Genomic DNA, 72,089 nt, shown 5'->3' on the forward strand with positions numbered 1-72,089 from the left:
CACCTGTACTGGTCCCACCAGAGCTTGAGAGACCTTTAATTCTCTATTTGACAGTCCTGGATAATTCTTTTAGCTGTGTGTTGGGTCAACATGACATCACGGGAAAGAAGGAGCAAGCAATCTATTATCTCAGTAAGAAGTTCACTCCCTATGAGGTTAAGTACACTCTGCTTGAGAGGATATGTTGTGCCCTGACTTGGGTGACACAAAAGTTGAAGCATTATCTATCGTCCTACACTACTTACCTCATTTCTTGCATGGATCCTCTAAAGTATATCTTTCAGAAGCCTATGCCTGAAGGAAGACTTGCAAAGTGGAAAATTTTACTTATAGAGTTTGATATCATCTATGTGACTCGAACCGTAATGAAAGCCCAAGCCTTGGCCGACCACTTGGCCGAGAATCCGGTGGATGATGAATATGAGCCACTGAAGACTTATTTTCCTGATGAAGAGGTCATGTGTGTTGACGAGGTTGACCATAATGAAAATCCAGGTTGGAAACTCTTCTTTGATGGAGATGCTAACATAAAAGGTGTCAGAATATGGGCTGTACTTATCTCTGAAATAGGGCAACACTACCCTGTAACAGCCCAGCTTCGATTTTATTGCACCAACAACATGGCCGAGTACGAAGCATGCATTCTGGGTTTGAGGTTAGTTGTAGACATGGGAGTCCATGAAATATTGGTTCTGGGAGATTTAGATTTGTTGGTTCATCAGATTCAAGGAGAATGGTAGACTTGGGACTTGAAGCTTATATCGTACCAACAATGTCTGCATGAACATTGTCAACTATTCAGGTCGGTAGAATTTAGACATATTCCTAGGATTCACAATGAGATTGCCGATACTTTGGCTACTCTGTCGTCAATGTTACATCAACCAGACAAGGCTTATGTCGACCCTGTGCATATCCAAGTTCGTGATCAACATGCTTATTGTAATGTGGTAAAAGAGGAAATTAATGGCGAACCTTGGTTCCATGATATCAAGGAATATATCAAGTCGGGGGTATATCCAGTACATGCCACAGGTGATCAAAAGAGAACCATTCGACGACTGGCTAGTGGATTTTTCTTAAGTGGGGGAATCTTGTACAAGAGGACTCCAGATTTGGGACTGCTGAGGTGTATAAATGCTAAAGAAGCTTCCACTATCATGACCGAAGTACATTCTGGAGTTTGGGGGCCACATATGAATGGGTATGTCTTGGCAAAGAAGATACTTCGAGCAGGTTATTATTGGCTCACCATGGAACGAGATTCTATCAGTTTTGTTCGCAAGTGTCATCAATGCCAAGTACACAGTGATTTGATTCATTCTCCCCCATCTGAGTTACATACAATGTCTTCACCTTGGCCTTTTGTTGCTTGGGGCATGGATGTCATTGGAGTAATTGAGCCGGCAGCGTAAAACGGGCATAGGTTTATTCTGGTGGCCATTGATTACTTTACCAAGTGGATCGAAGCTGTAACTTTCAAGTCCGTGACCAAGAAGGCAGTGGTGGATTTTGTTCATTCAAATATCATTTGTCGGTTCGGAATTCCCAAGGTGATCATCACAGACAATGATGTTAATCTCAATAGTCATTTGATGAAAGAGGTGTGCCAACAGTTCAAGATCATGCATCGGAACTCCATTCCGTATTGCCCCAAGGCAAATGGAGCTGTTGAGGCTACTAACAAGAATATAAAGAAGATACTTCGTAAGATGGTTCAAGGTTCTAGGCAGTGGCATGAAAAGTTGCCTTTCGCCTTACTGGGTTATCGCACTACTGTTTGCACTTCAGTAGGTGCAACTCCTTATTTGCTAGTATATGGAACTGAGGCAGTTATACCTGCAGAAGTTGAAATTCCATCCCTTCGGATCGTTGTAGAAGCTGAAATTGATGATGATGAGTGGGTCAAAACCCGGCTAGAGCAGTTGAGTTTGATTGATGAGAAAAGATTGGCTGCAATATGTCATGGTCAATTGTATCAGAAGAGAATGGCAAGAGTATACAACAAGAAGGTGCATCCTCGTAAATTCGAAGTGGGCCAGATGGTATTGAAACGCATCCTCCCTCATCAGGTGGAAGCTAAAGGTAAGTTTGCCCCAAACTGGCAGGGGCCATTCATTGTAACAAGAATGTTGCCCAATGTTGCTTTGTATTTAACACACATAGAAGGCAAATGTGTAGATATGGCTATCAATTCTGATACGGTCAAGAGGTACTATGCATGAGTCATTTGCTTATTTTCAATCGCATTTTTATACTTGGCATGTTCAAGGTTGAAATGACGAAGGCATTTTATTCCGCTACCCAAATTCTTTCATCCTTTGCTACCCCTTTTGAGCCTTATTTATTTTCTTTCATATCCTTCTTTTGGAATCAGTAGCAGAATTAGAAAAAAAATGAAATGATAAAAAATAAATGAAAAATAAGAAAAATGAAAAAAAAGAGAAGGAAAATAAAAAAAAAAGAAAAGAAAGAAAGAAAGAAATAAAAAGAAAAGGAAAAAAAGAGAAAAGAAAGAAAGAAAGAAAAAAAAGAAAAGAAAAGAAAAAGGGAAACAAAAACAAACAACTTTCTTTTGAACTACGTTCGACCTAATTCCTTTTAAGGATACGTAGGCAGCCTTACGGTTCGATCACATCAAAATAAAAATTAAAATTCCCCAGACCCAAAGAAACTGGGGCAGAAATTTTGGTTTTGAAAAGATCCGATTCTAAAAGTTGTAATTTTGACCCTTTTTCATCTTAAATTATTTTGAGCCTTCATGTCATCCTCTCTTTCTAACCCTGGCCAAAAGCTTACATTACGGTCCAAAGAAAGACCTTCCGATCAATCTTTGAGGATGTCAGGTTAAGCGAGATAGAGGTATGATTTACATCATGGGTAACGCTTTGTTCATGGGCACAATAGAGAAAAGTTAAAATGAGACAGTCTTATTGGTGAAAACCCTCACAGGCACCGTAAGGCGATGGTGAGCTGAGAAAATTTTTAAAATGAGAGAGTCTTATTGGTGAAAACCCTCGCGGGCACCGTAGGGCGATGGTGAGTTGAGAGATGAACAAAGGAGAGAATATTGTTGGGGAAAACCCTTCGGGGCACTACAAATCAAATGAGGCTCATGACTCTACAGAGAAATTGGATCAGTGAAAGCCCGGTTTGTGAAGTATAAAGACACGACTTGAACTGAAATATGATTGGTTGGACGGATTAGACTGATCAATCCGAAATGCATGTCATGATCATTGGAGCTAGCCGCTTCACTCAGATAAGTCTTCTTTTCCCATTCGTCTTCACGTAGTCATCTGTGTTCAAAATTTTCCTTTGATTCCTTCTGCCAAAAGTCATTTCACCATGCTCTTTGAGTCTATCTTTATGAGTCTTTTTCGAGTTAGCCCTTGTTGAACAAGCTGCAAAGGATTCCAAAGCTTACTACCAGCTTCTAAATTGCACAAAGAGGAGTTCGGCTAGGCACATCGCAATTGACATGATTTAGAATGAGAAGTATGGTGATAACTAAGGTTCAGGCAATCATTTGAATCTTGAATTTTGAGAAAATACAAGGATGAAACAACTTTCAAAATGAAAACATAATACAACAAGTGAGTGTGAGAGATTCAGGTCATTCATAGGTTTTGTGGTCCAGTTCCAATCAAAAGGTCAAACAACTCCTTGCTAGCCCGAAGCAGCTAATCAGAATGAAGCATGGCAGTGGCGGAAGCAGACACTCAGCAATGATACCACAAGCTAACCACCACATTTTCAAACTAACAAATTTTATTTATCTAAAACAGGGGCAAGAAAATTTGTTAATCCACAGGGACCCTCCCACGAAGAAGGCATGGTTTAGGGGCAAGAAATTTTGTTCAAAATCCTCCAAGAAGAGAGCATGGTTCAGGTAAGTTCATTCTCGACTTTTCAGGACCCTCCTGGATAATGGGATTTAATTTTAAAAGTTCTCAGGACCCTCCTGGATAATAGAATTTAATTTAAAATTTTCAGGACCTTCCTGGATAATGAGATTTAATTTTAAAAGTTTTCAGGACCCTCCTGGATAATGGGATTTAATTTAAAATTTTCAGAACCGTCCTGGATAATGGGATTTAGTTTTAAGTTTTAACGTAAGTTCTCCCTTTAAAAAATATAATTTAGCTTTAAAGTTATCACTCTTAAGATGAGATTTAATTTGAAGTTTTCAGGGCCCTCCTGGATAATGGGATTTAACTTTTAAATTCTTAGAGCTCTGTAGGTAACATGATTCGATTAACACTCACAAATATGCCCAGATCCCAAACTGGGGCAGAAAAATTTCTTTTGTTTTGTCTGTTTTGTTGAAATATCAGGCGCCCACCTGGATAACGAGGGAATACAATTCAGGTTTTGGTAATTAGGCGCCCACCTGGATAACGAAGGAATACAGTTTCAAGTTTTAGCAATCAGGCGCCCACCTGGATAACGAAGGAATACAGTTTCAAGTTTTGGTAATCAGGCGCCCACCTGGATAACAAGGGAATACAATTCAAGTTTTGGTAATCAGGCGCCCACCTGGATAACAAGGGAATACAGTTTCAAGTTTTAGCAATCAGGCGCCCACCTGGCTAACGAGGGAATACAATTCAAGTTTTGGTAATCAGGCGCCCACTTGGATAACGGGGGAATATACTTTCTAGTTTTAGCAATCAGGCACCCACCTGGATAACGAGGGAATACAGTTTCAAGTTTTGGTAATCAGGCGCCCACCTGGATAACGAGGGAATACAGTTTCAATTTTTAGCAATCAGGAACCCACCTGGATAACGAGGGAATACAGTTTCAAGTTTTGGTAATTAGGCTCCCACCTGGATAATGAGGGAATACAGTTCAAGTTTTGGTAATCAGGCGCCCACCTGGATAATGAGGGAATATAGTTTCAAGTTTTAGCAACCAGGCACCCACCTGGATAACGAGGGAATACAATTCAGTTTTGGTAATCAGGCGCCCACCTGGATAACGAGGGAATACAATTCAAATTTTGATCCAAGACTTCCATTTTTTGATTTTTGTTAAAAAATGAGGATTTTCGGACCTTGTTTGGGGGGTCTACACGGATTTTTGAAGGGTTCTGGCGATTTCTTGCAAAGGAAGGAGAGAAGCTTCGGGAGAGAGCTATATATTTGGGTCTAAGACAGAGAATAGGGGGAGAAAAAGGTTAGGAAAAATTAGGGTTCTAATAGGAAGTTTCTTCTTCTCTTCTAATTTTTTTGTCCATTTTCGGTTGAGTTACAATTCCAAAAAACAAAAATACAAAAAATAGTTTGAGTTTGATTTTTGTTCAAGTATTATTCCATTTTCGAAAATCAGAAACTAACACAAAAAAAATATATACATCTCTTTACTGCTTTTGCTATAGTGGAATTTCAATTTTGAGTTTTGGTCTGCGAACATGGAGACTGCTTGAGGTGCTCGAGTTCGAGTTTCAAATTGCTGTCCGTTCGTGAATTTTGGACGTGGTTCCTTGTTCGAAGTCACCGCTGTTTTCTCACTCGGATTCCAGACTCAAAGTTTGTAGCTGAATTTCTTGCTTTCTGTTATTAAGAAGAGTTTTGCAATTCCAGGTTCATCTCTTCCTTCTTATTATCGTTAATGGTGATCGAAATATGATATGAGCCGTAGGGAATTTGCTCTGTAGTGATAGATATTTGATCGTGTTTTAGTAGAGGTTGTGTTTGCAGTTAGTTTCTAGTTGTGATTTGTGCTCGAGAATGTTGTTTGTCAATCTGTTCTTGTTATGCGATGTGCCATCTAGCTGCACAATGTGTTAGAATATGAGTAGTTGAAAAATGAAGCATTTAGATTATAGTTAAGTTTCCAAATTAGATCCATTCGTCTTTGGTTTGTTGACGTGCAATCTGTTCGCACCTGTTGATTTCTTTTGACGAGTAATTTGTGTTTTGCTTGAAAATTGGTCGACGGCCGGTGGAATTTAGAGTTTGAATTTAAGTGCCGCAAATTCTGTTTTAGTCATTCTTTAAGTTCAACTTGGTTTTATTTTGCAGTCGTGGATTTATTTTGATCAAGTAGTTTAAAGCTCTCAAAAACAGAATACATAGCTTGACATCTCTTTTCCTTAAACACGTTTTAACTGTTTCTTTTCTCATAATGATTAGTTGAAGAAACCCCATGTTCCTTAAAATACATGTTAGTCTCAGGTCGTAGGTTCTGAAAGGATTTTTCCTTTGTTAAATTCTTGCAAATGCATTATTCCTTCATGACTAACAATCTAGTGTAGTAATTTTGTGAGTAAGAATCTGGCTTCTCCGCGGTTAATTTACTGAATTGGTATGTAAATTTTTCTGATTTGCGGCAAGATTTTCCATGGCTTAAGCTTTAATTAAATGGAGTTAAAACTATTCAGTATGTGATGGGGTGCTCTGTTCATTTGAACACTGATTTGTTGTTGCTTGTTTATGAAGTCGATAGCTTCAGTTTGTCTTATTTTTCGTACTGTTGCCTCCTTTGGGTTGTGTTTGTTCTATTTGCTTGATTGTCTGTTTTACATGCTATGCACGAATGATTGGATTGAAATGTTTCTGACGTTAGGCCATGGGGGTTGGGAGAAAGGCTTGGCCCATTAGTGTTAATTTGCTTACTTATTTAGGACTTGGGCTTGGTCTAGCAAATGAAATTAATTGTAAAATCTGAGCATGATTTAGAATTTTCTTTTCTTTTCTTTTATTTGCTTATTTTATTACATTGTCCGTTAGGAGCATACTTTAGGCCGACAACATTTGGGTAGGTAATATTAGGATTTTTCTATTTGTTTGCTTTTAATTTCGAGGCAAGGGGTCGTTCCCTCAGTTAAATTTATCCGGGGAATGCCCCGAGAGGTTTGTATATATTATTATCCGGGGTATACCCCGAAGAACTATGTAAATATTTTGAAGGCCTTGACGAGCATGGTGGGGAAGTCTTAGCATAGGTTAGCTTAGGATTTTTCTTTTCCTTCCTTTTTATTTTCTTTTATTAGGCAGGGACGACCTCAAGCCTCGTGTGTGTTTATTTTGCTTTTCTGTGATTTTATCTTAACTTGAATATTCTAAAAGCCAACTAGATCGAGTACGCAACCGTACTAGTTACGGGACTTGAGGAGTGCCTAACACCTTCTCCTCGAGTCAAATGAACCCCCTTACTCGAATCTCTGGTGCGGACTTGGTTTTAGAGTCTGAAACGTTTTAAAAGGAAAAATCATTTTAAAATGGTGACCTGGCACACCGAAATCAAAGCCAGGTGGCGACTCTGAGTTATTTTCCTGTTGAGTACAATTTTTGTCACGTTCTAATTGGAAAACCCTTTTCAAGCTTTACAAAATCCTTTTTATATTTAATAGAGGGTTTAGTGAAGTTTGTTTAAAAAGGGTTGTGACAAGGTGAAAAGAACAAAACAATCGAATGAAGTTGCACTAAATATAGCTCACAAAATACAGCAACAATAAACAGAGAACAAACAAAGATGAAACCTTTTTGCCAATCACCCATCCAGTTCAAGTCCATAAACATTATTCTTACTGATCATTCCATTTCCCATCATATTGTTTTATCCAGTAAAGACAGGGTAGGAAGGATAATATCTTTATAGGGAAAAATCAAGATTGTAAATAGCCAAAGGAAAATAGGAACTCAAAAATAGAAAGAATTTGAACAAGGGAAAACATTGGAAGACTACCTTGCTCTGATCAAAATTGGAAGATTACTTTGAAAATGCTCTTACAGTTTTTACATTATACTTCCACTAGGACTGAAGCATGCCTCTTCTAGCTGTGTAATAAGGTTTGTGTTCATCTGTATGTGAACTGACATCTATCATCAACAAAAGAACCTATGTTGCTGGGACTCTCCGAAAAAGTCGTTGGATATGTGTCGGATTTTCCAAAAGTAGTGCATTTTTGAAGGATCCGACATGGGTTCGACATCATTTTGGAGAGTCTGCGCAACATAGAAAAGAGCTACCAACTTCATTTGGAGAGAAAAGTATTCAAAGGCTAACCAACTACATATACTAGAAAGAAAGAAAGACTTGCATAATTTAAGACTTTGGGGTGATGAACATCTTAACAGTCGCGCTTTCTGAAGATCTAAAATGCAGAAAACATTCCGTCAAATCCTCATCACATTTTATCAATATCGTATCACCCTCTTTGTCTACATACGTGAAATCAAAACTTTCAATCGATGACTCGACCCTCTTTGCCACTTCCTCTTCTAAATCCTTCATCTTAGAAGAAAGAGTTAGCTGCAATCTTAGCACCCTATCTCCATATTTCACCTTTGTAATCACAACTGTACCATCTCGGATTTCTGTAACATGTGCTCCAACTTTAGTTCCATTAATTGTGTCTTCCTTGTTAGGAGAATCAGAAGATTGCTGGAATTTTGTACTAGCATTGACATCTTCCTCAGCAGGGAGGATGGATTTCATTTTACGAGAGTGGGAGCATTTTCTTTTCTTCTCCTTATTCTTGGGCGGCCATCTAGTTATACCGTATAATCTACATATACGCTTCAGTGTTGATTTGCCAACTGCATTGGAATAATCCCAGGTACAAAAATGTCTTCAGTGAATCTTAAACTACAATATACACATATGATTTGGACTAAAGGAAAGGAGAAGATAAAGAAATCATATCAATCATTCAATCGATCAACTACGTCTCAATACTAGCTAGTTAGAGACCGCTAGATGAATCCTCCGTATCCATTCACTCAGCTCCCGCTTTGGCCATAAGTTATTTGCAAAAAAAAAATTAAAAACATTGTTTGGTTATAAAAAGTGACCAGTTTTTGGGCGGTTTTTGGAGAAGAATTTTTCAAGTTTCAAAACGTGGGTTGAACTATATTTTCAAGTTTTCTACTCACAAAACTTCAACTTCTGTTTAAGTAAAATGCATCTCCAAACATAATTTCAACTTCCAAAAATCATTTTTCATCTCATCTTCAATTTTTTTTTTCTAGTTTCAACCAAGTCTATGTCCAAACGCTAGCTCAATTTGGGTTCATTTCATTCCAATCACGGGTAGACAATTTACCTTTTAAGACAAATTTGGGATATTCTAATCTAGAATTTCTTTAGATCTTACACTTTACCTTAAAATGACATAGGAGCTTCTAACTAGATTAAAAGGACCCTTCGCAAACATGGTGTAATACTCGGAACCCTCGAGCATATCTTAATAATGACTTGGAACATATTGTGAACTTGACATTGTAATGAGTTGTATAGGTGCGGAAGTAGAGACGGAGTGTTTCATTGGTGAGCCCCACTTATTGTTCTATGCTTAGATGTGCTTTCCTTTTTTGTCCTCAGCAAGAACTAAGCTAGACAGTTGTAATGACTCTCTAGAATATGCTTCATGGAATCTATTACGGATTTGGGACTACATTAAGTGTTAGATCCTCAATTGTTTTGTTTTAATTTGCTTATGTTAATCCTTGGTCCATACTAGCGTTATGAGACAGATTAATGGATGTGGATATATTGTGGGCGGGCAAGCTGACTCACGCTTAGAGTTTGGGTTGTGATACACTGGATCGTATATAAATATAATAACAATAACTAAACCTTAGTCCATGTAGTTAGTATCATTTATATGGATCATTTGCTTCATGTGTACTAATCTTAAAGAAAGAAGAAAGATAAAAGCAGAAGAGTTTTGGAAAGAGTTTATGATACCTCCCAAATCATCGGCAGCGGCATCTTGAGTCATTGACGAACGGTCTTCAATTTTTTTGAGGTTGATGTTATGATCTCGTTCTATCCTCTCTCTTTCTTTCTGAATCTCTGACTCGGAGGTAAAAGTCCGTTTACTGTTTCTTCTTTTGTTCACAGCATTTGCTCCCTGCTTTGCCTGTCGTGTTGATAATTCCAGCTGCAGTTTTCTTTCTTTGTTTTGAGAGGTTTTAGCGCTAGTTGAAGATCCAGCGGAATTGCACTGTTCTTCACTTACAGCTACGCTATCCCTTGCAGCAGTTATCTCATCAATATCCAAACTCAGTTGTTGATTTGTTTCGGAAGAAAAAGACTGCTGTTGCTGTGTCAGGCAACATCAACTCTCCTCCATTTGGCAATGGCTCAACGTTATGCAGTTCTTTAGTATTCTGACAGATCTCGAAAGAATCAAGGTCATCGTCAGAAGAAATCTTGATGACTTTAACAGGTAACTTCTCTCCAAAATCATGTCCGACTGCAAACTCAAAGTGTTGCAACTGTTGTTTCACCGTGTCCAAAACTAACTTCAGGAAGACTTGTAGATTTCTATGCAGAAGCTCATTTGGGGGCAAGAAGAACTCTAGTATGTAAACATTGTCATCATTGTCCAGAGCACTTAAACAGATTGCAAAACAACCAGTTAAACCAGCTTCGCGAGAACAAGTTACCAAGCGGTATTCCATTATGCTCAACTGTGTTACATCTCGACAAAAGCATGAAGATTTTGATGAGAAAGCCCTGCCTACAACACCGTAGCCTTCTAACATGTATTGAAGACCACTTGCATATTTGAATAAACTTAAGTTTTGGTTATCGTTGATTGCAATGTGTCGTTGTCTAACAGTGATAACTTTTCCAGTGCACCATGAATCAGCAACACTGACCCAAATCTGAGCAAAGAGAAATTGATGTTTTTGACATACCACTTCGATTGCCTTGTATAATCCACCAAGAGCACATTGCCGGTCATCCAAAACCTGCCTTGAGACTGTCTTTGTTAATATGAATTCAAGATAGAGATATCACTGAAGCTTAAACAAAAAGAGCCAAAGGAAATGAATATGGTTCAAAGGGAGACATTACTGGAAAAGAGCTTGATCTACTGGACAACTTACTTTCAAATCAAGCGGACAATATGAATCTGGAGATTTCAGATCCACCACCTAAAAAATGAAGTCAAAAGTGGAAAAGAATAAACAGCGGTTGAATAATACAGTGTACAGTTTTAATTTCCTCTTTTCTTGGCGCCTCTTCTTTTACTATTCAGAAATGGTGAAAGGAAAACAGTGCATTAAAAGGGATCATGGATGCTGAACAAGATGAGCTAGAGGTTCAACATTTAAGGTTGGAAAAAGCTGAAGGTATGCGTAAAAACCTGGAGCATCTTGAAAATGGGCAAGACAGAGTTTCCAAATATCCATTCATTTGTTTGGTGACTGGTGACCAACTCAAGGACCCCGACAAAGGTGTCTCGAGATGGATCAAAGACAGGGACAGTATAACACCATTGTATGCTCCAGGCTACAGCATCATCCCGTAAAGGGAACTCTTGTTGGCTGTAATTCTTCACGTCTGTACATAGTTCAGGCAACCTATATTTGAACACACGTCCGGGAGGACCAAGGTCATTTTCACATTGGGTACCGTTCTTCAGCTCAACAGGAATTGCATGGCTCAGGCACTTTTTCCTGTACGAACATAGTCCGTATTCAAGTCTGGTAAGACCAAAAGGCTGATCTGAAGTTGTTAGGAAAGTCTGGCCATCAATTACAATACTAGCCCAGTACTGAATAAGATAATTGCAGGATAATTTCTCTACATGTTGTAGTGCAATCTTAACTCTTTCCTTGATTTCCATGCGTTTAGTAACAACATCTGCAGTTGTGGCATACACAAATATTGTATTAGTACAAAGAATATTACTCCCAGGTTTTGTAAAAGGCTTGTAGCAACAATTTTACTGATTGGCCAAAGCAATTAAGTTACCTTTATCTAATTTAAGGAATTTTCTTGAATTCAAATCCGCGATACAGTACTACTAATGATAATCTCAGAGCCAGTACTATAAATTTTACGTCTGCCTCAATCTTTCACTCATACATGACAATCAGAGCCAGTACTATAAATTGTAATGAATTTTGGCCCATTGCCATTGGTAATAAAGAAAAGAAAACGATTGAAAAAAGTTAAGTGTTTGCGGAGAAGTGACAGTAACATGCAGTAACAAAATTACTTTGACAAAAGGTTGGCATTTTCTCCTTAGCATACCAAACATATAGGTTTGCCAACTTTAGCACCAATTCAAAACGACAAGATAAATGGTTATCAGTACTATAAAGAATAGGTTGAGGATTCAAAGTTCAGACCTTTATATCCAGGATAAATTTTCAAGTGAATGAGAAGTTCTTCTTCTAAGGTGTGGCAAGCACAAAATTCAATGGCAACCATGGTGGTGAATATCTTGTACCTAAAGTATGTAACTGAATTGCAACAATGATTCTCAAAATGGAAACAAATTGCTAGAATTTCCCAAAGAAGAAACAAAAAGAACCTAATTTTGAAGCAATGAGAGTGAAACTTGCAATGTGAGCAGCCCGGTGTACTAAGCTCCCGCTATGCGCGGGGTTTGGGGAAGGGACAGACCACAAAGGTCTATTGAAACTTGCAATGTATTTTAGAAAATTCTTAGCTGATTCAAATCCCATTTATAAATATCAACATTTTTTTATTTGATAATTGTGGTATCCGAGCGAGCTTAAGTGTATCCCGATTACATGGGGTACTTGCTATCTCCCACCACTACAGGTACTGGGTAACGCTGTCTTGGATAGACATGAAGAAACCACCTAGTGTTTTTGCTTATGATAAACAACATAATTTTAACCCACCAAAGCAAAAATTCTCTCCTCATTCATGGGCAAATAGGAAGTCCAACAATTCTTAAGGAAATGATTGTCAAAATGGATACAAAAAAGGCAGCTAGGTGCACTAAGCTTCCATTATGCAGGATCCGGGGCCGGACCATAAGGGTCTACTGTACCCAACCTTACCCTGTATTTGTGCAAGAGGCTGTTTACACGGCTCGAACCTATGACATCGTGGTCACATGGCAACAATTTTACCAATTACGTTAAAGACTCCCCTTATCACAATGAATACAAACTGCTAGAATATCCCAAAAGTATTAAAAAAGAACAAAATTTTGAAGTAATGAAGCTGAAATTGGCAGTGTATCTCAGAAAATACTTAGCTGACTTTCATCCCATGTATAAAGATCAAAATAATTTCAACCCCAACAAAAACCAAAAATTCTTCTTCCCTCATTCATTGTCAAATAGAAAATCCACAAACTTATGAGAAAATCAAATATAGTAAGTTCTTACTGAAGGAGAAGTGATTCTGAAGCTGCTCTGCATCATCACGTTCCCTCCAAAAAACCCATAGACCATTGGGTTGGCGGGACCAGGCATGTGCACTGAACACACTCTCCATTCTTGAGGTTGGTGTTGTTGTTGGTTGCAGGCCAAACCGGTCTCTCTTTCCATAAGGATGCTTCACACAAATACTTTGTACTATCTTTTAAATTTCAAAAATCTTTGTTAAAATCTTTGTACCATAAATTTCAAAAATCTTTAATTTTGTTAAAATTCAAATCTTTAATTTTGTTAAAATTCGTGCCAATCAAACAATTTCACCAATAAAGTACCATACAAGTGCTGAAATTTTTGAGATAAAGAGGGTTGAAACGGTTGTTTTAGGCCAAAAAGACCAAAAGGTTGTTTACATTAATGTAAAAAGTGTTGAAAGAGTTGTTTTAGATGAAAAGAACCAAAAAGTTTGTGTAACATAAATGGATGGGAAAGCATAGTCCAATTTTCTTTCTTATTTTGTTTATTTAACCTTGCCAGTTGGGGCCCACAATTCCATCAACTCATTTTTTTTTTGTTCTTTGTTTAATTTAATCTGATGTAGTTAATAACTCTCAAAGTGTAAAAAAGACAAAATATTCTCTGCTCCTTCCTTCCATTCACCTTCTTTCTTTCTTTCTTTCTTTCTTTCTTTCTTTTGTTTTGCACAATTGCTTCATTCTTGTGTTGGTGTTAATCTTGAAAGAGTACTGTGATCAGTATTTTGATTTTGGATTTTATCTCTCACAAAAGCAAAGGAGTAACTACAGTTAGTCTAGGAATGGCATGTGAAAATGAAACATTCAGAATATGTAGTAATGTATCTGAAGCATTGAGTTACATGCCCAGTCCCCTACAATACACTGAGCTTAACACTCAAAGTGAGCTGTGGATATTCTGGAGCCAATACAATAACGAGTTCCCTACTGTCTTTCCCATCAGTAAGTGCATTTTTTCCTTTATATTCCAATTGGATTGGTATTTATACTATATAATAGTATCCAGATTATATGATACTCAGAAATTACCTGTAAAGTATTCCAAGTACAAATTACTTCATATCAGATGGTGAAAGGTTAAACTTTTAAACGTTAATCAAAGTTAGGGGTCTCAAATAGGCGGCTTGGGCCCATTTTGCCGGGTCAAAGTGAGTTGAGACAATAATTGAGGAATGGTCATGCCGGAGGTCCGGATGATTATTGTTCATTAGGTTGTTTTTATGGGCCCGCAAAATCTTAGGCGATTTGGAGTCGGTCGCCCAGGTACATGCAGATGGCGTGGACTATAGCACACAAAAATGTAAGAATCGTCGTGAATTCTTGTTTGTTGGCCCTAAAACGCCATAAACGAGCCCAAAAGTTACTTGACTAAGATGGGTTGGGTTAGGATAAGCTAAAATTTGGGTCATTGCCCAACCCGCTCAACTCTTATCTAGCTTTACTTAATATGTGTTATTTTCTTATGAATTGTATAATTACTAAATATGACTTTTTTTTCATTTGTTATAGTCATATATAACATATCAAACAATATAAATAATTATTTCTAAGATATTTTGGCAAAGTTGCTCATGGATCGATTTGGGCTAAAAATTAGCCCAACTTTAAATGGATTGAGATAGGTTAGGTCAAGATGAACTGAGTTTAATGAATGGACGGATCAATAATCAGCCCAACCTTGGATGGGTTGGGCGGGCCATTTGGGCTTGGGCCAAATTTGACAGCCCTAATCAAAGTTCACTTAGTTTAAATCACGAGGGCAGAAAAGTGACAAACCTTTTGGGACACAGGGTTTAGTATGTTGAGTACAAAACTAGTAATTCATGTATATGTTATTGTACTCTCTAAATCTCATTACTTTTTGGACTTTAATGTTATCAAAATAAGAAATTAGACTAATAATCGATCAAAGCTCTAGTTTAGACAGGGGCGGAGCTAGAGTGTCGGAAATGGGTTCGATCGAACCCAGTAGCTTTGGTTCGAATACCTGTATTTGTTTTAAAATCCATTGAATATGTATAAATTATTAATTTAGAACCCAATAACTTAATAGGATTAGAATCCAAATTCATAAGCTTGAAATTCTGGCTCCTCCTCGAGCTTCTTTTTTGGTACTTTTTCTTCATCGACTTGTTGGAACTTTAACTGCTGCCAAGTCTTAGCGATGTAAGAATATATGATTAGAGCAGTGAAACAACAAAATTTTAGACATTTATGTTTAAATAGTAACAAACTTGCCACTCTTATTCATGTTGTTTTTAGAGCACTCCATGAGTATTCTTAAATGTAAACTTGAACTTGTGTTTATTAGTCCTATGACTAATGCAATCATGTTGAAGTTCTACTTTTGTTCTTTTATGTATACAACGAGTGCAGAGTTGGTGGAGCTGCCTACTTATTTCATCTATTATCTCTCAATATAAATTCCCTAGGATTTGATAATGATTAAATTTGGTTACTCAGATAAGATGAATGACCTTTTAAATGATTCGGAATGAGAAAGGGGTCATGATGTCTTTGAGCTTATGTAACTGCTTCCGCTTTTAAGTGTTGAACATCCAAAGAGTTTCAACTGAGAAACTTAACCAGTTTTTCAATATGATTGCTATATATCTATCTTTATGAACGAGTCAAGCGACTAATATCATAAACAACCTTTTTACAGCTGCTGCTACTACTATCTATCATGATACCATTAAGGAGAAAATCACATCTGCTCTTAAGAATGCCTACATATCTGACTACTACGGATGCTGGTTGGTTCAATTTTGGGCACCTGTGACTACTAAAGATCAGATTTTTCTAACAACTTGTGACCTACCTTTTGGTCTTACGAAACTCCATGAAGGACTTTGTTATTATAGGTCAGTGTCTGAAATTTAGAATTCCTATTGTAACTGAGAATGAGAATCAACTTGGCCCTACCGGACGCGTGTTCAAACATGGTTTGCCTGAAATGAGTCCGAATATTTCGCGCTATTCTGCTGCTGATTTTCCTCAGCATAGCTCGGCTTTTACTGCTGTTTAGGGAACTATTTGGCTGTACCGGTTTTTGAGCCGCTTAGTAATGAATGCGCTGGAGTACTTGAGATCATAGGGGATAAGAAGGGAAGCTTCTCTCAAGACCTCGTTCAAATGGTCTATGAAATGCTTAAGGTATGGCTTTCCTCTCTCTTTTCTCTTCTAGCTTGTTTGAGTTAGAATTACTGTAGAGAAAGGAAAGGTTGTACTTCTAGAGAAAGGAACTTTGCTTGATTTTAGTGTGGTAAATTTTGTTAGAGAGGAAATACATTTATTAATTTAATTAGGTCTGTAACACCTCCTGTGCATGACTGAATATGCAGATACCTTTCCTTTTCCTTGTTGTTTTTTATAGCAGTGGTGTCCGTGCTAGTTTATACGCACCTCAACTATACCAATTTGTATCAGTTTTCATTTGTCTTGAGGTGATTTAACATTTTTTCATGATTTCTAGCTGTGGGAAACATGTGATTGAAACCTGATCCATCAATCAGGCCTGTAACTTCCCTCTAAATAAGAAGCAGAAGAGAAAATCTGTAAGATGGTATAAGACAAAGTTAAAAGCAGTTTGGTGTTTCTTTCAGATGATCGATTGACATTCATCCTTTAGCACAACTGTTAGTTTTTCCTCATTCTACCGTAGGAAGTGGAAATGAGAATCTAACCTCTAAGGACGGAGAGAAAAGAAAATTAAAAAGAACTTCTGTTCTGTTTTCCCTTTCTTCGGTCTTTAGAGCTTTGTTTGGCATATATTCGTTAAATCCTTATAACCTCTTTCAATTTCTCTGAGCATTGCATCTTGTTCTTAACAGAAGGTGGAGTTGAGATCATCAAACATGTACGGCCACCCTGATAAGAAGGTATTTTAGAGATGCTATATACCTGAATACCCAAAGCTAGGAAAAAAACATCTTAGACTAAATGTATCTCTTTGATAAGAAATAAACTAAAGCTCCTGTATCAACTGTCTGTTTTTAGCAGGGCCTTAGAGGGCTAGAACGCGCCCAAAAAGAGCTCGGGGATCAGTTGAATTTTTTATGCAGAACACATCAATTACCTCTAGCTCAGACATGGCTACCTATCCTTGACGGAAGCAGCATTCAAAGATTCATGACTACAAAGGAACAGTTCTGCATATGCACATCAGCAGGCTACGAGTTCAGAGCTGCTTGTGATATGTTTCACTTAGGGAAGAGTCAGGGGGTTGTTAGTAAGGCCTTTTTAACCCGTAGTTCATGCTTCTGCAGTGACATCACACAGTTAAGCATGACTGAGTACCCCTTAGCACATGTGGCACACAGAGTTGGATTGCATAGTTCTTTTGCTATATGTTTGCAGAGTTCCTATACCGGGGAGTATGTACACATATTGGAGTTCTTTTTACCCCAAGATAACAAATCAGATTGTAGGAGTCCACAAACCATGTTGAATATGCTATTGACCTCGAAGAAGCAACAATTTCAAAGTTTCAAGCTTGCTTCTGGACAAAAATTGGGAGAGAAATTATCGGTTGAAGTTATACCTGTTCCTTCAGATGATGGACTCGAGTCTTTTGAGATATGCCATAGTGGGAAACCTATATCTGATATTGAAGCAGTAGCACGTCCTGAAAAAATATTGTGGTTGAACAGATTACTGGAAAGGGGAAATACAGTAAATATCGGTCCTGAAAATATTGATCTAACAACATCATCAAGAACTGCTAACACCACAACAAAACTAGCTAATACGAGGGTCCAAACTAATAGAGCTAAGTTAGATGAATATGTGGAGCAACTATCGAAGCAGCAATGGAAGAGCCCGACACACCTGGGGCTAAACAAAGAGAGAGTGAAACACCACAGGAAGTCGCGTCTCATTCCCTGATAGGACAAATGAGATCGCTCCCGGTTTCGGATGAGTGGACAACCCAGGACTTCGCCCGAAGTTTAAACGAAGCACGCCCGACGACTCCAGGTCTTTTCAAATGATGCTTAGTCAGATACCCAGTCGAGACCTGGCCGTATGCCCGTACCCGGCACCGGCCACGAATCAAGGCCATGGACAACCGTCCGGGAGCCTCTACGGGCCCGGTATACCCAATCGGGCTCCCAACAAAGAAACTAATGCCAAACAGATGGAGGTACCATCCTTATGCCACAAATGGGAGGAACGCTGCAAGATGCAACTTACCTCGCAACGATAGGGGAATATTTTGAGGGCAACATCTTCGAGGAACCTTCGGTGGAACCGGATCTGATGAGGCATAGCCAGCAGAGGAGCCCCTCCCAGCAGAGTATGGTTTCAACATTGCTATACCAAATATCATGATCACCATAAGCGAAACCAGGGACGCTGAGCGAGTCAGGCCTATTCGACCAAGACCCTTTCAAAAGAACCACAACCTGATGCAGGAACCGCAGGGCGCGCGCGGCCACGAGGTAAAAAATGACCCCATCTCGGAAAGATGACAGTTGTGTTACTCAATAAAAATCACCATCGAGTACCATCGGGCGGTCAGGCTCGAGTCCAGCCCATGGAAGCAAGGCAACCGGGAAGGATGAAGTAAACAAGCCACGACATATTACCACAACAGTGAAGGAGCGGCGACACCCTCCGAGGACTCATAACATAGAAAGTGAAAATGTTCACCATCAGGGAAAAACAGGCCCAGGGAAATATTTCGGAGGACACCCTTACAACCAGGGAAAAGGGCACCGAGGCTCCGCCCCGGCATCACACTGACTCACTGGTAACCCTCTCCCTCATTTGATTTATCTTAAATATAACATTTGTTCGTGAATTCAGGTGCTTCCTCCGTGGGGCGGTCTGAACTAACAGACCCAATCACCCTCGCATCCTGAATCCCTAGCGAATTCCAAATGACAAATCGCCACAAAGACCATTCTCTTGATATAGCCCATCTGAGCTCGGGCCGGGACGTCGAGCTCTATACCATCGGAGGAGGCTCAAAGCACGAACGTCTTATTCAGACAACTGCCGGCACACCAATCGGAGACAGAGTCGGCCCCATTTTGCCAAAAGCATGAAACCCCTCGCAAAGGGCAGGACTAAAATAAGTCGACAGAAAGCAATACACGACAAAAGGAAATTCTTCACCATCTGGCCCGTCGCCGGCATCAATGCCCCCACCCTCGAAAGGATCGAAGGGTAAGAAAACCACATCTTCGGCCAAGCCTGATAAGATACGGCGGGCGGCTGTATCAGGACTCACGCCCCTAAAGAGTAGGAACATACCAAATCTCAAAATGTCGCCTACATATCCCGCAGTGAGGAAGAATTGTTTTACTCTCGTGTTATTTTTTTTCACTAACCTGTATGAAGACAATTGGCTAGGATATTCAAAAGTTCTAACTCTACCCGGAGATCCCTAGGCTCTAAAAAAGGGCCCGCCACGCTCTTTCCCCTCAGTCGGGCTTCCGCCCCAAAGAGGGCCTTGTCAGCAAAATTATTAGCAGAGAAACGTACCCCCCAGAGGAGGATCCGATAAGGTCGCAAGCCTTCTTCTACAATCCAACGACAATCGATGATCTTCTTCTAAGGGCACCGTCCCCTCGGGAGGACTGGGAAGCGGCAGACTAAACCCAAATCGGGTATTATGTACCGGATCGAATGGACCGAGAAGCCACGCCCGCGCGGGCCGAGCTCACGACAATGAAACAATATATGTCTGCACCAAGCAATAAAAGGATATCTTTTCAGCACCTTATTCTCCAGACAAGGAAATCTCAAATATACCCCCGACAAGGGCCCCCTCCACCAAACGCGTCCTGAGATACTCGGAGACTTAGCGGCAGCAATTCAACACCCGCACGACCCCAGGGTCGGAACTCCGGGCTCATAATGCCCCTATAAGGCAACTCTGAACTCACGAAAAACGGTCTTCAAGCTTAAACAAATTCGATGACTCAAAGACTGTCGTTCATCGCCAATCTCCATGCACTGGGAAACCCGAAACTGTAAGACCCCAAGCGGTCAGACTCGGCGTAACTAGATCTATTCTACATTACAACAAAAACTGTAAGACCTTAATAGGCATGACAAACTGTAAGACCTCAACAGGCATGAAAATCCCAAAGTTTAAGCTATACGTTGCATTTGTAAGAATCCAGAAAGTGCATACCCTCGATGTAGACGCCTAAACTGTCACTCGGGATCAAAAATGGCTACGGCCAAACACATATGACTATGGTCAAACTGTCGATACAACCAAACTAACGTGACTCGGGGATGCCCGACCGTCGCTAAACAAAATTGCAGGCCACTACTTCGAATATACTTCGGAAAGAACCGGTTAAAACAGGCTTCCCTCAACAGGCAAAAACGAGCTTCGACCATGTTAGCTCTAAATCACAAAGGCTTCGGCCTACTCAGCCTATGAGCTATGAACCTTCCGAGGTGCTCGAAACATCGTCGATAACGACTTGAAATCGAGGTTCTTCTAGAACTGACTACGGGTCAGGAAAAACTATTTCAAAAGACCTTAACGAGTGGAAAACAAAGCCTACAAAAAAGCCCACGGGCAAAAATAGTGTAAGAGCCATTGTCGCCAGCTAAGCAAGCCTCCAGGCCACATATTAAAAGGTCTCTATGACCAAACAACATAAGAGCCATTGTCGCCAGCTGAAAAAATTGACAACTTGAGGATTAAAATGAGCTCGAATCGTAACCCGATTCGAAGACCGGATCCAAAATAGTTAACTATGCGAGCCTCTGGGCCACCCACCTATAAGGTCACTTCGACCCAAAGCACAAAAAGCCATCACCGTCCGCCCATACATGCAGGAAAGAACCTGAGGTTCAATTGAAGACCGGTCCACTTTTGAAGGTCCGCAATAGGTGCCTCCGGACGTGCATCCTTGGAAGTTTCATCCCAACCTTCCACACTGATATCCCCAATGGACAAGGTGAGTGGAGGGGAGGAATGAAAAAATGCCATAGCTATCTGAAGCTCGAGGACCCTTATTAGCCAAGAAAACCTCGGAGAGACAGCGTACCGAACAACCCTCGGTCCCGCTTGCACGGCTACTTAGAATCCACTTCTTGGAGCGTCTAGCCGTGCAAGCCCCCAACTCGGAGCAGAGCACCACGTCGAGCCGGGGTATGAAGGTGAGCAATGGTGTATAATCCGAGCCCCCTTTTGAGTAGTGGTGCACATTCCGAACTACTATCTACATGAGGGGGAAACCGATTCCCCGTCCATCATCACCTCGGGCCAACAGTAGCAGCAAAGGCTAGCATATCGACAACCACAACAATAGAGGGATAGCACGATTATGCTCGATAAAGGGAAGTCCCGGCAAATGGCCACAACATGATCTGAGGGAGCTCCCCCAAACGGGCTTGAGGCCACGAGCCCTAAACATGATGTTCAAGGATAGAAGAAGATGATAAGAAGGAATAGGCAAGCAAACCAATGAAGGCACTGGGATAGGAAAAACAACGCCAAAACACCCCCATTTATAAGGGATTATGATACGGTCGTCAAGACTTTGAAAGATTGACCGACAGACACAGTTAATGCATCCTTGGAAAACCAAATCAATGATGGTACCTTTACCTTGGAGAGCGGGAATCGGGAGTGCATTGAATGAAGTCGAAAATACACGAGCCCGTGGATGCATAGTTATCATAAAACTCACGCCAGTAGTCGCATCATCGGTATGACGTCGCTGTAAGAAGCTCGAGGATTCAAGTGTCAGCAACATTTTCCATCACTTCGTTATGGGAAACGCGGAGACTATCTGTACGCGGCAAAATCAGAGGACTTGATTTCTCGATGTCAAGTCATTTCAGAAGAACGCCTCAAGACCCTGAGGACGGGAAGCCACGACCGTGTTCCCGACCTCGGGGTTCATCGAGGCCCGACTTAGAGAAGATGGAGATCGAAGCTAGGACAGAAAGGGAAGCTCACAAGGTACACAGCTAAGTATGACATGGCCGGCCTATCCAGAGCCTATGCTGCTGAGGCATCGCGTCAAGCCATCCCATCTCCATATTTTGTAATTAATGCCTATGTGCTTGTAGCCGTGTTCCCCTCCTATATAAAAGGGACTCACACTACCTTGTAACGGGCTGTGGTTGCTCCATTTTCTCCATAAGTGCAATAATATCTCTCTCTGTCTCTCTCTCTTTCCTTTCTATACTTGTTCGTTCTCACTAACCCAAGGTCACCTTGATATTCATCTCTTTCTTACTGGTTCTTCATCATATAACTTAGTATTGGCCATAAAGAGCCTTGTTTAATTATATCCTCAACTGTTATCCCATCCTCGACTATCCCTGATAGCTCGAGATCGACCCCGAGGTCCCCTATCGACCCGACCTATATCTGGGCATAAGGCCCCCTCAGTTTGATTACTGCCTTATTTTAGCTTGCATTTTATCATTAAATTCCATATTTTTAGCATCAACTGCTCTAACAACTAGCTCGGGAATAAATCACGTATTTTTAGAATTTCGTTTACAAATTTAATTGTTGTTACCATTTTCATGGTAAATAAATCGAGTTATGGTGTTCTTTACGTTTATTTACTGATTTTCTATTGTTACTTGATTTTATTGTGATGTTATTGATTCCCTTGCCCAAATTGCTTTGTGATTGTTGTTTGGGTGAGCAAGAGTGTAAAACACGAAAGGTGATGTCGTGCATGATATTTGTGACAGAGTGTTAAAGTACGAAGGGTGATGCCATGCATGTTATTTGTGAGAGAGTGTTAAAGCACGAAGAGTGATGTCGTGCACTTGTCTTTGATTTCCTGATTTTTATTGATAACTGAATTATGGTTTCTCTACATTTAATTATTGGTTTTCTGTTGATACTTGTTGTACCCCGTAGCATGATTCCCCCTTCCTATCTTTAATTGAACTGTGGTGATTCTTATATTGACTTGTTATTCTTTTGTTATTATTTGATGTACCCGTAGCATGTTTCCCCTTCCCATCCTTAACTGTACATTTCTGCTTTTATTTTCCGATGTATATGATTTAACTACACAAGTTTATTTGGTAGTTTGGTCCTAGCCTCGTCACTACTTCGCCGAAGTTAGGCTAGGCATATACCAGCACATGGGGTCGGTTGTGCTGATACTACACTCTGCACTGTGTGCAGATCCTAGTGCTGTAGCTTTTGGACCGCAATGAGATTGATGCCTCCAGTCCAATAGATGACCCGAGGTAGTCCTGCAGGCGTCCGCATGCCTTGGCATCTCCTTCCATCCTTTCATTTTGTTTCTTTTATGTATTTCAGAGACAGTGTTGTAATAAATCTTGCGGACCTTTATTTGTAGCATTCCTAAACAGCCTGTGAAATTGTGACACTAGTTCTGGGTAGTTTATGTATGGATTGGTATTGACATCTTTATTAAAATATTATATTTTGGTCTTCCACTTATTAAATTCCGCTATTTATCTAATGTTGGTTATTAATGGTTAAAGAATTAAAAAAAGGGAAAAAGATAAATGATACAGATGGTCGGCTTGCCTAGCTTTCACTAGTAGGCGCCATCACGACTCCCGAGGGTGGGAAATCCGGGTCGTGCCAAGTTGGTATTAGAGCTCTAGGTTATTTAGGTCTCACAATTCACGGACAAGCTTAGTAGAGTCTGAGGGATCGGTACGAAGACGTCTGTATTTATCCCCTAGTGGCTACAGAGTTAAGGAAAAAAACTTCACATCTATTCTTCTCTGTCGTGCAATTTTGTTCTCTCCCTGTTAAATTGAACCCCCTACTCTTGTTCTTTCGCAAATTGTGAGATCACGTAGCACTTCTTCAGCCGAGCGGTAGCTCAGATCGATGATGGATCAACTACATCTTCATATGACTTATGGAGGTTGGACAGGTTCGCCAAGCTTTCTACTACTACTTTCAGCGGTGCATCTCCTGAGGATCCCTAAGATTATTTAGACAGTTGTCATGAGGTTCTCAGGAACATGAGGATAGTGGAGACCAATGGGGTCGACTTTGTTGCTTTTCGTTTGTCTTATTCCGCCAAGACTTGGTGGGGAGATTATTGTTTGGCTAGACCAGTTGTGTCACTAGCTTTGACTTGGGATCAGTTTTCTCAGCTATTTTTGGAGAAGTTTCTTCCTATCACTCAGAGGGAGAACTATCGGAGGCAGTTAAGCGTCTTCAACAAGGTTCTATGACTGTTACTCAGTACGAGACCAGGTTTATTGATTTGGACCGTCATGCTCTTCTTATACTTCCCACAGAGAGAGAGAGTGAGGAGGTTCATTGAGGGACCCGTTCAGCTAGCTCAGCCAGATAGAGGTGGATGTAGAGCCAGCTAGAGGTGAAGGTAGAGGTATTAGAGGTGGAGGACAGGCTGCTAGAGGTGGAGGCCAGCCAGTAGCAGGCCGTCCCAGAGATGTAGTTCAGAGTGGTGGGGCCCAGCCCCGATGTTATGCTCTTCCAGCCAAGCCTGAGGCTAAGGCCTCTGATGCAGTTATCATAGGTACTGTTCTGGTTTATAGTAGAGATGCTTCAGTTCTATTTGATCCGGGATCTACGTACTCCTATGTGTCATCTTATTTTGCACCGTATCTGGTCATGCTTAGTGATTCTTTGAGTGCTCCTGTATATGTGTCCACACCAGTAGGTGATTCTATTATGGTAGATCATGTCCATCACTCATGTATAGTTGTGATTGGGGGCCTTGAGACTCGAGTAGATTTGTTACTTTTGGACATGGTTGATTTTGATGTCATATTGGGGATGAACTGGTTATCACCTTACCACGCTATCTTGGACTATCATGCCAAGATTGTGACCTTAGCCTTGCTGGGTTTACCTCGTTTAGAGTGGAGAGGAACTCCTGGTCGTTCTACCCGTAGTGTTATCTCATATATGAAGGCTCGACATATGGTCGAGAAGGGGTGTTTGGCCTATTTGGCATATGTTCGTGATTCTAGTGCTGAGGTTCCTTCTATGGATTATATTCCTGTTGTTCGTGAGTTTCCTGAGGTTTTCCCTTCAGAATTGTTAGGTATTCCACTCGACAGGGATATTGACTTTTGCATTGACTTGGATCTAGGCACTCAACCCATTTTTATTCCACCGTATCGTATGACCCCACCTAAGTTAAAAAAGTTGAAGGAGCAGTTGCAAGATTTGCTTTATACAGGCTTTATTAGACCTAGTGTCTCGCCTTGGGGTTCGCCGGTGTTGTTTGTTAAGAAGAAGGACGGATCGATGAGGAGGTGTATATATTACCGGCAGTTGAACAAGGTTACAATCAAGAATAAGTATCCATTGTCGAGAATCGATGATTTGTTTGATTAGCTTTAGGGTGCCAAGGTATTTTCAAAGATTGACTTGAGATCTGGCTACCATCATTTAAGGATTAGGGCATCCGATGTCCCTAAGACGGCTTTCCGCACTCGTTACGGGTATTATGAGTTCTTGGTAATGTCATTCGGGTTGACAAATGCCCCAACAACTATTATGGATTTGATGAATCGGGGGTTCAAGACTTACTTGGATTCATTTGTGATAGTCTTCATTGATGATATTTTAATTTATTCCCGCAGTCGGAAGGAGCATGAGCAACATCTGAGAGTGGTTCTTCAGACTTTGAAGGATAGTCAATTGTATGCTAAATTCTCGAAGTGTGAGTTCTGTTTAAGTTCCGTTGCATTATTGGGTCATGTTATATCAGTAGAGGGTATTAAGGTAGATCCTAAGAAGATAGAGGCAGTCAAGAACTGGCCTAGACCTTCATCAGCTACAGAGATTTGGAGTTTCTTGGGTTTGGCAGGCTATTATTGTCGGTTTGTGGAGGGGTTTTCATCTATTACAGCCTCGATGACTAGGTTGAACCAGAAGGGTGCCTAGTTCAGGTGGTCGGGCGAGTGTAAGACGAGCTTTTAGAAGCTCAAGACGGCTTTGAATATGGCGTCGATGTTGGTTTTGCCTATAGGTTCAGGGCCATATACAGTTTATTGTGACGCATCTCATGTTGGACTTGGTGCAACGTTATTGCAGGATGGCAAGGTCATTGCTTATGCTTCACGGCAGTTGAAGATTCATGAGAAGAACTATCTAGTTCATGAGTTGGAGTTAGCAGTCATTGTTCACGCATTAAAGATTTGGAGGCGCTATCTGTATGGGGTGTCATGGAGGTGTTCACGAATCACAAGAGTTTGCAATACTTGTTCAAGCAGAAGGAGCTAAATTTGAGGCAAAGAAGGTGGTAAGAGTTACTGAAGGACTATGATATTACCATCTTATATCATCCGGGAAAGGCTAATGTTTTGGCTGATGCTTTGAGTAGGAAGTCAGCCAGTATGGGCAGTCTTGCGTATATTCCGGTCGGTGACAGACCGCTTGCTTTGGATGTTCAGGCTTTGGCCAATCTGTTCGTGAGGTTGGATGTTTCTGAGTCCAGCTGTGTGTTAGCCTGCACAATTGCTCGTTCTTCTTTATTTGAGCGTATCCGAGATCGGCAGTATAATGATCCTCATTTGTGTGTCCTTAGGGACACGGTGCAGCACGGAGGTGCCAAACAGGTTACATTAGGAGATAATAGAGTTTTGAGGCTGCAGGGTCAAGTTTGTGTACCTAATGTGGATGGGCTCCGAGAGTTGATTCTAGAGGAGGCCCATAGTTCCCGGTACTCTATTTATCCGAGCACCGCTAAGATGTATCAGGATTTGTGGCAGTATTATTGGTGGAGGAGGATGAAAAAGGATATTATTGCATATGTGGCTCGGTGTTTGAATTGTAAACAGGTAAAGTACGAGCATCAGAGACCTGGTGGTTTGTTCCAGAAGATTGAGATTCCCGAGTAGAAGTGGGAGCGTATCACTATGGACTTCGTTGTTGGACTCCCATGGACTCAGAGGAAGTTCGATGCAGTGTGGGTTATTGTTGATAGGCTGACCAAGTCAGCATAGTTCATTCATGTGGCAGTCTCATATTCTTCCGAGAGGTTAGCTGAGATCTATATCCGGGAGATTGTTCATCTTCATGGTGTGCTTGTGTCTATCATTTCAGACCAAGGTACACAGTTTACCTCATATTCTTAGAGAGCATTTCAGTGTGAGTTGGGCATACGGGTCGAGTTGAGCACAACATTTCATCCTCAGACGGACGGGCAGTCCGAGCGTACCATTCAGATTTTGGGAGGATATGCTCCGAGTTTGTGTCATTGACTTTGGAGGCTCATGGGATCAGTTCTTGCCTTTAGTGGAGTTTGCCTACACCAACAGCTACCAGTCAGGCATCCAGATGTCTCCTTATGAGGCTTTATATGGTAGGCGGTGTCGGTCGTCGGTTGGATGGTTTGAGCCGGGAAAGGCTCGGTTATTGGGTACGGATCTAGTACAGGATGCCTTGGACAAGGTCAGGATCATTCATGATAGGCTTCGTACCACTTAGTCTAGGCAAAAGAGTTATGCCGACCGTAAGTTTCGTAATTTGGCATTCATGGTCGGTGAGCGGGTGTTGCTTCGGGTGTCGCCTATGAAGGGCGTGATGAGATTTTGGAAGAGGGGCAAGCTTAGCCCTAGGTTCATTGGCCCGTTTGAGATTCTTGATCAAGTGGGAGAGGTGGCTTACAGACTTGCGTTATCGCCGAGCTTATCAGCCGTACCTCTAGTGTTTCATGTGTCCATGCTCCAAAAGTATCACGGCGATCCATCCCACGTGTTAGATTTCAGCACTGTCCAGTTGAACAAGGACTTGTCCTATGAGGAGGAGCCCATAGCTATTCTAGACCAGCAGGTTCGTTAGTTGAGATTGAAGAGTTTCCCTTCTGCTCGTGTTCAGTGGAGAGGTCAGCCTGTTGAGGCATCGACCTGGGAGTCTGAACCAATATACAGAGCTTTTATTCCATCCTTTCTCTAACTTAGGTACATCCTTCTTATGTCCGCTCGAGGATGAACGGTTGTTTTAGAGGTGGAGAATGTGATCCACTTGTTTTAGAAATAAATTCTGTGTTTTGAGGCCTTAAAACCTCCTTTTTGTCTCTCCTTGATTTGTGTGCGCAGTCCGGGCGTATTTCTGGAAAGCCATTATGTGAAAATCTTTGAAAATGATGAATTTTGCTTTTAAAATAAATTTAGTTAGGTAAACGGACCTGGACCCGTGATTTGACGATCCTGAAGGGTCCGTAGGAAAATATGGGACTTGGGCGTATGCCGGGAATCAAATTTCGAGGTCCCTAGCCCGAGAAATGAATTTTTAAAGAAAATTATTTTCTGGAATATATATGAGTTTTTGGAAATGAAATATGTTTGAATTTGATGGTATTGGGCTTGTATTTTGTTCCCGGAGCGCGGCACAGGTCTTATATGTGATTTAAGTTGAGCCTGTGAAATTTGATAGGAAACTGACTTGAAATGACGTGAATCGGACCTTCAGTTGTTAAAATTTGAACTTAAAGAGTTCATGAGATTTTTCTTTGATTTTGATGCTAATTTCATAGTTGTTGATGTTATTTTGATGCTTTGATCACACGAGCAAGTCCGTATGATATTTTTTGACTTGCGTGCTTGTTTGGTTTTGTGACTCGTTTTAGAAACAAATCCTGTGTTCCAAGGCCTTAAAACCTCCTTTTTACCTCACCTCGATTTGCGTGTGTGGTCCGGACCTATATCCGGAAAGCCTTTTATGTGAAAATATGAGAAATAGAAATTTCTAGTGTTAAAATCTAATTATGGTTGACATTGGTCAACATGTTGAGAAACGGACCCGGATCTGTGTTCCGACAATCCCGGGAGGTCTGCAGTAAAATGTGGGACTTGGGCGTAAGCCCTTAAATGAATTCAGAGGTCCCAAGCCTTGGAAATCATTTTTTGAAAGTAATTATTTTGCTGAATTATCTATGAAATAAAGAAAAAATTTAATGTTTGAAACCATTGGTATCAGGCCCGTATTTTGGTTTCGGAGCCCGGTACAAACTTGTTATAGTATTTAAATAATAACTATGAAACTTGGTGAAAAATGGAGTTTAGTTGACGTGATTTGGACTTCCAGTTGAAGAGTTATGAACTTTAAGTGTTCTTGGTGAAAATGATAAGTTTTGAGGTTTAATTCGTGGTTTTACGTGTTATTTTCATGATTTGATTGTACGAGCGAGTTCGTATGATGTTTTTAGGTTGATGTACATGTTTGGTGTGGAGCACTGAGGGCTCGGGTGTGTTTTGGATAGGCCACGGAGTAGAACTGAACTTAGAACAAGTTTTTTTAGCTGGTATGTTGCAGGCCTGCAGGTTTCGCATCTGCGAAGCCGGGCTCGCAAATGCGAGAGAAGGCCTGGGCAGGGGTGATCGCAAATGCGATCCTTTCTTTGCAAATGCAAAGTGGCCCAGCAATTTCCCTTTGCTGCAAATGCGACTCCCCCATCGCACATATGAGTTCGCAATTGCGAACTGTTGTCGCAAATGCGAGAATATCAGACTTCTGAAAGGTTCGCAATTGTGAACCCTAGTCGCAATTGCGACATCTACGACCTACAAATTCATAATTTAACTGAAAATCTTTCATTTTACAAACCCTTTCAAAACCAAAACACTCTTGGGCGATTTTTCAAAGACAAGTAGTCTTCCAAATCGATTGTAAGTCATTTCTAACTTGTTTTTACTAATCTTTAACAACTTTTCTCATGATTTCAACTCTAAATCAAGGGTTTTCATGGGGGAAATTAAGTGTTTTGGGTAGAACCTAGGTTTTTCAAATTTTGGGGATTTGGACCTCGATTTGAGGTCCGATTTCAAAACAAATTATATATTTGGGTTCGTGGGGGAATGGGTAATCGGGTTTTGGTTCGAACCTCGGGTTTTGACCACGTGGGCTCGGGGACGATTTTTGACTTTTTGAGAAAAACTTTAGAAAACCTATTTTCATGCATTGGAATTGATTCATTTAGCATTTATTGATATAGTTAAATAACTTGTGGCTAGATACGAGCGAATTGCTGATGGAATCAAGAGGTAAAGCGATAGTTGAGACTTGAATTGTGTTCGTGACATCGAGGTAAGTGTTTGGTCTAACCTTAGCTTGAGGGATTAGGAGTTGTGTCCTATTTGCTATGTGTTATTTATTGAGTACGACGTATAGGCATGGTGACAAGTATTTATACATTGGTGTCAAGCATGCTCGGGAGTCTTATTCTATGACTAATGTGACTCCGTATGTGTTGTTCATGCCTTAAGTGATGATTTCTATTGTTGAGCAAATCTTGTGGAAGTAATAGTGATATTTGAACATTGAGGAGCGTTGCCTCAAGTTGTATAATGAATAGTGGAAGTATAATTGACAATTGAATCTTATAGAGAGAATTTTTATATTGTCTCCCTTTCTGGGATGTTGTTGCTTTAAATGCTATCTCCCTTGCCGGGATGTTGATGCTTTTGATATTGTGCCCTTGCCGGAATTTGATTGTTGAACTATTGTTCCCTTGCCGGTATTTTATTGTAGTTTTATTTATTTCCTTGCTCTATTGCTTGTGATTGTTGTTTGGGTGCGGAAGAGTATTAAAGCACGAAGGGTGATGTCGTGCATTGTTTTGGTGAGAGAGCGTTAAAGCACGAAGAGTGATGTCGTGTATTATTTTGTGAGGAAGAGTGTAAAAGCACGAAGGGTGATGTCGTGCCGCACTATGTAAAATTCCGTGCCGATTATATTGATTTTATTGTGAGGACGGGAGTGAAAGCACGAAGGGTGATGTCGTGCCATTTATATTGATTCTTATGGTGAGGACGAGAGTAAAAGTACGAAGGGTGATGTCGTGCACTTGTTTAATTTAGTATTCTTGTTGATAATTGAGATATGGTGTTCCTCGTAATTACTTGTTGTCTTTCTATCATTTATTGATGTTTCCTCCGATGTATATGATTTAACTGCATAGGTTTATTTGGTAGCCTGGTCCTAGGCTCATCACTATTTTGTCGAGGTTAGGCTAGGCACTTACCAGCACATGGGATTGGTTGTGCTGATACTACACTCTGCATTGTGTGCAGATCAAGGCGCAACAGCTTTTGGACCTTAGCTTGGGGTGGCTGCCTTCAGTCCATTCGGAGATCCAAGGTAGTCCTGTAGGCCCTGGCATCTCCCTTTATCCTTTCTTCCTGTTTCATTTAAGTATTTCCGAAACAGTGTTGTATTTACTTTTTAGACCTTGTTCATAGTATTCAAAGACTGTCTGTGAAGTTGTGACACACGTTCTGGGTAGTATTTGTTTAAGAAATTGTATTGGAAATATTTAAATGGTTTTATTTGTTTCTTCCACTCATTTAAATTCCGATGTTTATAAATTGTTGGTTCATAATTGTTAAAAGATTAAAATGGGAAAAAGATAAATTGTTCAAACGGTTGGCTTGCCTAGATTACACTATTAGGCGCCATCACAACTCCCGAGGGTGGGAAATCCAGGTCGTGACAAATTGATATCAGAGTTCTAGGTTACATAGGTCTCACAACTCACGGACAAGCTTAGTAGAGTCTGAGGGATCGGTATGGAGACGTCTGTATTTATCCCTAGAGGCTACAGAGTTAGGTAAAACTTCACATCTATTTTTTTCTATCGTGCGGTTTGGTTTCTCAATGCTAATTGAATTTCTACTCTGTTCTTTCGCAGATGGTGAGAACACACGCTTCCTCATCCATCGATCAGCAGCCCGAGCCCCCAGCAGTAGCTCCCATGAGGTGCAGAGAGCAGGGCAAAGCCATGTTAGAGGCCGAGGTAGGGGCAGAGCTCAGCCTAGAGCAGCAACACCAGTGGCGGAGCCTCATGTTGAGTTTGATAATGAGGTTCCGGCCCAGGCAGTTCCGGTGGTCCTAGCTCAGGTCCTAGAGGGGTTCATTGCTACCCCAGTACTCCAGCATGCTCTGGTCCATCTAGTGGTCCTTATGGAGAGTGTCGCCTGGGCAGGCTTGCTTCCTGTAGCACCAGCCGTCTCTTAGGCTGGAGGAGGAGCCCAGACTCCTGCTACTCGCACTCCGGAGTAGATGGCTCCTCAGTTTCAGATTCCAGCAGCTCAGCCAGTTGGAGCAGTTCAGGCGGGTGTGGTAGCTCAGACCGGTGATGGAAACAACTATGTCTGCCAATGCCTTGTAGAGATTTGACAGGTTTACCAAGCTCTTCACTACCACTTTTAGTGGTACATCTTCTGAGGATCCCTAGAATTATTTAGACAGCTGTCATAAGGTTCTCAGGAATATAGGGATAGTGGAGACCAATGGGGTCGACTATGCTACTTTTTGGTTCTATGGATCCGCCAAGACTTGGTGGAGGGATTATTGTTTGGCTAGACCAGTTGGGTCACCAGATTTGACTTGGGAGCAGTTTTCTCAGCTATTTCTGGAGAACTTTCTTCCTGTCACTCAGAGAGATATCTATCGGAGGCAGTTTGAGCGTCTCTAGCAGGGTTCTATGACTGTTACTCAGTACGAGACCAGGTTTATCGATTTGTCCTGTCATGTTCCACTTATACTCCCCAGAGAGAGTGAGGAGGTTCATTGAGGGGCTCATTCAACCTATTTGACTTCATATGGCTAAGGAGACGGGGAGTGAGATTTCTTTTCAAGAGGCGGCCAATGTGGCCAGGATAGTTGAGATCGACGGGAGGTGGTTAGGGGTCAGACAAGAGGCCTTGTCATTCAGGCAGATTCAGTGGTACCTCATCTGGAGGCAGGGATTCGTATGGTAAAGGCCATTCTCTTAGGCCTTTTCAGTCAGCACTTTAGGTTTCTCACGGTGCTTCAGGTGGTCGTGGTTCTCATATGCAGTATTCTGATTAGCATTCCTACAGTGCACCACCAGCTCCTATTAGTGCACCGCCGCTCCATAGTTTTCGGGGTGGCCATTCAGGTCGTCAGGGTCAGCAGCCTCAGCAACCGAGGGCTTGTTATACTTGTAGTGATATGGGTCACATTTCTAGGTTTTTGCCCCCAAGCATCGAGCAGCTCTCAGCATCAGGGTTCCCGGCTATGGTTCAGGCACCGAGTGTTCCACAACCTGCTCAGTCAGCTAGAGGAGGATGTAGAGGTGTTAGAGGTGGAGGTATTAGAGGTGGAGGTCAGGACGCTAGAGGTGGAGGCCAGCCAACAGCAGGCCGTCCCAAAGATGTAGTTCAGGGTGGTGGGGCACAACCTCGATGTTATGCTCTTCCAGCCTAGCCTGAGGCTGAGGCTTCCGATGCAGTTATCACAGGTACTGTTCTGGTTTATTGTAGAGATGCTTCAGTTTTATTTGATTTGGGGTCTACATACTCCTATGTGTCATCTTATTTTGCACCATATCCGGTCATGCCTAGTGATTTTTTGAGTGCTTCTATATATGTGTCTACACCGGTGGGTGATTCTATTGTGGTAGATCGAGTCCATCATTCTTGTATAGTTGTGATTGGGGGTCTTGAGACTCGTGTAGATTTGTTACTTCTGGACATGGTTGATTTCGATGTCATATTGGGGATGGACTGGTTATCACCTTACAATGCTATCTTGGACTGTCATGCCAAGACTGTGACCTTACCCTTGTCTGGTTTGCCTTGTTTAGAGTGGAGAGGAACTCCTGATCATTCTACCCGTAGTGCTATCTCATATATGAAGGCTCAGCGTATGGTCGAGAAGGGGCATTTGGCCTATTTGGCATATTTTTGTAATTCTAGTGCCGAGGTTCCTTCTATTGATTCGGTGCCTATCGTTCGTGAGTTTCCTGAGGTATTTTCTTCAGACCTGCCGGGCATGCCACCCAACAGGGATATTGACTTTTGTATTGATTTGGCTCCGGGCACTCAGCCCATTTCTATTCCGCTGTATCGTATGGCCCCGCCTGAGTTGAAAGAGTTGAAGGAGCAGTTGCAATACTTGCTTTAAAAAGGTTTCATTAGACCTAGTGTTTCACCTTGGGGTTCGCCGGTGTTGTTTGTTAAGAAGAAGGACGGATCGATGAGAATGTGTATATATTACCGGTAGTTGAACAAGGTTATAATCAAGAATAAGTATCCATTACCGAGGATTGATGATTAGTTTGATCAGCTTCAGGGTGCCAAGGTATTTTCGAAGATTGACTTGAGAGCTGACCACCATCATTTGAGGATTAGGGCATCTGATGTCCCTAAGACAGCTTTCCGGACTCGGTACGGGCATTATGAGTTCTTGGTGATGTCATTTGGGTTGACAAATGCCCCAACAACCTCTATGGATTTGATGAACCGAGTGTTCAGGCCTTACTTGGATTCGTTCGTGATAGTCTTCATTGATGATAGTTTGATCTATTCCCGCAGTCAGGAGGAGCATGAGCAGCATCGGAGGGTGGTCCTCCAGACTTTGAGGGATAGTCAGTTGTATGCGAAGTTTTCGAAGTGTGAGTTCTGGTTGAGTTCAGTTGCATTCTTAGGTCATGTTGTATCAGTAGAGGGTATTTAGGTAGATCCGAAGAAGATTGAGGCAGCCAAGAACTGGCCTAGACCAACATCAGCTATAGAGATTCGGAGTTTCTTGGGATTGGCAGGCTATTATCATCGGTTTGTGAAGGGGTTTTCGTCTATTCCAGCCCCGATGACCAGGCTGACCCAGAAGGTGCACAGTTCATGTGGCCGGACGAGTGTGAGGCGAGCTTTCAGAAGCTCAAGGCAGCTTTGACTACGGCGCCGGTGTTGGTTTTGCTCACAGGTTCAGGGCCTTATAAAGTTTATTGTGATTCATCTCGTATTGTACTTTGTGCGGTGTTGATACAGGATGGCAAGGTCATTGCATATGCTTCACGTCAGTTGAAGATTCATGAGAAGATCTATCCGGTTCATGATTTGGATTTAGCAGCCATTGTTCACGCGTTGAAGATTTGGAGGCATTATATATATGGTGTGTCATGTGAGGTGTTCACGGATCACAAGAGTCTGCAATACTTGTTCAAGTAGAAGGAGCTAAATTTGAGGTAGAGAAGATGGTTGGAGCTATTAAAGGACTATGATATCACCATCTTATATCATCCGAGAAAGCCCAATGTAGTGGCCGATGCTTTGAGTAGGAAGTCAGCCAGTATGGGCAGTCTTGCTTATATTCTGGTCGGTGAGAGACCGCTTGCTTTGGATGTTCAGGCTTTGGCCAATCAGTTCGTGAGGTTGCATAATCGCTCGTTCTTCGTTATTGTAGCGTATCCGAGATCGACAGTATAATGATCCTCATTTGTGTGTCCTTAGAGATACGGTGCAGCACGGAGGTGCTAAGCAGGTTACCTTAGGAGAGGACATAGTTTTGAGTCTGCAGGGTCGAGTTTGTGTGCCTAACGCGGATGGGCTCTGGGAAGTTAATTTTAGAGGAGGCCCATAGTTCCCGGTACTCTATTCATCCGGGCGCCGCTAAGGTGTATCAAGATTTGTGACAACATTATTAGTGGAAGAGAATGAAGAAGGACATCAACATATGTGGCTCGGTTTTTGAATTGTCAGCACGTTAAGTACGAGCATCAGAGGCCTGGTGGTTTGTTCCAGAAGATTGAGAGTGGAAGTGGGAGCGTATCACTATGGACTTCGTTGTTGGGCTCCCAGAGACTCAGAGAAAGTTCGATGCAGTGTGGGTTATTGTTGATAGGCTAACCAAGTCAGCACATATCATTCCGGTGGCAGTCTCCTATTCTTCCGAGAGGTTAGCTGAGATCTATATCCGGGAGATTGTTTGTTTTCATGGTATGCCTGTGTCTATCATTTCGGACCGAAGTACGTAGTTTACCTCACATTTCCGGAGAGCAGTTCAACGAGAGTTGGGCATACGGGTTGAGTTGAGCATAGTATTTCATCCTCAGATGGACGGGCAGTCCGAGCGCACTATTTAGAGTTTGGCGGATATACTCCGAGCTTGTGTCATTAACTTTGGAGGCTCGTGGGATCAGTTTTTGCCTCTAGCAGAGTTTGACTACCACAATAGCTACTAGTCGAGTATCCAGATGGCTCCTTATGAGGCTTTATATGGTAGATGGTGTCGGCTATCGGTTGAATGGTTCGATCCAGGAGAGGCTCGATTCTTGGGTACGGATATAGTACATGATGCCTTGTACAAGGTCAGAATCATTCAGGATAGTCTTTATAAAGCCCAGTCCATGCAAAAGAGTTATGCCGACCGTAAGGTTCGAGATTTGGCATTCATGGTCAGTGAGCGGGTACTGCTTCGGGTGTTGCCTATGAAGGGCGTGATGAGATTTGGAAAGAAGGGCAAGCTTAACCCTAGGTTCATTGGCCCGTTTGAGATTCTTGATCGAGTGGGAGAGGTGGCTTATAAACTTGCGTTGTTGCTGAGCTTGTCTGTCGTGCATCCAGTGTTTCATGTGGCCATGCTCTGGAAGTATCATGGCGATCCATCCCACGTGCTAGATTTCAGCATTGTCCAGTTGGACAAGGACTTTTCCTATGAGGAGGAGCTGGTAGCTATTCTAGACCGGCAGGTTCGTCAGTTGAGATCGAAAAGTTTCCCTTCTGTCCATGTTCAGTGGAGAGGTCAGCCTGCTGAGGCATCGACCTGGGAGTCCGAGTCTGATATGCGGAGTCGTTATCCCTATCTTTTCCCTGACTCAGGTACTTTCTTCTTATGTCCATTCGAGGACGAACGATTGTTTTAGAGGTAGAGGATGTGATGACCCAAAAGGTCATCACTCGTTTTAAAAATAAATCATGTGTTCGGAGGCCTTATAATCTCCTTTTTATCTCATCTCGATTTGCGTGTGTAGTCCGGACTTATATCTAAAAAGCCTTTTATGTGAAAATATGAGAAATAGAAATTTCTAGAGTTAAAATCTATGTATGGTTGACTTTGGTCAATATTTTGAGCAAACGGACCCGGATCTGTGTTCCGACAATCCCGGGAGGTCCACAGTAAAATATGGGACTTGGGCGTATGCCCGGAAATGAATTCCGAGGTCCCAAGCCTTAGAAATCAATTTTTGAAAGTAATGTTTTGCTGAATTATCTATGAAATAAAGAAAAGAATTAATGTTTGAAACCATTGGTATCAGGCCCGTATTTTTGTTCCGGAGCCCGGTACAAATTTGTTATAGTATTCAAATGATAACTGTGAAATTTGGTGAAAATGGAGTTTATTTGACGTGATTTGGACTTCCGGTTGAACAATTATGAACTTTAAGTGTTCTTGGTGAAAATGATGAGTTTTGAGGTTTAATTCATGATTTTACGTGTTATTTTTATGATTTGATTGCACGAGCGAGTCTGTATGATGTTTTTAGGTTGGTGTACATGTTTTGTTTGGAGCCCCGAGGGCTCGGGTGAGTTTTGGATAGGCCACAGAGTGGAATTGAACTTAGGATGTTGTAGGATTTTTTAGCTGGTATGTTGCAGGCCTACAGGCTTCGTATTGAACTCGCAAATATGAGCTCGCAAATGTGACAAACCCATCGCAAATGCGAGAGAAGGCCTGGGGAGGGCTGATCGCAAATGCGATCCTTTCTTCGCAAATGCAAAGTGGCCCAGCAATTTCCCTTTGTTGCAAATGCGACTCCTTAATCGTAAATGCGAGTTCGCAATTGCGAACTGTTGTCGCAAATGTGAGAATAGCAGACTTCTGAAGGGTTCGCAATTGCGAACCCTAGTCGCAATTGTGACATCTGCGACCTGCAAATTCATAACTTAGTCGAAAATCTTTCATTTTTCAAACCCTTTCAAAACCAAAACACTCTTGGGCGATTTTTCAAAGACAAATACTCTTCCAAATCGATTGTAAGTCATTTCTAACTTGTTTTTATTAATCTTTAACATCTTTTCTCATGATTTAAACTCTAAATAAAAGGTTTTCATGGGGGAAATTGGGTGTTTTGGGTAGAGCCTAGGTTTTTCAAATTTTGGGGATTTTGACCTCGATTTGAGGTCCGATTTCAAAATAATTTATGTCACACCTCCTTTTTCATTACACCCGCGGAAGGAAATAAATAAAGAGAGTTTTTTCCAACTTAAAGTGTCAATCGAAACAGGATTATTTATTTATTAAACTCAGAGTCACCACTTGAAATAATTTATGGTGTCCCAAGTCACCGGTTCAAATCCCGAATCGAGGAAAAGATTGACTCTGTATTACAGTCCGCGAACCAGAAATTCGGGTAAGGAATTAGGTTAACCCGGGGAAGGTGTTAGGCATTCCCAAGTTCTGTGGTTCTAGCACGGTTGCTCAACTGTTATATTCAGCTTAATTATCTGATTTTAAACAATTATAAACCTATGTACAATTTTTAACTTTATTAGCCGCTTTTAGTAATTTTTAAGGAAAATTGCAACGTTATTAAAACACGTTTCGAACCACGTCACATAAATGCACCTGTGGTTTTTGACATATTCTAACATCGTTGAGATTTGGATTTGGGTCACATAAATGCGCACCCGAGTTTAGGAAGGTAAATTTTTAAAACAACGCGCCTAAAGCAACTACGCATTTGTAACTTGCGAGGGCCGTGGATTTTTGCTAAATGACAAACCTCAAATTCTAAGAATTATGTGGGAAGGTCAAGAGCCTTGGATTTAGAATACATGAACTAATAAAAAGCCAAACCATTGCATCAAGAGTTATGCAATTGATACATGTTAAACTTATGCTATTCACTCTTAGTGAGGATGCGGAACTAGGCACTCGATAATCACAATTGAGTAAAGGATATCACTTAACTAAATAGATAATACCAAACAGTGATATATACATTTAGTCGCTAACATGCTGAGTTTATCACAGAATCATAACAACAAAAACCAAACTAACTAGCTGTTAAAAGTAAGATGTTAAGCTCTATCGATTTCTTCCAACTGCAATGGCGAAGCTTAAAGAAGCAAAAAGAGTTCTTCCGACACAGACAAATGAAACGGATTATTCAGGACCTCAGTTCATGTGTAGCAAACCCAGGTTGAATCATTCATCAAAGAGAAAAACAAAATTCTGAAGATTGAATCAAATTACAACCTCATCGATGATGTTAATGTGTTTCAGGAACAAAATTTATTGGAAAGAAATAAAACGGCAATTGAATAAATTTAACTAAACAAATAATTCAGTCGAGCTGAAACTGTCACGAACTTGGACTGATTTTATCCTAATTAAACCAACAGATAACTCTAATAGATGACACAAAATAGCACACAAGGTTCTGAACACTGGCTGTGAACTTACACCGGCAAAGGAGTTACAATACTCGCAACAAACTCAGAGAAAGCACGATAATGGTTCGCAATTCCTTTGGCAGAGTATTGAAGTGAATGCGTATATGCAGATTTCATAGCAGTAAAATCTCCTGCAGTAGTCATTTAAACTGCAATCACATTTCGGACAACATCGAAAGAAACAAGAAGTGGACCAAATAGAGGTGAGGAAGAACTGGCAGGCCTAGTTACACAAATCAGCAAAATAATGACAACACGGTGCCCCTCATAGCTCAAACTACCTGGCTCAAGAGATTTCAGAGGCCGAAATACTCCAGCATCTACAACAGACAAAATTGTGTGGCCAACAATGATCGAATTCTTACAAAAACCAACAGATACAGTCCAAAATACTTAAGATACGAACACATGAACACGCCGCTTATTGACAACTTGCTCAGATGATATACAACTAATTACACCCCAACCATACAAGTGAAAACCAAACAAATCGAAGTTTAATGAATATCCCTAAGCTGCTGAACTAATTGACCATCAAATGGACATTGATTAGAAGGAGTCTCATGGATTATTGCAATTTTAAAATCCACACACAAACAAGAATTTTTTTCCAAAACTCATTTCCACATATACCAACTTTGATGGCTACTAGGCAGCCATAATACTTCACAATTTTCGTGTCTGATTCTGTTCAAGAATCCTACGGACAGAAATGACTGCTGGAAACGTGAACATTAATCTCTGTGGCCTTATAGGTGAAGCTAAATGCGTGTCAATCCACTAATTCACAAGTGAACCAAGCCCAACAATCACTTAGCACTCAAACTGCAGCTAAACCAGCAGAAATGATCAAACAAGAAGGCTTCCACCCTTAAGGTTTCATGAATTTGTTTCGATGCTCAAATTTGACAAACGAGTGGGCGAATTTATACAACTGCAGCCATTATATCAGTGCATACAATCGCTCGTTCAATATAGAATAAACACAAAAACAGAGACAGACCTGAATCAAGGCCAACAGAACTCAGCCTTATAATCTGAACAACAAACACTGACTTTCAGGTAGTCTTAGACTAAAAACATAACAGAACATGAGCACACGATGCAGAATCACGGAAAAACAAATAAAAATGAAGAAGAAATGAACCTGGAATCAATAAACACTTCCGATTAACTTTGCTCTAACGTTGAATACAAGTGAAATCCAATAGCTAACACCAGCAATCAGCAACAGAAGCGAGTAGAGATCAAAAGCTCAGACAGAAATTTGAAACGGTACCGAGATTTAGAACTTAAACGCAAATTCCGACTCAAACTTTAATCAAACTCCATTGTTCAGGACCAGAAATCAGGAGAAAGACGAAATGCAAAAAAAAAACGAAATCTGTTATTGGTGATTTTTGTTGATGAACCTTGAAATGCAGTAAAAAGCTCAATAAAATCGAACTCAGACTATATATATATATATATATATATATATATATATATATATTTTCTTTTTGATGGTGGTCGATGGAAAAGAAGGAACCTCGAGCAATCTCACCCCAAAAACTCAAGAACTCTCGAAAAATTCCCCCCCCCTCACAAAATCGGATAAGGCTTCTTTGAAGACAAATCCTTGATGAATGTGGGGCTCGGATTGAGTGAAATCAATCCAACGCCTCACACTCATCCAGCATCTCATCTCCAGAACCTTCCAATCGTATGATACAACATGAATTCGAGCGAGTGAGAGAGGAAGGGAATCTCGCGTCAGAAACCGTTAGCAACGGCAAGATGAGAGAAGGAGTGACGCGTGGGTTAAGGATTTAGGATTCACTCGCCCGAATTTGGGCTAATTTTGGGGCTTGGATTTGGTTGTTTGGAGAAGAAAAACAGTGGCTGCGCTGATGGGTCTTGGAGGTTAGGGTTCTAGGGCTCTTTTGTTTGTTAGCATTTGGGAACGGGTCGGGTTTCGGAAGACGGGCGGGTGTGGGTTAGGGCGTGGTTCCGTACTGAATGAAGAAACTGGGTTGGCGAAAATTTTTAAGAGAAGAAGAAATGTTTGGGCTCAGCAAATCTGAGGCCCAAATCGGCTCTAAGTCCAAATTTTCCCCTTCTTTTGTTTTCTTTTCTTTTTTCAATTTTATTTTAGTTTCTTTTGAATTAAAATTAAAAATAAACCTACATTAATCACTAATCAAATTATCCTATTACATTAATTAACCCTAAATAATACTTACCACAAATAATTAAAAAAAACTAAATTAAAGGAAAAACTACCAAAATTCAAAATTAAAATGAAAAGTGCAAAATAAACAATTATTTTTTTTTGTGATTTTTCCATTTTTATAAAACTACTAATTTGTCAATTAATCCAAAAATGCAAATGCAACATATTTTTTTTGTATTTTTCATTAATTAAATAAAATAAATATGCACAGACAAATGCAAACATTTAACATAAAATGCCGCGAAAATCCATAAAATTTCAAATAATGAAAAGAAATTATTTTGTTTTGAAATTATGGGAGTAATTCATACAGGGCAAAAATCACGTGCTCACAACTGCCTCTCTTTGCCTGGAAACACGAAGAGTTTTCGTGCAAAGATAAAGTGAGCGGATACGAGCAATTTTTGCCTGTTTGAATACTCCGTGGGAAGCATTTTTTGAAAGAGTTGACCGCTCCCTGCTTCTGAGGTTGCCTACTTATCCTTGGCTTAAAAGGAATCAAGTCAGTGTAGTTCGAGAAGTTTTGGTAGCTGGGACTACCATGAAGCTGTGATTTCGCTATTGCTGCTGCTGTTGCTACTGCTTATTGAACCCCCTTATTACACCATGTCAAAATAAAACAAGAAGCTAGACTAGACTATGGTCTATGGATTACAAAAGTCCTATCTATATCTTCAAACTTGCTCTTGTGTTTCTTGTTGACTTGTTATCCTCCATTCTCTCGGAAACATCCGTTTGTTGCCATCTTGAATTGTAAACTGAGATGTTTTCCCCTTCTTCAGGTGGGTGTCTGACCGCTGAACTTGATATGTATTCCCTGCTTTCCAGCCTGGCTCCTAACTGCTAACTTGAAATATATTCCCTGCTCTCCAGGCGGGCTCCTGATTTCAACATTTGAAAGTATTCCCTACTCTCCAGGCGGGCTCCTGATTGCTAAACTTGAATGTATTCCCTGCTCTCCAGGCGGGCTCCTGACTTCAACTCTAAATGTATTCCCTACTCTCCAGGCGAGCTCCTGATTGCTAAACTTGAATGTATTCCCTGCTTTCCAGGCGGGCTCCTGACTTCATAATAGACAAAACAAGGAATTTGAAAGCTAAAATTTAAATTGTACTCCCTTGTTCTCCAGGCGGGCTCCCGACTGCTATACTTGAAAGTATTCCCTGCTCTCCAGGCGGGCTCCTGACTTCGACATAGACAAAAATAAAGAAAATTTTCTTCCCCAGTTTGGTGGTTGGGAACAGATGTGATTGTAAAACTAAATCATATTATCAACTATTACTAAGGATTTGAAATCTAGGTCCCATTATTCAGGGGGGTCCTGGCAACTCTTAACTAAACGACAATTTAAAATCTAAGTTATATCTTCTACAAGTGTGACTTCTACTAAACCATGCTATCTAAGAGGATCTTTAAACTACTCCCCACTATCCAGGAGGGTCCGGAAAATCAAATGTCAAATTTTATCTTAAGAGTGACAATTTTCATGTCTGAATTATACTACCCTACAGCAGGTTTATGCTAAATGTTGTTATCTACTCGAAATCTTAAAGCTAAGTCCTATTATTCAGGAGGGTCCTGACAACTCCTAATTGAATCCTATCTCGAACATGCTAACTTATATTCTTTTGGGATACATTTATGCTAGATTATGCTATTTCTGAACTTTAAACTAGGTCTCATTTTCCAAGAGGATCCTGAAAATCAAAAATCAAACCTGTTTGGTGACCGCCTTTCTCTACGGAGAGTTCCTCTGAAACAAACGAACTTTTCTGCCCCTGTTTAAATCAAAGAAAATTTGTCAGTTTAAAATGGTGGTTAGCCGATGGCATTCTTGTTAAAGATCTTTCTGCTACACTGTTTTGTTCTAACTGGCTTCTCCGAACTGGTCCTGAACCGCTTTGACTTTCTGACTGACTTTCAAACCCCATGACTTTTGACGAGCCGAGTGTTCTATACCCCCGCTGTTGTTTACCTATGACCCATTTATCTGAACTTTTGCGTCTCCCATGACATCACCACACCATTCCACTGATGAAGCTTTCGGTGATTCCTTGTATCCCCATCTTACGTTGTGTTATCCTTAGTATGCTTTGACCACTCCGTACTTTACAATTTTGGAAGTTGGTAGTGAGCTTTGAAATCCTTTTCACTCGATTTGAACAAGACTGACATTGAAAAATCTTTAGATAAATACCCAAAAGAAAATGAAATACAATGACTTTGCGGGTTAAGGATAAAAAGAATCCAAAACCAGATGACTGATACCAAAGGAGAAAGAAAAAGAAACTTATCTAGGTGGAACAACTGGTACCAGTGATCATGACATGCATTTCGGATTAATCGACCCAATATGTCCAACCAATCAGCTTTTAGTTGCCGTACTTTGTTGCCCTAGAATTTTCATGACCTGATTACTTTACCCAAACCTTGACCTTATTCATCCTGTGGTGCCTTGAAAGGTTTTCACCAGCAGACCTCTTTCATTTGTTCATCTCTAGACTCACTTTCGCCTTACGGTGCCCATGAGGGTTTTCACCAATAAAACTCTCTCATTTTTCTCTCAACTCCCGTCACCTTACGGTTCCTGTGAAGGTTTTCACCAATAAGACTCTCTCATTTTTATTTCTCTCAACTCCCGTCGCCTTCTGGTGCCTGTGAATGTTTTCACCAATAAGACTCTCTCATTTTTATTTTTCCTGCTTGAACCAGAGCGTTGCCCCTGACATGAATTACATTTACCTGCTCGACTTGGCATTTCTCAAAGACTGATCAGAAGGTCTTTCTTTGGACCGTAATGCGGGCGTTTGGACAGGGTTAGAAGGAACGAGTATAAAAGGCTCAAAACAATTCAAATGGGTTAAAGTTACAACTTTCGGAATCAGGTTTCTCACAACAAACACAACTTCTACCCAGTTTCTTGCATGGGGATTTTTGGATTTTGTTTTGATGAGACCGAACCGTGAGGCTGCCTACGTATCCTTAAAAGGAATCAGTTCGAACGTAGTTCATGACATAGGAATTACTTGTTGTTGTGATTTTCTCTTTTCTCTTTCTTTTCTTTCTCTTTTTTGCTTTCTTTTCTCTTTTTGTTGTTGTTGTTTTGTTTTTTTTCTCTTCATTCTTTTTTTTTTGATTTTCATTTTTTCCTTTCTCCATTTTCGTTCTTTTCTTTTCTCCTTTTCCTTTACTTATCTTCTGCACTTGCATTTTTGAATTGTGCCGTTGATCCCGAAAGAGGGGTATGAAAGAAAATAAATAAGGCTCAAAAAGGGGTAACAAGGGATAAAGTGTTTAGATAGCAGAACAAAACGCCTTCGTCATTCCAATCTTCAAAATATGCCAAATACAAACAAGTACAATCAAACAAGGAAATCATACATTGTATCTTTTGACTACATCGGAATTGATAACCATTTCTACACATTTGCCTTCTATATCTGTCAAATACAATGCACCATTGGACAATACTCTGGATACAAAAAATGGCCCCTGCCAGTTTGGGGCAAATTTTCCTTTTGCTTCAGCCTGATGAGGCAAGATACGTCTCAACACTAGTTGACCCACTTCGAACTTTCGTGGACGTACCTTCTTGTTATATGCTCTCGCCATTCTTTGTTGGTACAATTGGCCATGACATACTGCCGCCAATATCTTTTCATTAATCAGACCTTATTGCTCCAAGCGGGTTTTGACCCATTCAACGTCATCAATTTCTGCATCAGCAACAATCCGAAGGGATGAGATTTCAATTTTTGCGGGTATTACTGCCTCCATGCCATACACCAACAAATAAGGAGTAGCCCCTACTGAAGTATGGACAGTAGTGCGATATCCCAGCAATGCAAACGACAGCTTTTCATGGCACTGTCTAAAACCTTTTACCATTTTTTGAAGTATCTTCTTTATATTATTGTTGGTTGCCTCAACTACTCCATTCGCCTTAGGGCAGTATGGGGTGGAATTGCGATGTATAATCTTAAACCGCTGACATGTCTCTGTCATCAGATGACTGTTGAGATTAGCTCCATTGTCCGTGATGATTACCTTCGGAATCCCAAATCGACAGATGATATTTGAATGCACAAAGTCAACAACTGCTTTCTTGGTCACAGATTTGAACGTTTTCGCTTTAACCCACTTAGTGAAATAATCAATGGCTACCAGGATAAACTTGTGTCCGTTCGATGTTGCCGGCTCGATTGGCCCAATGACATCCATACCCCAAGCAACAAAAGGCCATGGTGCAGATATTGTATGTAATTCAGATGGTGGAGAATGAATTAGATCTCCATGCACTTGGCACTGATGGCATTTACGCACAAAACTGATGCAATCCCACTCCATAGTGAGCCAGTAGTAACTTGCTCGGAGAATCTTCTTTGCTAGAACGTACCCACTCATATGTGGTCCACAACTCCGGAGTGTATTTCAGTCATGATGACTGTGGCTTGTCTGGCACCTATGCATCTTAGCAATCCAAGATCTGGAGTTCTTTTGTATAACACCCCTCCACTGAAGAAAAATCCACTTTCCAATCGTCGAATTGTTCTTTTCTGATCACCTGTGGCCTGTACCGGATATACCCCCATCCGAAGGTATTCTTTGATATCATGGAACCATGGCTCCCCATCAAGTTCTTCTTCTACCATATTACAGTAAGCATGCTGATCACGGACCTGAATCTGCAAAGGGTCCACATAAGCCTTATCTGGATGATGTAACATTGACGCCAGAGTAGCCAAAGCATCGACGACTTCATTATGGATCCTTGGGATATGCTTGAATTCTATCAGCTAAAACCGTTGACAAAGATCATGCAAACACTATCTATACGGTATGAGTTTTTGATCCCGTGTTTCCCATTCTCCCTGAATTTGGTGCACCAGGAGGTCCGAGTCGCCCAACACCAAGACTTCCTGGACACCCATATCCACAGCTAATCTCAAACCCAGGATGCATGCCTCGTATTAGTCCATGTTGTTGGTACAGTAAAAACGAAGCTGAGCCGTAACATGATAGTGTTGCCCTGTTTCAGAAATAAGTACCGCTCCTATTCCCACACCATTCATGTTTGCAGCCCCATCAAAGAAAAGTTTCCATCCCGGCTTCTCAACTTGTTCCAACTCATCAGCATGCATCACCTCTTCGTCAGGGAAATAAGTTTTCAAAGGTTCATAATCTTCATCAACCGGATTCTCGGCCAAATGGTCTGCCAAGGCCTGCGCTTTCATTGTAGTTCGAGTCACATAGACAATGTCAAATTCTGTGAGCAGGATCTGCCACTTTGCAAGCATCCCTATGGGCATAGGCTTCTGAAAGATATACTTCAATGGATCCAAGCGAGATATGAGATAGGTAGTGTAAGATGACAAATAATGTTTCATCTTTTGTGCCACCTAGGTTAGGGCACAACATGTCCTCTCAAGCTGAGTGTACTTGACCTCGTACGACGTGAATTTCTTGCTAAGATAATATATGGCCTGCTCCTTCCTGCCAGTGATGTCATGTTGACCCAATACACAGACGAATGAATTGTCCAATACCGTCAAATATAGAATCAAAGGTCTCCCTGGTTCTGGCGGGACCAACACGGGTGAATTTGACAAATACCCCTTTATCTTATCAAACGCCTCCTGACATTCATCTGTCCACTTGACCGCATCGTCTTTCTTTAACAGCTTGAAGATAGGCTCACAAGTTGTTGTGAGTTGAGTGATGAACCTGCTGATATAATTCAATCTCCCCAACAAACTCATCACCTCGGTCTTGTTCTTCGGAGGTGGCAATTCCTGGATGGCCTTGATTTTTGATGGGTCCAATTCAATACCCCGGCGGCTGACTACGAACCCCAACAACTTTCCAAACGGCACCCCAAAAGCACATTTTGCCGGATTAAGGTTGAGATTGTATCTGCGAAGCCTTCGGAAGAACTTCTTCAGATCCCTGACATGGTCGGACTTCTTTCTAGACTTCACGATCACATCATCCACATACACCTCGATTTCCTGGTGTATCATATCATGGAATATTGTTGTCATTGCCCTTATGTAGGTTGCCCCATCATTTTTCAAACCGAATGGCATGACCCAATAGCAGTACGTTCCCCATGGCGTGATGAATGCCGTCTTTTCTGCATCTTCCTTGTCCATTAAGATCTGATGATAACCCGCGTAACAATCCCCAAAAGAACCAATCTCATGTTTGGCGCAATTGTCAAGCAAGATATGGATGTTCGGTAACCGGAAATTATCTTTTTGACTTGCCTTGTTAAGATCCCGATAGTCAACACACACCCTGGTCTTGCCATCCTTCTTTGGTACAGGCACAACATTGGCTAACCAAGTGGGATACCGGGTGACCCGAATGACTTTGGCATTGAACTGCTTGGTGACCTCTTCCTTGATCTTTACACTCATATCCGTTTTGAATTTTCTCAGCTTCTACTTGATAGGAGGGAATGTCGGGTCAGTGGGCAACTTGTGAACCACTAAATTAGTGTTTAGACCCGGCATGTCGTCATAGGACCATGCAAAAAAATCTTTATATTCGAACAGTGCTTTAATGATCTCTTCCTTGAGTTGAGGTTCCAGATGGACACTTATTTTAGTTTCACGGACATTTTCTTGGTCCCCTAGATTAACTGCTTCTGTGTCATTCAAATTAGGTTTGGGCTTTTTCTCAAAATGACTTAGTTCCTTACTAATTTCTTTATAGGCCTCATCATCCTCAAATTCCAACTCGTCATCACACTCAATTTCTTGTATTATTATTTCAGAGTTAGATTGGCTTTTAAAACTGGGCCGAAGATTCCTCATGCACGTCATGTCATTGATATCATCATAAAAAGAACTGTACAAAAGAAGAAAACAAAACAAACATAAAATTAGAAGAAATGAAGGAAAAGGAATAATTGCATTTCATTGAATATAAAGATAATAGGGTTTTAACACATCCAACTGGACGGAACATAAAATCTGAATTACAGACCCTGGAATAATCCAGATAACTAAAAGAAAATCAAAACCCACTACCAAGACTCCCTCCGGATAGGAAGAGGAGTACCTTCCCAATTGTTGACTTTTGCGCGTGGTCCCACAAATTGCAGATCTGCCTTGCTGGACCCTTCCCCAGCCTAAACCATATTAACCTCGACGAATAACCTTTCGAACCCCTTCTCCAAGTCTCCATCGACTCCAATCAATGGTCCAGGGACCTTTGACAACAGTTGCTTTCTGGTACCCGGCCTGACGAATGACCTAGACAGACGCGGGACTGGCTTTGGCAATGCTCATGCTTTCTTTTTCATTTTCCTAGCTCTTCTCACGTCTGTAACGGTAGGGTTGAACCCTATACCAAAAGTATCTAGATTCCTTGGAAGGGAGACTGGCTGCACAATACCTTGCAGAGATGTACCCAGACCCTTACCCGGTACAAAACTGTTTTTCAACATTTTGACAGCTACCATGACTGATGCCTCAACCATCTTTGGAGTTGGCACGCACTTTCCTTCCGGAATTTTCTCTACCGATACTGTGTCGGAAACCTGATAAACCTATGGTTCCTTTCCGTCGTCAACCTCTATGAACGGAACAATGGCACTATTGGGCACACACAAATTATCTTCGCCATGTACAACAATTTCCTGTCAATCCCATTCAAACTTGACCATTTGATGCAGAGTAGACGGGACTGCTTTGGCAGCATGGATCCAGGGTCACCCCAACAACAGATTGTACGAAATAGCCACATCGAGCACCTGGAATTCCATAGTAAATTCAACTGGCCCTATTGTGAGCTCAAGCACTATGTCCCCGACTGAATCCTTCCCTTCACCGTCGAATCCCCGATACTGTTCTTGTGAATCATTTCATCCTCCACTTGCAATTTGTTCAATGTGGAGAGAGGACAGATGTTCGCACTAGACCCATTATCAACCAGCACCCGGTAACCACAGAATCTTTGCATTTCACCGTCAGATAGAGGGCTCTATTGTGCTCGGTACCTTCCATGGGTAACTCATCATCAGAAAAAGTGACTCGGTTTACCTCAAATATCTTTTTAGCTATCTTTTCCAAGTGGTTTACTGAGATTTTGTCAGGAACGTGGGCTTCGTTCAAGATCTTCATCAAAGCACGACGGTGTTCGTCTGAATGGATCAGTAATGACAAGAGCGAGATCTGAGCTGGTGTCTTCCTTAACTGCTCCACAATGGAATAGTCTTGCACTTTCATCTTTCTCAGAAATTCTTCTGCTTCTTCCTCAGTCACTGCTTTCTTCACCAACACTGGATTATCCTTTGAGGTCTTAGCTTTTCTCAACTCTTCGGGGGCAAAGCATCTCCCCGATTGAGTCAAACCATGGGTCTCACACACTTCTTCTCTAACCTCTTTCCCCTGGTAAGTTACTGTCACTCGTTCATAATTCCACAGGACCGCCTTGCTGTTGACTATCGGTAATTGAGTTACTGGTTTTATGATAACAGGCTCTGTGTGAGAACCCTTCACTACCACAACAGGTTTACTTGTAACCCCTGGTACCACCACTTTAGCTTTCTCTGGTTTCACTGCAACAGTACTTGACGACCCTTTCTCGGCTACCACAGCCGGCTTGCCGTCTACCTCTTTTAACTGGACCACTAATTTCCCGCTGATTATCTTTTCCTTGGGACTGTTTTCACTGGAACGGATCATCATCACCATCTGCGAGGGTTTCTTAGGCTCCCCTCCCTTGTGTATCAACTCAATCATATGGGTCTCATGGTAAGCTGGCAGCGGATTTTGGTTGATATTTGGTGCTTCTGGGGCCTAAACCTCGATCAGATAAGTATCAATAAGCTCTTGCACAGCTGTTTTCAGTTCCAACACTTCTCTATGTCGTGTCCTGGGCCCCCTGAACAATACTCACAACTCACCGAGCGGTCAAGATTTCTGGGAAAAGGATTCAGCATTTTGGCCTCGATCGGATTCAACATACCCAATTGTCTCAGCCTGTGGAATAGACTAGTATATGATTCTCCCAATGGAGTAAGAATCTTCTGCTTCTGCAACCTCTCATTCTTAAAGGCTTGATTGGGTCAAAAACCTATTCCAGGAGGGGTTTTGTAGGTTTTTGGGTATTTTGTGGAGCTTGGTAGGGATTCTGTGGAGCTGGCGTACGCCATTGTGCGTGAGCGGGAGGTTGGGTATAGGTTTGTACGTGATATACAGAAAAATGGGGATCTGGCGGTGGGTAGTAGTGTTGTGGTGGGCTATATGGAGTGTGGGGATATGTTTGGGGATAGGGTCGAGGTTGGTTGTAGAACGATGGAAGGTTCCCGGATCCACCCCAAGCTGCCGACTCGATCGTTGCAACATCCTCTTTCTTCTTCTTTCCAAGCACACCCCCAGTACCGTTTTGAATGGCCTGAGTGGTTGCTTTGATTGCTGAATAACTCATGATCTTATTAGACTTGAGTCCCTCCTCAACCATGCCTCCCATTTTCGCAACTTCATTAAAGGACTTGCCCACTGTTGACACCAAATGACCAAAATAAGTGGGCTCCAAAGCCTGCAAGAAATAATCAACTATCTCGCTTTCTTTAATCGGAGGGTCAACCCTCGCCGCTTGCTCTCTCCAACGGAATCCATATTTTCTGAAGCTCTCACCGGGCTTCTTCTCAAGTTTTGTCAACGACAGACAATCTGGGATGATTTCGAGATTATACTGAAAATGACAGGCGAAGGCTTGGGCCAAATCGTCCTATGTGTACCACCTGCTAGGATCTTGTCTGGTGTACCATTCTAGCACCGACCCACTCAAACTTTTGCTAAAATATGCCATCAGCAATTCATCTCTTCCGCCTGCTCCTCTCATTTTTCTACAAAATCCTCTTAAGTGTGCTACTGGGTCACCATGCCCATCGTACAGATCAAACTTGGGCATTTTGAACCCTGCTGGAAACTGAACATCTGGGAACAGACATAAATTGTTATAGGCCACACTCACTTGGCCTCCCAGCCCCCTCATATCTCGGAATGAATGCTCTAAGCTTTTGACCTTTCTGATCATCTCTTCATGCTCGGGATTTTTGGGCGGTTTCTCAGTCTCTGTCGGGATATCAAGATGAGGAGTGTAAGGATATGGTTCTGGAACTTTGAAGGTGGGTTCAGGGGGATAGTACTGGTTGTCATGAGTTTGGAATAGGGGTTCACTGGAAGATCTGTGTAATGTAGCAGGTGGAGGTTCCACAAAAACAGGTGTAATTGGTGGAGGAGGGTATGAGACTTGTTTGGGTGGTGGAGCTTGAGAAGTATGGGAAGTGGCACCATGACATTGTTGGTAGAGGGGAAAGGCTGGAGATGAGTTCACAGTGGGAGGCTCCAGAGGTTGGGCTGATGGTGGGATATAAGCAGGATTGGCAGGATAAACCGGTGGTGGATGCCCCTTCGCCCAAGCTTGGTACATTTAAGCCATCTGCTATTTCAGCTTATACATTTCTTCCCTCATTTCATTAACATCCATTTCTTCCACCTCTTTCGATGGGTCGACAATACTTGTTTCAGGTTCCTGGTCGACCATATTCAGCCTGTCTTTCAATCGAGTGTTGTAGGAGTGAGTTTCCAGAATGCCAGTCAACTAACCACCTGCCTGGACTTAATACATCAAACAAACAACCTTGTTAGCGATTAGGCTTTAACAGATTGGTAACCGCACATTGGGCGTGAATGCACCTAAACAGTTAACCGTCTCTATTATGTATTTGATCGGTTGCATGCGTCATCCCAACCCTTTCTTTCTTTTAATTGCAAACATCCCCTTTTCTTTTCTTTTCTTTCCTTTCCTTTCATTCTGGCCTCTGTTCTCTCTTTGTTTTTACCCTCTCTTATTTTCTCTTTTTCTTTCTTGTTTTTCCGCTCTTTCCTCTTGTTTTTCCTCTTATTTTCTTTCCCTTTTTTCCTCTCTCTCCTTTTTTTCGGTTGCGGTCGAATCCTATGGAGATTGCCTATGTATCATGACCCCGCATGAATCAGACCAAGCATTGTTCTTGCAAATAAGTGCGAAATAAAACATTTTTGGGATTTTCAGTTTTCATAAAATAAAACAACAAATGCTTAACAAATTCCAAAAGACTAACAAATTTCGATGCAAAGATGAAATACAGACTCTAAAAACAGACATTATATTCCAACAGAAGAAAATACAGACTCGAAAACAATTGGACGAACTCTAGCAGGAAGAAAACTCAACATGACTGACAGACGCTTAACAAAAGGAAATGCAGACTCAAACGAAAGAATCATGAATACATCAATGTTCCTAGTGCCCGCGGGACGTCATTCGGTCTCGCCACAGGCCTATATGCAAGATCCCTTTGAAGTCAGTCCAAGTCGTTCATTATTTGTTTAACAAATGTCATCACCACTGCAAAGAATGTAGTGCGAGTCATATCCTCACAGATGTGGCACTTCATAATGATGTAGTCAGCGATGTTTCTAATTCTCTCTCTTATGACACCCTTTTCTTGTAACAAACGCCCAATCTGCTGGGCCCTGGCCTCCAAAGTTTGCTCAGCTGCATAATTTTGTTCCTGAAGTTGTTGCAAGTCTATTTCTAACTGTGCCAATGCTGTATAACAGTGTTCCCTTTCAACCTTGAAGTCTTTTGCCTGCTTGATCATTTTGTTTTCCGTGGCAATGACCCTTTTCTTCAAACCTACGACCTCATCATCGTACCTTTCTCTCAATTGCTTAACCAGGCATACCCGTTCATCTACGTTTTTAGCCAATTGTTTTTGAGCCTTGGCTAGTTCACTTTCTGCTTTGTTCAAATCGAAACTATAGTCACTCACTTTCTGCCTTAGGTTAGCTATGAGTTTTTCATCCCTGTCGCTTCGGGCTGGATTTTCTGCCGCTACTTTCATCTTCTAAATTTGAGCTCGAAGGGCTCCATTTTCTTTGGCTAGCCTTTTCTTTTCCCCTTCATCCACCGCAATCTGCAAGCTACTCTCGAATTGAAGCTCCTTGATTTGCTTTTCCAATTTTCCTATTGTGGCCCTGTACTCCTTCTCCTTAGCTACCCAAGCCCACTGTTCTTGTGACGCTTCAACAAATTCCTGAACGTGAGGTTTTTTGGCTGGTCTTTCTGGTTCAGCCCTTGCAGTGTTCTTCTTTCTATACCAAGCAAGATAGGCGGGTGAGACTTCGCCTCTAGATAAATCACGCACTTGAGTGTTTACTGTCAAGTACTAACATTCATTCCAAATAGAACGAACTGTCTCTTCATGAAATTGACCGTCAGAACTAACCTCGACCGCATGCGTACTAAGATCTTCATCTGGATGCATCACCTGACACCTTCCCAACTGTCTCATCGTCCGGTAAGGAGCGTAAGGCTGAATACCTCGCAGACCTATTAGGAGGAAGTAAGGACCAGTGGAAGGCATATACACAATTTCTTCAACAGGAAGCCAACCCAATGTCCACTCTATTTTCCCTGCAGTAATGGAGCGAAGGCAGGATACCCACTCTTCAAACCCCTCTGGTAGATTAAACCCTGCAATTCTTGTGTCAAACTCTTCAATACAACTTTTCTCTGTGGATCCATAACTCATATACTGAGGGCGATGGCACAGGTGCTCGATCATCCACATCTGTAATAGCAAATTGCACCCCTCGAAGAAATCTGCCCCAGCTTTACAGGATGTGAGAGCTCGGTATATCTCAGACACTATCATAGGGGCGAGAATGCTCTTGGCATTGGTAATCAGGACCTTGACGAGTCTGGCCACCCGCAAATCGATATTCCCGTCTTTTCGGGGAAATACCACAAGGCCTAAAAAAGCTACCATGAAGGCAAAACGCCTATGCTCATCCCATTTTGTTCGGTTTCCTTTGCTACAAACTCCACTTGCCGGATCGTTGAACCCCCCCACATGTCCGTACCTCTGGTATATAAAACGTAGAGAAGCAAAACCATCATTCAAATCGGAATACGGGACTCCCTTGCTTATCTTTAGCAAATCTATGAACTTGTGAGAGTTAACGGCTCTTGGAGCGATCGGATTCTTATGCCTTAGCCCCTCAGTACTTCCCATATAACCTGATATCTCTTCCAAGGTTGGGGTGAGTTCAAAATCCGAAAAGTAAAATACATTATGGGCCGGATCCCAAAACGTAACCAAAGCCTTTACGACATCTCTTCTGGCCCTGATTTTTAACAACCCGGTGAGACCTCCCAAATGTATATTGACTTTATCTTGCTTCGATTTTCCCAGATCTTCCCACCACATGTGCAACTCCAAAAGGATCTTGTTCATGACTTCTATTGGCAAACTTGGACTCGTGCTCATTCAACACATTTATTAGGGTGATTAAATAAAAATCAAGACTCATTTGACTCAAAGACAAAATTGACACACTTTTTCTTTTCCCTTTTTTCAAAAAAATAAAATTCGGTTTTGCAAATACGGCCTTTCAGCACCTTGAAGACAAAGATTTTAAGTCTGTGTTGGCTAACCGGTGAAAACCTTGAAAAATGACCACAGGCAGCTGTTCTTGCAAAAACAGCCTTTCGGCGCCCTTTTAGGGACATTCGGCTATTTCTGACAAGAATGGCATCACCCTAATTATTTTCAAATAAAAGTAAATTTTTTGTTCTTTTGGATTATTTTTGCAAAAAGGAAGTTGGACCCGATGGGCGTTGCCTACGTATCTCACACCCTGTGAGGATCAAACTGGCGTAGTTCGGGCAAATAAAACAAACTATTTTCTTGCAAAAAAAAAACTCTTTTTTCATTCCATTAGCAAATAAAACAAACTAATTTCTCAAAAATTCGACAGAGTTTCGAGTTTTTTTTTCTTTTTTTTTTCAAAATAGGCGATTAACTCTCTTTAGCCCTCGTACTGCCATTTCTTTCCAAATGCTCTCCTTTTAAAAAGCCGGTCAGTATGCAAATCCGAATCAAATAAATGCACAAGTAGCAAGTAAGATGCATCAGGATGGTCTTTTGTTTCGGGTGCACCTGTCCTAGGCAGACTCAAACCCTATGTTGAGTCTCTAAAGTCAAATATGCACATGATGCAAAAAAGCGTTCCTACTAGGGATCCGGCATGAGGTATTGTTATACTAGGTTTAAAACCCTAGGTTTATTTGTTCTAGACCTGGCTTACCCGAGCGGACAACTCGAGCCGAGGAGGAGGATGCGTACCGGTAACCAAAGGATCATCCGGCTTTGCAACTTGTCCGAGCCTTGTTCTATTTGGGATTTGACACTAACAGAAAGAAGTCACGACCAACGTGCACTCCTCAGGAGAGAGAAAAAGGGGGGGGGGGTTTCGTAGCAGTTTATATACAGTTCAAATAATATCAAAGCGATAAAAAACAACATTTAGCACATTAGGCCCAAACATGTGAATAAAATCAGATAATAAATAAAGCCAAATAAAACAATTCATCTAAGCTTGGATTCTTGAACCCTGAACCAGAGATTCTGGGTTCGTTCCCCAGCAATGTCGCCAGAGCTGTCACACCTCCTTTTTCATTACACCCGCGGAAGGGTATAAATAAAGGGAGTTTTTTCCAACTTAAAGTGACAATCGAAACGGGATTATTTATTTATTAAACTTAGAGTATCCACTTGGATTAATTTATGATGTCCCAAGTCACCGGTTCAAATCCCGAATCGAGGAAAAGATTGACTCTGTATTACAGTCCGCGAACCAGAAATCCGGGTAAGGAATTCTATTAACCCGGGAGAAGGTGTTAGGCATTCCCAAGTTCCGTGGTTCTAACATGGTCGCTCAACTGTTATATTCAGCTTAATTATCTGATTTTAAACAATTATGAACCTATGTACAAATTTTAACTTTATTAGCCGCTTTTAGTTATTTTTTAAGGAAAATTGCAACGTTATTAAAACACGTTTCGAACCACGTCACATAAATGCACCTGTGGTTTTTGATATATTCTAACATCGTTGAGATTTGGATTTGGGTCACATAAATGCGCACACGAGTTTAGGAAGGTAAATTATTAAAACAACGTGCCTAAAGCAACTACGCGTTTGCAACTTGCGAGGGCCGTGGAATTTTGCTAAATGGCAAACCTCGAATTCTAAGAATTATGTGGGAAGGTCAAGAGCCTTGGATTTAGACTACATGAACTAATGAAAATCCAAACCAATGCATCAGGAGTTGATCGAACAGACTTATGCAATTGATACGTGTTTAACTTATGCTATTCACTCTTAGTGAGAATGCGAAACTAGGCACTCGATAATCACAATTGAGTAAAGGATATCACTTAACTAAAAAGATAATACCAAACAGTGATATTTACATTTAGCCGCTAACATGCTGAGTTTATCACAAAATCACAGCGACAAAAACCAAACTAACTAGTGGTTAAAATCAAGATGTTAAGCTCTATCGATTTCTTCCAGCTGCAATGGCGAAATTTAAAGAAGCAAAAAGAGTTCTTCCGACACAGACAAATGAAACGGATTGTTCAAGACCTCAGTTCATGTGTAGCAAACCCAAGTTGAATCATTCATCAAAGAGAAAAAAAAATCTGAAGATCGAATCAAATTACAACCTCATCGATGCTGTTAATGTGTTTCAGGAACAAAATTTATCGGAAAGAAATAAAATGGCAATTGAATAAATTCAACTAAACAAATAATTTAGTCGAGCTGAAACTATCACGAACTTGGACTGATTTTATCCTAATTAAACCAACGGATAACTCTAATAGATGACAAAAATAGCACACAAGGTTATGAACACTGGCAGTGAACTTACACCAGCAAAGGAGTTACAAGACTCGAAACAAACTCAGAGAAAGCACGATAATGGTTCACAATTCCTTTGGCAGAGTATTGAAGTGAATGCGTTATGCAGATTTCATAGCAGTAAAATCTCATGTAGCAGTCATTTAAACTGCAATCACATTTCGGACAACAGCAAAACAAATAAGAAGTGGACCAAATAGAGGTGAGGAAGAACTGGCAGGCCTAGTTACACAAAATCAGCGAAATAATGACAACACAGTGCCCCTCATAGCTCAAACTACCTGGCTCAAGAGATTTCAGAGGCCAAAATACTCCAGCATCTACAACAGACGAGATTGCGCGACCAACAATGATCGAATTCGAACAAAAACCAACAGATACAGTCCAGAATACTTAAGATACGAACACATGAACACACCGCTTATTGACAACTTGCTCAGATGATATGCAGCTAATTACACCCCAACCATACAAGTGAAAACCAAACAAATCGAAGTTTAATGAATATCCCTAAGCTGCCGAACTAATTGACCATCAAATGGACAGTGATTAAAAGGAATTTCATGGCTTATTGCAAGTTTAAACTCCACACACAAATAAGAATTCTTTTCCAAAACTCATTTCCACATATACCAACTTTAATGGCTACTAGGCAGCCATAATACTTCACAATTTTCATGTCTGATTCTGTTCAAGAAGCCTAAGGATAGAAATGACTGCTGGAAACGTGAACATTAATTTCTGTGGCCTTATAGGTGAAGCTAAATGCGTGTCAATCCACTAATTCACAAGTGAATCAAGCCCAACAATCACTTAGCACTCAAACTGCAGCTAAACCAGCAGAAATGATCAAACAAGAAGGCTTCCACCCTTAAGGTTTTATGAATTTGTTTCGATGCTCAAATTTGACAAACGAGTGGGCGAATTTATACAACTGCAGCCATTATATCAGTGCAAACAATAGCTCGTCCAATATAGAATAAACACAAAAACAGAAACAGACCTGAATCAAGGCCAACAGAACTCAACCTTATAATCTGAACAACAAACACTGACTTTCAGGTTGCCTTAGACTAAAAACATAACAGAGCATGAGCACACGATGCAGAATCACGGAAAAACAAATAAAAATGAAGAAGAAATGAACCTGGAATCAATAAACACTTCCGATTAACTTTGCTCTAACGTTGAATACAAGTGAAATCCAATAGCTAACACCAGCAATCAGCAACAGAAGCGAGTAGAGATCAAAAGCTCAGACAGAAATTTGAAACGGTACCGAGATTTAGAACTTAAACGCAAATTCCGACTCAAACTTTAATCAAACTCCATTGTTCAGGACCAGAAATCAGGAGAAAGACGAAATGCAAAAAAAAAACGAAATCTGTTATTGGTGATTTTTGTTGATGAACCTTGAAATGCAGTAAAAAGCTCAATAAATATATATATATATATATATATATATATATATATATATATATATATATATATATATATATATATATATATATATATATATATATATATATATATATATATATATATATATATATATATATATATATATATATATATATATATATATATATATATATATGGTTGAAAAGAAAAACCTCGAGTAATCTCACCCCAAAAACTCAAGAACTTTCGAAAAATCCCCCCCTGTCACACCTCCTTTTTGCGCGCCCGCCCCGAAGGGTAAAATGCGCGGGGGATTTTTTCCAATTTAAGTGACAATATTTGAAATGGGATTATTTATTTAATTCAGAGTCGCCACTTGGGAAAGGTTTGGCTTTTGGTGTCCCAAGTCACTGGTTTATCTTGAATCCCAAATCGAGGAAATTTTCGACTTTCCAAATGAAGTCTGCGAACCAGAAATTCTAAGTAAGGAATTCTGTTGACCCGAGGGAAGGTGTTAGGCACCCCCGAATCCCGTGGTTCTAGTACGGTCACTTAAATTGTTATAATGGCTAAATATCTGATTTAAATACATGTTATGACTTATGTGCTTTTATTAAGTTTAAACCGCTTTTATTATTATTATTTTTTATAGAATTGCAACGTCGTAAAAATGCATCTCGAACCACGTCGCAATCAATGCACCCGTGGTTGTTAATACATTCCGACTCCGTTGAGATTCGAATTAGGGTCACATAAATGCACACCCGACTTTAAGAAGGTATTTTAATTAAAATCGTTCCTAAAGAGTCTAACGCGTAATTATCTTTGGGGAAGGCAGTGAAATTCACTAAACAATCCATCCCAAATTCTAAGTATTTTATTTTCTTGACCAATTATTGAGGGCCCCATAATTTACATTTTTATTTGACGAGGCTCGTCTCATTTTTTGAAAGGATAAACCTAAAGCGACTACATTTCTATTATGTTTGTCTCTAAAAATGAAGGAAAATACATGCCAATTAAATTAACGTGCTTGGCCAGCTCCGGCCTCTTATTAATTATCAGATTAATTATTTATGAGGCGGGGAATTGTTTCATGCCTTATTCCATGAGCGAACATGCTTTTAACTTAATAAAGGAAATTGCATACAAGATTAATAAAATGCTAAAATTCACGCTAAACATTCTTCGAGTTGAATTTAAACTAACTTATTTAAACTAGATTAATGGAATTAACTATTAGAAGCTGCTACTAATGGGATTCGAACATGGTCCTATAAAATGCCTAACGAAATCCAATTTGATAGAGTCAGTTTAAATGACTTAGAACTATATTGCATCTTTTGCCAAATTAGAAACAACCTGCCTTACGTGTTTAAAATAAGAATAGAGATGAGATTTAACTATCGATATACTAAACACCTGTGCACTGCATGTCATACAGACAACTAAATAACTAAGATCAATAGTGTTAAACAAACTAAGTTTCAATTAAGTACAAGCTACCTAATGTATTTTCTATTGAGTTACAAACTAACGAATTACACAAATCTAACACATTTTATAAAGCTGTAATTACAGCAGCAAATGATTAAACTCCTTCGCATCTTTCATTTCATGCTTTTACTGTTACATCAATGTGAAATTCTAGTGTGTACCTGGATGTTGAAACACAAAAGAAGAAGAAGAAGGTAGAGAAATCAGCAGCAGCAAAAGAATGGCAGCAGCAACAAACTATAGTCACAGCAGCAGTAACAGATTCAAACCAACAGCAACACCAATTCCAAACCAGAAACAACACTCCAACAAAGCCCGAAATGTTTTGTAAACCCAACAGCAAAAATCAACACCAAAAAAAACTCAATTGAACTTGAAACAACTCTCTCTTTATACAGAAACAAACTCTCTATATCCTTTTCTGGTTTTAAACTCTTGGGTCTCTGCCTAGTTTTCTGATTCTAAACTCTTGGTTCGACCACCGATCCCCTCTATTCTCTGATTCTTTATGTTGCTGAAAACTAAAGGGAGATGGATTTTTAGAGAGGCTTTGATGGCTGAAACTCTTTAGTTTTTTCAGGGGTCTTCCCTTTTTTTTTTTCTTTTCAGGTCTGCCCCTTTATATCTATAGAAGGGAAGAAAACTGCCCTTAAAGACAGGCTGCCTAGGGCTTAAAATAAGCCTTAAAGGCTGTCATCTCCACTTAGGATTGTCTAGGCATGGGGTTTTCTTCTACTTTAAACTACTGAAATTCAGAAAAGCAGTGGATACCCTGCTGTACAGCAGGTTCCACTACCATTCTCATGTGCATCTTCAGCCTTTTATTATTAAACTCAGTTTACACCTGACTTCTCATCTGTAAAGATGTCAGCCAAGGTGTATTTGCACTATAGATTATTCTAATGGTTCAACCATACTCAAACTGGCAGTCCACTTAACTTAAACTCTGAAATTTCCATTAAGATTGCAGCTATTACCAATCCTTAAGTGGTTTCTGACTTAACTTGACATATTATAAACAGCTATACTCAATTCGTAGTTGGATTCAAACAATGCCTTAGTGAGAACTAAACAGCACAAGTCAGATTAATTTCCATTTCAAACTGAAACCAATTGACGACATATATCGAATCGACTACGTGAATTACAACACATTCAATCAATACCAAATGAATCAGAATCGAACAGTATTAACAGGGGGTGCAAATTGTACTGTCAAAACAAAGGTTGCTCTGGAAACTAATGGATCGACCAAATTCATTTTCAATCGATTATATAGTTTACACACATACACTCAATCAGTTAATAGAGAAAAACTCGACCAAATAAAAGGTCCGGGCAAGGTGGACAGAATAATCGACACAAAAAATAATAAAAAAAACAAATCAACTAACATTTGAACACACGAACAAACATTAACAAAACAAACAACATGAACTGGCAAGGAAAAAAAAAAGAAATACCTTAAAGAATTGAAAATCGGACTAACCTGTCTCGGATTTTGAATCGAAACTCTTTTGGGGTTGAACGGACTTTAATCGAAGTGTTCTCAACTGAGAACACTTCGATTAAGGTCTATTAGACCCCAACCTTCTCGTTTAATTGGACAAAAACCTCAGATTCTGGATTTCTAGGGTTCTTAGGGCGGATTTGGGACTCGGGGTTTTCTGGTTAGATTCGGACCAAACCAAACTTGGTTTGGTCACGAGGGAGGTCAGGAGGGTACCTAGTATGGATTCGGGGGAGTTTGGCACAGGTTAGGGTCCGGCTCGAATCTTCAAATGAAGATTCGAGACGGTGGGGGAAGATTCGAGACCTATGGTTGGTAGATCCGTGTTCAGGGGGTCGAGGTGTACTAGGGGTGTTAGTCTGATGGTCACCGGCGTTGTTGCCGCCGGGTTTACGGTGAGGGAAAAGGGGGGCGGCGCTAGGGTTCTAAGGGGTTTGGGTTCAACGAAGGAGATGAAGAGAGAGAGGGGGGGTCTGGCTTAGGGCGCGGGGTTGAGAGGGGAAAGCTTATATACGGGATGGATGAATGAATCCAAGCTGTTAGATCTAATGAGATCAACGGTTTGGATCACTTTACTTATATAAAACGGGGTCGTTTTGGTCTCTGTGGGGGATTGGGTCATGGATGGTGCTGGGTCGGGTTGGCTGCGATGGGTTAGGGTTTGTAATCTTGGCCGTTGATTATTCTGAGATCAACGGCCCAGATCAAGCATAATCAAGACGACGTCGTTTGGACGTCCCTGAGGACAACTATTCTGGACCGGGCAAAACAAATGCTTTGGGCCCGATTTGGGTCCAATTTGAAATGACCCAATCCCAATTTTATCCAATTCAACTTATTTCTTTTCCTTTCCCATTTATAATAAAAATCCGAATATACAAAATTCTAAAAAAAATATTATAAGAATATAAAAAATCAAAATTATATTACAAGACACCAATTGATTTTTAGTAATAATTAACACACAATATCATATATTAATTAAACAAAAATCAACCTTTAAACGATAAAATGACAAAATTAACAAAGACAAATATTTTTGTGATTTTTTATTCATTCAAAAACCAAATATGACTTTAATTAATTCCTAATAGTAGAACAAGATCCCAACTTTATGCGCGACATACATTTTTGTATTTTCAATTGATAAAACTAAACAATCACAGATAAAAAAACTACAAAAATGCCAAGAAAATTCACAAAATTATACACCAAGACAATTTATTATTATTTTTTTCGATTTCTTTTGGAGTAATTTTCGTGTAAACAAAAATCACGTGCTCACAGCTGCCTCTCTTTGTTCGAAAACATGCGAGGTTTTCGTGCAAAGATAAAGTGAGCGGATATGAGCAATTTTTGCTCGTTGGACTACTCCGTGTGAAGCATATTTTGAAAGATTTGACCGAATCTTTGCTTCAAAGATTTCCTACATATCCTGGGCTAAACAGGAATCAGGTCAATGTAGTTCGGGAAACTTTGGTAGCTGGGACTACCATGGGATTGCAATGCTTGCTGTTACTGTTGTCGCTGTTGCCACTTCTGCTTTACCGACCTCCTTATTACAATCAAAGGAAATTGAAACTGAACTAACTACTTATGCCTGTCAACCGCTAGTTACAAGATTCCTATCTATAACTCTTTTGCAACTTGATCTTGGGTCTTAGCTGATTCTGATTGTAGACTTTGATCCGAATCTTGATGCTCGCAAATTGTAGGCGCTTGTTTATTTCTGCAGTATTGAGTGAAACGGGATTGGCGGAGCTCGGGAATTTGATCAAATTTTGAGCGACCTGCCCTTTGTTTGTTCCAATATTTGGGAACATCTTCTTTTTGTTCTTTTCTTCTTTTCTTTATTTTGGATTGAGACTCAAACCGTAGGTCATCGCGATCCATGCGCCTCGAGGTCAAACCTGCTGAGACAAACAAAACAAACGAATGAAATTTTCTGCCCCAGTTTCACTAGGAAAATTTCGTGAGTTAATTGCCATGAAAATTTACAGAATTGATGAGGGGATTGAAAAACTCTAGTATACAAAGCGCAACTCAGGGATTGGAGCCCTAATGTCGCAAAAAGCAAATCGCTCAACTCAGGGATTGGAGCCCTAATGCTGGCTTAAAGAAAAATTGCTCAACTTAGAGATTGGAGCCCTAATGCTGGCTAAAGGAAAATTGCTCAACTCAGGGATTGGAGCCCTAATGCTAGCTTAAGGGAAATTCGCTTAACTCAGGGATTGGAGCCCTAATGTCGGCTAAAAGCAAATCGCTCAACTCAGGGATTGGAGCCCTAATGTTGGCTAAAGGAAAAATGCTCAACTCAGGGATTGGAGTCCTAATGTTGGCTAAAAGAAAATCGCTCAATTCAGGGATTGGAGCCCTAATGCTGGCTAAATGGAAAAACGCTCAACTCAGGGATTGGAGCCCTAATGCTGGCTAACAGGAAAAACGCTCAACTCAGGGATTGGAGCCCTAATGTCGGCTAAAGGAAAAATGCTCAACTCAGGGATTGGAGCCCTAATGCCGGCTAAAAGAAAAATGCTCAACTCAGGTATTGGAGCCCTAATGCTGGCTAAAGGAAAAACGCTTAACTCAGGGATTGGAGCCCTAATGTCGGCTAAAGGGAAAAACGCTCAAATCAGGGATTGGAGCCCTAATGCTGGCTAAAGAAAACTGCTCAACTCAGGGATTGGAGCCCTAATGTAGGCTAAAAGAAAAACGCTCAACTCAGGGATTGGAGCCCTAATGTCGGATAAAGGAAAAACGTGCAACTCAGGGATTGGAGCAATGTCGGCTAAAAGGAAGTTGCTCAACTCAGGGATTGGAGCCCTAATGCTGGCTTAAAGGAAAAACGCTCAACTCAGGGATTGGAGCCCTAATGTCGGCTAAAAGGAAGTTTCTCAACTCAAGGATTGGAGCCCTAATGCTGGTTTAAAGGAAAAATGCTCAACTCAGGGATTGGAGCCCTAATGTCGGCTAACAGGAAAAACGCTCAACTCAGGGATTGGAGCCCTAATGCTGGCTAAAGGAAAAACGCTCAACTCAGGGATTGGAGCCCTAATGTCGGCTAAAAGCAAATCGTTCAACTCAGGGATTGGAGCCCTAATGTTGGCTAAAGGAAAAACGCTCAACTCAGTGATTGGAGCCCTAATGCTGGCTAAAAGGAAATATTGGGGATTCTAACTAAACCTCTTTTTTTGAATTTTCTTCTCACTTCCTTTTCGTTTTTTTTATTATTTTTTTTTCATTTTTTTTAGTAAAATGCAGGAGAGAATTTGGGGAAACTTCCTTTTTGGGTTGATTCCCTATTGCAAAGTTGTTTCTTGCATTCATGTATTTTTTTTCCTTTTGGGCGGCACCTGCTTCTTGCATGGTTGCTTTGGATCGCACCTGTTTCAATTTTCCAAAGAAAGAACAATTGTCAGTTTGAAAACGATGGTTGGTTCGGTGGCCTTGATTGTTCCAATTGCTTTGTCCCGTCCTTATTCCTGTTGAGAAACTCTGCCATTGATTGGATTCACAGGCGAAACCCTTTTAAACTGAACAGACTCGCATTTCCGGATTTTGCAATGATTCGCCCGTGTAAGGCTTTGATTCTTCCATCCCATTCTGTTTGGGGATTTTTACCGAGGCAAACTCAGTGGGGATTTTTATTGGGGAGACTCTGTGGGGATTTTCACAAGGCAGACTCGTTGGGGATTTGCTGGGGCAAACTCTTTGGGGGATTTTTACAAGGCAGACTCGTTGGGGATTTGCTGGGGCAGACTCTTTGGGGGATTTTTACAAGGGGAGACTCTGTGAGGATTTTTACAAAGGGAGACCCTATGGGGATTTGTACAAAGGGAGACCCTGTGGGGATTTGTACAAAGGGAGACCCTGTGGGGATTTGTACAAAGGGAGACCCAGTGGGGATTTGCCGATTCTTTTTTTTTTTTTGTGTGTGTGTGTGTGGCTTTTCTTCGAAAGCAATCAACATCATGATCAATTGGGATTGGACAGACGTACCACTGAAGCGGGGTATTTTCTTTACTTCTTACTAAACGGAGCTCCGTGAAACCGGACCTGCCACCTTTTCCTTCCAACATATTTAGGGTTAAAACGAAAGGGATTTAAGGAAAGGTAAAACAAAGAGCGGAGAAAACGAATTTAAAAGAGAAGTGTCCCTTTCGGGACAAGAAAGACTTATCTAAGGCAAACGTGCTGACTTTAAATTCAACATGACATGCTTTTTAGACTGGATGTCTGATCTTCATGAACTTGCATTTCCTCATGAACCAAAACGGATCTATGTTTCCTAACCAGGGAACCTTGCCAGAACTTCCTGAGATGGAATCATCTTTTCGGCCGACAGCGCCCTTAGCGGGTTTTCGCTAGTCGACCTCTCTCATTTCTCTTCTCACTGTCGCCTGATAGCACTCTTTGTGAGTTTTTTTTTTACTAAACAAGCTCTCTCATTTTTGATTTTTCTACTCCTGTCGCCTCATGGTGCCCGAAGGTTTTCACCAACAAGACTCTCTCATTTTATTTCTCTCAATTTTAGAATGTATCGGCTTCCCATCATGGTATTCTTGGTTCTCCCCGCCTTTGGCAATTGATCCGAAGGACTTATACTTGGTAAAAGAATTGTGGATGAAATTACAACTTCTGAACCATTTGGTGTGCCCCAGTTTCAACTTTAGGGTAAATTAGATTTTATTTTTGGTGTGACTGAACCCTAGAGAGAGGCTGCCTACGTATCCTTTCGGAATCAAGTCAGACGTAGTTTAGGCTCAATCAATGTTTTTTTTAAGGTAGCCAAAGAAATGTAACCGGCTCAAAGGGCTTGTAGAGAGAGTTGATAGTGTTTGGGGTAGTGGGAATAAAACCTTCATCATCTCAAATGTGCCAAGACCACTAAAGTAAAACTCAGACATAGTACCTTTTGACGGCATCCGCATTCACTGCTGTTTCAGGATCATTTCCTTCAATATCACCCAGATATAATGCTCATCTCGGCAATATCTTCCTGATGATGTATGGGCCTTTCCAATTAGGAGAAAATTTTCCTTTTGCTTCCTGGTGATGTGGCAGAATGCGCCTTAATACTAGTTGACCTACTTCGAAATTCCTGGGTCGTACTTTCTTGTTGTAAGCACGGGCCATTCTTTGTTAGTACAACTGCCCGTGACAAACCGCGTCCATTCGTTTCTCGTCAATCAAAGTCAACTGCTCCAATCGAGTCTTAACCCACTTTCTATCTTCAATTTCTGCTTCGACAATGGTTCGGAGCGAAGGAATTTCTACCTCTGTTGGTATCACAGCCTCGGTCCCATAAACCAACAAGTAAGGGGTTGCCCCTACTGATGTACGTACTGTAGTGCGATATCCCAGCAATGCAAAGGGTAACTGTTCCTGCCATTGTCAGGAACTCTGGATCGTCTTCCTCAAAATCTTCTTGATGTTCTTGTTTGCCGCTTCAACAGCGCCATTGGCCTTGGGCCGATAAGGAGTGGAGTTCCTATGCGTTATTTTGAACTATTGGCATACATCCCCCATCAAGTGACTATTCAGGTTTGCCGCATTATCTGTGATGATAGTTGTAGGAATACCGAAACGACAGATAAGATTTGAATGTACAAAATCCACCACAACCTTCTTAGTGACCGATTTGAGAGTGACAGCTTCTACCCATTTCGTGAAGTAGTCGATAGCGACCAATATGAATCTGTGTCCATTTGAGGCCTTTGGCTCAATCGGGCCAATGACATCCATGCCCCAAGCAACAAATGGCCAAGGTGCAGACATGGGTTGTAGTTCTGTAGGAGGTGCATGAATCAGATCGCCGTGCACCTGACACTGATGACACTTTCGAACGAAACTAAAATAGTCCTTTTCCATGGTCATCCAGTAATAACCCGCTCGAAGGATTTTCTTTGCTAAAACATACCCATTCATGTGGGGCCCGCATACTCCCGCGTGTACCTCATGCATGATTCTTCTAGCCTCTTCTGCGTCAACACATCTTAACAAATTGAGGTCCAGGGGTTCTTTTATACAATATTTCGCCGCTCAAAAAGAAACCACCTGCATGCCGCCTAATAGTTCTCTTTTGATCTCCAGTAGCATGTTCGGGGTATTCTTGTGTCTTCAAGAACCTTTTGATATCATGGTACCATGGATGGGTACTTGATCCTGCCTCGACTGCATTACAGTAACCGTGTCTTTCCCTGATTTGGATTTCCAAGGGATCGATGTGGGCGTTGCCTGGGTAAGGTAACATTGAAGCAAAGGTGGCAAGTGCATCCGCTAGTTCGTTGTGACACCGCGGGATATACCTGAACTCTATTGATTTGAACTGCTTGCCTAGATCCTCCACGTGCTGACGGTAAGGAATAAACTTGACATCCCAAGTTTCCCATTCACCTTGGGCTTGCCGGATAATCAGGTCAGAATCCCCCATAATCAATAAATCTTCAACATCCTGATCGACCGCCATATGCATGCCCATGATGCAAGCTTCATAATCAGCTGTATTGTTTGTGCAAAAGAAGCGAAGCCTAGCTGTAGAAGGATAGTGTTGACCAGTGGGTGAGATCAAGATTGCCCCAATTCCTACACCTTTGGCGTTTACGGCCCCATCAAAGAACATCTTCCAAACATGAGCGTTTTCCGAGACTAGTTCTATGGTGTTTATTTCTTCGTCTGGAAAATAAGTGCTCAACGGTTGGTATTCCTCATCAACCGGGTTTTCGGCCAAATGATCTGCTAACGCCTGGGCTTATCGCCGTGCGAGTGACATAGGCTATGTCAAATTTAGTAAGCAAGATTTGCCACTTGGCCAGTCTTCCAGTAGGCATTGGTTTCTGAAATATGTACTTCAAAGGATCCAACCTGCTTATGAGGTAAGTAGTGTGAGCTTGGAGATAATGTCTCAATTTTTGAGCGATCCACGTCAAAGCACAACACGTTCTTTCCAACAAAGTGTACTTGGCCTCATAACTGGTGAATTTCTTGCTCAAGTAATAGATCGCCTGCTCTTTGTTTCCGGTTATGTCGTGTTGCCCGAGGACACAACCGAAAGAATTTTCCAAGACTGTCAGATACAAGAACAGGGGTCTCTCTGGCTCTGGCGATACCAAATTTGGAGGATTCGAAAGATATTCTTTGATCTTGTCGAAAGCTTCTTGACACTCAACCGTCCATTTGATTGCTGCATCCTTCCTTAATAGCTTGAATATAGGCTCACATGTGCTAGTTAGATGGGCAATGAATCGACTGATATAGTTTAACCTGCCCAATAGACTCATCACGTCTTTCTTCGTTCTTGGAGGAGGTAGATCTCGGATAGATTTTATCTTTGTTGGATCTAACTCGATACCTCTCTTGCTTACTATAAAACCCAAAAGCTTGCCCGATGGGACTCCGAAGGTGCATTTAGCAAGATTCAGCTTCAGGTCATACTTTCTCAGCCTCTCGAAGAATTTCCTCAAGTCTTGGATATGATCGTCCTGAGTCCTGGACTTGACTATCACGTCGTCCACATACACCTCTATCTCTTGATGCATCATATCATGAAAAATGACAGTCATGGCCCTCATGTAAGTTGCCCCAGCATTCTTCAGACCGAATGGCATAACCCGATAATAGTAAGTCCCCCAAGGTGTAGCGAAGGTAGTTTTCTCGGCGTCTTCTTCATCCATCAACACCTGATGATATCCGGCATAAAAATCTACGAAAGACTGTATCTCATGTTTGGCACAATTATCAACAAGGATGTGGATTTTGGGCAATGGGAAATTGTCTTTGGGACTCACCCTGTTCAAATCTCGATAATCCACACATACCTGAGTCTTCCCATCTTTTTTCGGCACTGGAACTACATTCGCCAACCACGTAGTGTACTGGACTACCCGAATTACCCCTGTTTTCAACTGCTTGGTGATTTCTTCTTTAATCTTATCACTGACATCAGTCTTGAACTTTCTCTGCTTCTGTTGAACTGGAGGACAATCAAGGTAAATTGGCAATTTATGAACCACTAGATCAACACCTAATCCTGGCATGTCATCGTATGACCAAGCAAACACATCTTTAAATTCAAAAAGGAGTTGAATTATCGCGTCTCGCATTTTTTCGTCCATGTGAATGCTTATTTTGGTCTCTCGGATTTCTTCAAGAGTTCCCAAATTAACCGGTTCGGTGTCATTCAAATTCGGCTTAGGTTTATTCTCAAAGTGTTCCAATTCTCGATTTATTTCTCTAAAAGCCTCTTCTTCATCATATTCCGGTTCTTGGTTCATTATTTCACAATTAAACAGCTAGTTGTGATCTGGGCGTGAAGTCCGCAAGCATGTCATATTATTTAAAGCCGCATTATTATAACTGAAAGGAAAAGATAAAGGAAAAATAGCAAAAATCAGAATAAAGAACAAAAATGAGGAAATACTGATTTTTATTCCTTGGAATTTGGAAGATAACAAGGTTTATAATTCAGGAATTCAAAACAAGAAACTAAAGAAAAACATCCGAGTTACATCCTGGGGATCACTCGTGATGCAGGAAAAGGTGGCAGGACAGGTCTACCCGGACTCCTGCCTAGTTGGGAACGGCGTGGCCTCCCAATTCCGAAGCTTGGCATTTGGCCCCAGATATAGCATTTCAGCGGTGCTTGTGCCTTCTCCCGGTTGAACCATGTGAGTTTCGTAGAGCATTCCTCTCATTGCCCCACATATTTCCTCGATCTCTTCAGCCGTAAAAACCTCATCGTCTTCTTCTTCGATGTATTTAGGTCCAACGAAAGTCTCGTATAAATGTGGCAATGGTCGAGGCAGCTTCCGACCCTCATTTTTCCTCTTCTTTGCCCACTCTTCATCTTTTGGAGTGGGTCGAAAACCTATCCCAAAAAGTTTCTTAGCGGAAGGTAAGGTGATGGGTTCCGTTATTCCTTGCAGCGTTCGTCCAAGCCCTTTCCCTGGTTTGAATCCATGTAGGATCATTTCTTTAGCCACCATGGTTGAGGCGTTGGACAGGAAAGGTTGGGGGCAAGGTCTTCCTTCTTCATACTGCTCTGCGAGCACAACTTCGAAAGCCTGATAAACCGTGTGCTCACTCCCTTCCCCTGCTTCAAGATATGGGATGGATGGGTCCCGATAAATAGACTGTTCGTCTTCTCTGTGGACCACAATTTCCCGATCTTCATATTCAAACTTCACCATTTGGTGAAGAGTGGAAGGTACAACCCCTACCCCATGAATCCAAGGTCTGCCGAGGAGAAAATTGTAAGACGTATCCATATCAAGCACCTGGAAAGTTATTTCGAACTCCACCGGTCCTATAGTCAACACCAAGTCTATTTCCCCGAGGGTATCTCTCTTGACGCCATCAAAGGCCCTTACGCAGACATTATTGGGGCAGATTCTTCCGGTCCCATTTTCCATTCTCTATAGCGTGGAGAGCGGACAAATGTCAACACCCGAACCTCCATCCAACATTACCCGCTTGACGTAGTAGTCTTCGCACTTAACTGTCAAATGTAAAGCTTTGTTGTGAGCCGCTCCCTCCGGAGGTAAGTCGTTCTTGCTGAAAGAAACCTGATTAACTGCGAAGAACCTTTCCGTCATTCGTTCCAGTTGTTCAACTGAAGTCTCAGCCGGTATATACGCTTCGTTCAGGGTTTTGAGCAAGATCTTCTAATGCTCGGCCGACCTCATCAGCAAAGATAACATAGACACTTGCTCAGGGCTTTTGCGTAACTGATCCACCACTTCGTAGTTAGGCATTTTCATCTTTTGGAAGAAAGCTTCCGCTTCTTCAACGCTTACAGGCTTCTTGGGTGGGAAGCATTTCCGTGTGGCATTGTTTAACTCTTGAGTGATTGAATATCTTCCGATGAAAGTATTCTCCGGAAGTTCCCCTGTGACTTCTCTGCCTTTGTACGTAACCAATGTTCTTTGATAGTTCCACGGTACTGTGGACGGGTCTGTCATCGGCTTCTGTGGTACGCGTCCGATAACCACTGGCTCATTCAGCCGAGGTGGTTGAATCGTCCCCCGGACCACATAGGCCCCTTTCGGTACGTACATTGGTTTTGCCCTTTTGACTTTGAATCTTTGTGGCTTCTCTGCTCGACCTCGTGGAACGTAAAGAACTTCATTCCTCGCAGGCACCATCGTTACTGTCTTTGTCTCGACCTTCTCTTCGAGCTCAACCTTGACAGTACTAGTCTTCTTTTCCCCTTTCTCTAGCTTCGGGGCAGCTTTAGGCTTTTTCCCTGCATCGACGATGGCGATTATAGCTTTTAGGGCAGGATCAAACTCTTTGTCCTCACAAATCATTCCAATCAACGGCCCGTTATTGTGAGCGGGCAACGGATTGTTGGTCACATTTGGGACCTCCTCGTCCCTCAGTACTATCTTTCCCTGCTCTATTAAGTTCTCAACCACCCTTCTCAAAGTCCAACAATCATTTGTATCGT

At 41.2% G+C, this 72,089-nt stretch overlaps 2 protein-coding genes across 5 annotated transcripts; one reads left to right on the plus strand and one right to left on the minus strand.

Annotated features, from left to right (window-relative positions):
- Positions 1-7,665: 7,665 nt before the first annotated feature.
- On the minus strand, positions 7,666-13,599 carry LOC107827928 (protein NLP3-like). 4 transcript variants are annotated; one of them, XR_012702403.1, is made up of 5 exons: positions 13,119-13,599; positions 11,111-11,610; positions 10,851-10,898; positions 9,700-10,712; positions 7,666-8,549 (listed from the first exon to the last, which is right to left on the minus strand). XR_012702403.1 is itself a non-coding variant. In XM_016655162.2 (4 exons), the coding sequence occupies exons 1-4, from the start codon at positions 13,225-13,227 to the stop codon at positions 10,005-10,007; spliced, it is 1,365 nt and encodes a 454-aa protein (XP_016510648.1). In that variant the 5' UTR covers positions 13,228-13,599; the 3' UTR covers positions 7,666-10,004. The 4 variants fall into 4 exon arrangements, 1 of the variants encoding a protein (XP_016510648.1); XR_012702404.1 differs by lacking the exon at positions 10,851-10,898; XR_012702405.1 differs by lacking the exon at positions 13,119-13,599 and having other exon boundaries at positions 11,111-11,876.
- Positions 13,600-13,744: 145 nt separating this feature from the next.
- Positions 13,745-22,738, plus strand: LOC107827927 (protein NLP7-like). The gene is made up of 4 exons (XM_075237504.1): positions 13,745-14,083; positions 15,807-16,297; positions 16,975-17,022; positions 17,144-22,738. The coding sequence occupies exons 2-4, from the start codon at positions 16,277-16,279 to the stop codon at positions 18,026-18,028; spliced, it is 954 nt and encodes a 317-aa protein (XP_075093605.1). The 5' UTR covers positions 13,745-14,083; positions 15,807-16,276; the 3' UTR covers positions 18,029-22,738.
- Positions 22,739-72,089: the final 49,351 nt, after the last annotated feature.

This window comes from Nicotiana tabacum, chromosome 18, assembly GCF_000715075.1.
Source record: "Nicotiana tabacum cultivar K326 chromosome 18, ASM71507v2, whole genome shotgun sequence".
In the NCBI taxonomy this organism is placed as follows: domain Eukaryota; kingdom Viridiplantae; phylum Streptophyta; class Magnoliopsida; order Solanales; family Solanaceae; genus Nicotiana; species Nicotiana tabacum.

Coding starts and splice junctions, on each gene's coding strand:
- LOC107827928 (XM_016655162.2), bottom strand. CDS start 13,227: ATGGAGAGTGTGTTCAGTGCACATGCCTGGTCCCGCCAACCCAATGGT. Junction 11,611..13,118: donor TCAGAATCACTTCTCCTTCA/GTAAGAACTTAC, acceptor CCACAACTGCAG/ATGTTGTTACTAAACGCATG. Junction 10,899..11,110: donor CCATTTTCAAGATGCTCCAG/GTTTTTACGCAT, acceptor TTCATTTTTTAG/GTGGTGGATCTGAAATCTCC.
- LOC107827927 (XM_075237504.1), top strand. CDS start 16,277: ATGGTCTATGAAATGCTTAAG. Junction 16,298..16,974: donor TGGTCTATGAAATGCTTAAG/GTATGGCTTTCC, acceptor TGTTCTTAACAG/AAGGTGGAGTTGAGATCATC. Junction 17,023..17,143: donor ACGGCCACCCTGATAAGAAG/GTATTTTAGAGA, acceptor TGTTTTTAGCAG/GGCCTTAGAGGGCTAGAACG.